The sequence below is a fragment of the Lontra canadensis genome, unplaced genomic scaffold (assembly GCF_010015895.1).
Source record: "Lontra canadensis isolate GAN:19392208 unplaced genomic scaffold, GSC_riverotter_1.0 scaffold195, whole genome shotgun sequence".
Lineage (NCBI taxonomy): Eukaryota > Metazoa > Chordata > Mammalia > Carnivora > Mustelidae > Lontra > Lontra canadensis.
In genome coordinates this window covers 166,571-238,659 of record NW_022631189.1, presented here as the reverse complement: position 1 = coordinate 238,659, position 72,089 = coordinate 166,571, and the positions used below count along the sequence as shown (strand labels likewise).

General features: G+C 41.0%; 2 protein-coding genes across 9 annotated transcripts; one reads left to right on the top strand and one right to left on the bottom strand.

Annotated features, from left to right (window-relative positions):
* The first annotated feature begins 16,634 nt into the window (after positions 1 to 16,634).
* Positions 16,635 to 19,471, top strand: CRH (corticotropin releasing hormone). 2 transcript variants are annotated; one of them, XM_032847871.1, is made up of 3 exons: positions 16,635 to 17,615; positions 18,358 to 18,966; positions 19,084 to 19,471. In XM_032847871.1, exon 2 carries the CDS (start codon positions 18,372 to 18,374, stop codon positions 18,960 to 18,962), a length of 591 nt encoding a protein of 196 aa, XP_032703762.1. In that variant the 5' UTR covers positions 16,635 to 17,615; positions 18,358 to 18,371; the 3' UTR covers positions 18,963 to 18,966; positions 19,084 to 19,471. The 2 variants fall into 2 exon arrangements, with proteins under 2 accessions (XP_032703762.1, XP_032703760.1); XM_032847869.1 differs by having other exon boundaries at positions 18,358 to 19,471.
* Positions 19,472 to 19,586: 115 nt separating this feature from the next.
* Positions 19,587 to 60,923, bottom strand: TRIM55 (tripartite motif containing 55). Of its 7 annotated transcripts, none has more exons than XM_032847863.1 (11): positions 60,583 to 60,923; positions 59,852 to 60,024; positions 53,602 to 53,767; positions 51,508 to 51,603; positions 40,158 to 40,391; positions 39,791 to 39,813; positions 39,550 to 39,674; positions 37,790 to 38,043; positions 36,167 to 36,454; positions 34,745 to 34,832; positions 21,232 to 21,349 (listed from the first exon to the last, which is right to left on the bottom strand). In XM_032847863.1, exons 1-11 carry the CDS (start codon positions 60,748 to 60,750, stop codon positions 21,339 to 21,341), a joined length of 1,626 nt encoding a protein of 541 aa, XP_032703754.1. In that variant the 5' UTR covers positions 60,751 to 60,923; the 3' UTR covers positions 21,232 to 21,338. The 7 variants fall into 7 exon arrangements, with proteins under 7 accessions (XP_032703753.1, XP_032703759.1, XP_032703754.1 ...); XM_032847864.1 differs by lacking the exon at positions 34,745 to 34,832 and adding an exon at positions 22,561 to 22,655 and having other exon boundaries at positions 21,268 to 21,349; XM_032847862.1 differs by lacking the exon at positions 34,745 to 34,832 and having other exon boundaries at positions 19,587 to 21,349; positions 60,583 to 60,922.
* Positions 60,924 to 72,089: the final 11,166 nt, after the last annotated feature.

Sequence of the window (72,089 nt, the reverse complement as noted above, 5' to 3'; positions counted from 1 at the left end):
GTGTGTGTGTGTAAGGGGGGAAGGGGAGTGGCCAATGCTTGCAGTTTGGCAGTTCCCTTTAATGTGATGTGGGGAAGTAGGCAATAGTCCTGGCAACCCATAGCTGTCAGGTTGGAGGTCTTTTCTCTGTGGGTATTCCACTGCTTTGGAAAAGAATCCTCTTGTTACTTGCGAAGTGGGTGTATTAGTTTTCTAGGACTGTCATAACAAAATACCACGGACCATGTGGCTTAAACAACAGGAATTTATTTTCTTACAGTTCTGGAGGCTGCAAGTCCAAGATCATGATGTTGGCAGGTTTGGTTTTTCCTGAGGCCTCTCTATTTTGCCAACATCTGGTCATCTTCTCACTGTGTTCCCTTATGGCCTTTCTTCTGAGTATGTGTGTGCTTGGTGTCCCTTCCTCTTCTTATAAATGCAGCAGGCCTACTGGATTAGGACCCACCCTAATGATCCCCTTTTAAGTTAATTACCTCTTCTTTAGGGCCCTATCTCCAAAGATGCTCACAGTCTGAGGTACTGAAGGTTAGGACTTCAACATACGAATTTTGGAAGGTTACTTTTTAGTCCATAACAGTAGGTAGATAGATATCTGTCAGTCTGCCAATAAGGAGAGGGTTTAAAAGTACAAGATCAACTGTTGGGTCAAGAGCAGGATTTCTTAACTGGCACTTTTGACATCTTGGGCTGCATAATTCTTTGTTGTGAGACCTGTCCTATGTGTGGAAGGATGGTTAGCAGCATCCCTGGTTTCTACCCACCAGACGCCAGTCATGACAACCAAAGGTGTCTTCAGACATTCACAAATATCCTTGGGGAGTAGGGCAAAATTCCCACCCAGTTGAGAACCAATCTGTGGCTTTCCCTATTATAGGAAGTCTTAGGACAGAATACAGATGAGTGTGGATGGTCAGTGCACTATATTTAAATAAACACTCTCCTACCTCACCACCCAGTTATAAATGAGGTAACTGAGACTCTGAGAGAAGAGGTAATTTGCACACAGTTGCATCTAACAATAGTAAAGAGACATGATTGGAATCCAGTTCAGTTGACTCCCAATCCAGTGCCCTTTCCATGAACCCAATTCTGCTGCTTCAGCATGATTTACTAGTAAACACACTGCCATTCTCTTTAGAGAGATTTCCTCTCTTTAAAGGAAAATGTCCCCAATAAATTGGATCCTTTAAAATAATAAATTCTAGTAACAGCAAAAGCTTTGGGGAGGAACCCTTTTGAATTTTTTAAAAAAGAACTTAAACTCTGATCTCAGTAAGAAACTCTTTTAAACCGGCGGGGTTGAGAGTTACTGTGGTTACTGTGTTCTATCCTCTATTAAGTGATTACAGGTAAAACATTAATTTCATTCACTCATTCATTTATTCTTTTAGTTATTTCTCCAAACTCTCTGGCTGAGGACAAGCTTTGCAGTGTGTGTGTATGTGTACGTTTGTGTGTCTTCATGTACATACTCAGTACCTGCCTGTGTTTGTGTATTGTAGGTGTGTGTAATGTCTTTGCAGTTCTGTGTGTCATGTGTATGTGTGCAAACACATTAAGCACACTAAATTTGGGTTTGCTCAAAAAAGAATAAGCAGAATTTTGTGGGAATAGTCCAGAATATTGCACTATTACCCAATGATTCATCTAAGAACTGCATATGCTTATTCAGTGTTGCTGATTTTCATCCTTTGCATCCATGAAGCAGTCTGAGATCTCTTCTAACACCTTGACAGTTGGTGATTTGACCCCCAACCCCCATCACCCAATTTGGGCTGACAGTACTGGCAGCCCGTTACCTGGAGGGCTCCTGCTGCCCATCAAAGTCAGCTCTGATAAGGCTTTCAAAACACACACATGTCAGGTGTGAGAATCCTGCACCAGTGGGCCCAGACCCTCTAATCTTATTCCCAGGAGGGGGCCAAGAACTCTGCCCATTGAAGCTCATGACCTTGACCAGCTGAAGGCACTGAATCCTGGGCTGGGGAGCAGAAAGGATGCTGTGGACTGTGAGTCTCCAGGGATCCAAGAAAGGGACAGATGTTTGGAGACCAGTCTGAAGGGGAAAATAGAGCCTGGGAAGAAGGAAGGCAGAGTTCAGTCATTCTTTGTTTACCATACGGGCTAATTTGTTTCATTTCTTCGAATATTATAAATTCTGTGACAGAGTCCTCTATTTTCCTTTCCCATGTCTCCCACAGGGCCCAGAAGAAGGTGTCTGAATACTAGTTGATTAATATATGTATCCTCTTCTCTGTTTCAGTAGTACTTACAATGGGGATTTCATTCATTCATGTATTCAGCAAATATTTATTAAGCACCTGCTTTGTGTCAAGCATTGTCTTGACTTTGGGTTACAACAATGAAAAAAACAGACAAAAATCCCTGCCTTTTGGAGAGACAACAAATAGATCCAATAATTAAGATAGAATGTGAGCACTAAGGAAGACAAATAGAAAGGGGGTTTTCAAGTATGTGGGAAGGATGGGTTAAAATTTTAGATAGGGTGGTCCAAGAGGGTCTCAGTGATGATGTGTGTGAAGACCTGAAAGATCTCCTTGGTGAAAAGAGGAGAGGTACTTTCCATCATTTGATAGTTTAGATCATTTAGTAGACTAAGCACATCATTTACAAAGTGGGTGTTGAGTTTGGTTGGTTTTGTGCAACATCTTCACCTCTCAGAGGAATTGATGTTCTCTTGCTTCTTTCTTGGCCAGCCCCTGCACCTGTGCCCTGGGTTCCATCTTTCCCATCTCCTTGAGGTGCCTTTACTCATCAGTATGGAACTCAACTTGCTGCAGGCTTGGGTTGAAACTTGCTTTAGGGTATTCCTTCTTGGTAAACAAATGAACAAACAAACAAACGATTAAATGCCCTTTCTGAACATTATATCTACCTCTATCTACCACTTTATCTTCCTCTTTTTTATAGCAAAACTTTTTGGGAAAAATGGTCCTGATTTACTGTCTTAACTTCTACTTCTCAACTGATTGTTCGATGGCTTTCCTCCAAACCATTGAAATTCTGCTCATAGGGTCATGCAAATTATAAAACCAGTTGCTCAGCCTCGAACCACCTTTCTGGGTTCTGCTTTGGGATCCTGGGACCAGCAGTCTGCAAACTCCATTTCTCCTTTATTATCTGGTTTCCACTGGGTCTTCCTGAGAGGGGACACTAGAGGGAATCTGGTAGGCAGAAGGAGGTGGGAAGGGTTTGTTCTTCCCCATTTGCATGCTGCTTTGGTCAGCATCTCTCCAGTAACATGCCCACACTCCATGTGGAGTAGTTGATTCCAGTCTCCTGCTTCTGCCAGCACCCCCAGAGCCAGCATCATGCCCTTCTCCTCAGAGGTCCCAGCCTCTCCTCTCCTGGGTCCATCTTTCAAGCTTCCAAGGCATTGGGTCTAGCTGAAGGGGCTCCCTTCCCTGAGCCCAGCTCTCTGAGGCTCCAGAGATGTCAGTACCACTGAGCAGCACTCCCTTCTTAGAGACCAGAGCCTAGCTCCGTGGGGCTTCTCCTCCAAGGACCTGGATTCCAGTGGCCCCCACTTCTGCCTTTTGTTTCCCTAGCCCTAGAGGAGGTGGTTGCTTCCTGCAGTTAAAATCTCTGTGCTTTCTCAATGTTCCCTTTTGCTTTTTCAAGCCCTTTGACCCCTGGATTTGGCTGCCAAACCAAATGGATCTCTCTTGATCTTTTTATCATGGCAGTTCTGTACAGCATTTTATTTTTCTGACTGCTCTCTCCTTCAAGAGCTCTCTTCTCTTTTGCCTCATGAGACCACGGTTTCTTGGTTCTCCTCCTCACTCTTGAACTGCCCCTCCTCAGTCTCTTCCATGGTCTCCAGCTACCCTTTAAATCTTGACTGTCCTCAGCTCCCTCACAAGCTTCTCTTCTCATCCCGCTCCCTAGACCATTCAGAGCCATGGCTTCGACCTCTTGTTAAGGATTCCAGTTCTCTAGCCCTGCTCAGACTTCTCTCCAGAGCTCATGTTCCTATTTACAACTGCTGGTTAGATGTTTCTCTCTGAATATTCCCCAGATTCTTTAGTCTCAGTATTTCCCAAATATATCTTGACATCTTCTTATACCAAACCGATCTCCTGCTATGTTCACCAACTGCCCCATCACCCAAGCCAGAATGATGAGATCCATTTGGATTTCTTCCTCTGCCTTACATCCTGCCTTTACTTGCACTTAACATTTCTTGAGGCTGTGACTTCCCTCTCCTGCTCCTGCCATAGTTCAGATAATGGGAGCTAACACTTACAGAGCACTTCATGTGTTTAGAACCCATACTAAGGTCTTTTTGTACAACTCATTTAATCCTCATAGCAATAACTGTATGAGGTAAGTGCTACTATTATCCCCATTTTACAGATGAAGAAACTGAGGTACAGAAAATTTATATGACCTATCCAGTCACACAGAAGGTGGGCTCTTAACCATGCTATTTGATAGCCTCTCAATCACCTTGGAAGAATACCTAGCTTGCCTGAATCAATTTCCTTCTGTGGAGCTCTTTCAGAACCTTTCTCCACCCACCTGTCAGAGTAGTCTCCCCTCTTCATACTCACAGAATGCTTACTATAGATGTTGTTAACATATCTTCCTTGATGGGCAGTAAATACTTCAAGGGCAACAGGTATTTTACTTGTTCATTTTTATCTCCAGCATCTAACATGGGGGCTGGGACATAGTCGAAGCTCAGTAAAAATTTGGAGACTAGCATGAATTTTAGTACTCTCTGGCTAGGTGAGTCAGTGGTTAGAGCCTGAATTGGGGTCTTGCTGTGGGCATATGTATATCAGCTGAGGAACACACCCCCAATACCATCACAGAAACGGAAGTCACCAGATCAGGTTGAATTTGGCAAGGTGATCTTGGTTGCCTAACAGTTCCTAGGATAATATAAGAAAACTTTGACAAAACAGTGTGACCTGCTCTAGGCTTTGAGAATCCTACGAAATGGTGGGGAAATAAGAAACAAAACTCACGGCAAAGGCAGCATGCTAATCAGCTCCGTGTGTCTTGTCTCATGTTGCAAGAAAAAAGAATCATGCAAATGTTGTATAATTGTTTGTCTTCATTATGTGAGCTTGTTCCTCACTTCATTATGCACAGAATTTGCAAGTTGCTTTCTGCCTTCCTCCCATTCAAATAGCTGATTTGAAATTTTAGGAAAGGTACATATTAATTAGCAGGCCTCCATATAGCAAATATTAATTTAGAAACTGGAGTGAAGCATAAACATCAATGTAACATCCGTTATAGAATGAGAAACCACATAAATATTTTCAAGGCCTAGAGATTTGGGGAGGTTGGAATCTATTTTGAAGATCTGGATAAGCACATTTTTTAGTAGATTATCCCCATTGCTCCTAGGAATGATTGCAAATGATAGATGGGATGGGATGTTCATCATAGTTTACATAGAAGAGGTGTGAGGATTAAAATTAAAGAAGAAAAACCGAGAACAAACAGCAAATAACTATGGATAATACCTAGGTAAGTTTGCAGGGATGTTCCCACCAAGGCCAGATAGTGTTCTTTTGAGTGACCTGAACACAAGTAGTGTGGTATTCCTCATAATCACACCTTGTGGTTAGTGCTGAGGAAGGAGACAAACTGGAAGCATGGGGTAAATATGGGGCCTGTTCCTTTGAAATCATCTGACCCCTCCCTAACCCTCCCCAGAGCTCCTGGGAGGCCTGAGTGAGAAAGAGGAGAAGAAGAGAATAGAGGAGCTCTTTGGGGATCCCAGCACGCCTCCACATATCAGCTGGGATACATCAGCCAAGTTAGTTTCACATTCTGAACCTCTGGTTCTTCATTTGTAGACTGTAGATAATAACATCTACTTCTTAGCAGAGTTCCAGTGAGATGAGAAATAAGGAAGGTAAAGGCTCCTGGAAGAAGCAAAACCAAGGGAAGCCATTATTACACTTCCCTTGACCAAAATGGAAGTTGCTGCAGTGTCCCAAAGTTCCCAGAGAAGCCTCTGTGGCTAGTTCCTGAGAACCTGCTCAGCCCCCTTCAGGGCACCCTTCTATCAGAAGATTTCTGATAAAATCCCAGCAGATAGAAACATGGGTTGACATTTTTGTATTTCATTAAAAACTCAAAGCCCCAATTTTCAGTCACTGCTTATGTTCATTCTTATGTTTATTCTTGGCCCAAAGAAGATGCTCATTGTCGGAGAGAGTTGACTTGGTTTCAGAGGCCTTGCCATTACTTTGGGGATGCTACTGAGACTTGCGTAGACATAAGGGCCCTGCTTTGAGCCATCCCCTTCCTGATGCTCCCAATCCCATCCTGACCAGTCTCACCACCCTGGCACTGTACCAGGAAGGCCACCTGTGTATATGGCAATGGAGTCTCGGTGGCGCCATGCTGTAAGATCAGGAGCCGCCCCCACAATTAGACATAGAAATAGGAGCAGGAGGAACATGGCAGCTCTTCTATAGAAATCAAAATGATCCAGCTTCAGGAAATTTAGTAAAAAGACTAAGCTTTCCCATCTTCTCTCACGAAAAGCCCTAGGAAAAGTTCAAGTGCCTAGAAAAGCCATTGAAGGAGCCAAATAAATATATTTATGCATTTTCTAAATTTAGACTAGTGGAGAGTCTTACTGTTTATAAGTACTTGAAAGGTATAAACATTAAGAAGGTAACAAGAAGCTGAAGGGCTGCACAAGAAACTGTATCTCAGAATATTTGATGGAACGGGATGAACATGAAATTATCAAGGAAATGAGATTTGGAAGAGGCCTGGTAGTCCAAGGCTGGCCTCCTGGAAAATTGTGAAGGCAACTGTACCTGTGCTGTCCCCACCTCATCCCTCTGACTGAATAAAGGAGAGGGGGTATCTGTCTGGAGATGACTTCAGGGAAACAGATGAGTAAAGGAGATTTTAAAAAATTATGATGAATGATTATTTTCTGTTGGCTGGCCTTAGACCAGAGACTAAGAATGAACAATAGTGAGGTCATCCAAGAATGTTTAGGGTATGGAGAAAATAAATGAAACATTAGCCAACTTAATGTGAGTGGTCATCCACTCAGATCACCCAGTCAGAGACACTGACAGACAAGTCTGTAGCAGCCTGTGGGGCAATGAAGGTGCTCCCATTAGGAAGTGAGAGACTTACTGATCTTGGAATAGAAAAGAGATGTATATATTCTTGAATTTTATTTTTTATTAGGAATGTTAATTGTTTTTAACCCCTCCTTATAATGTAAAATTCCCCTTTGAGTACACCTACTTTCAATTAAATGGATAAATGATCAGGCTAAGAACAGAAGTTTCAACACAAAAATAATCCTTAAGTGAGAAGGCATCTACCAAGCAGGGTGACACCAGCTAAACAGATATTTCTCAACTCAAAATTATGCTATTCCTAAGTAAAAATGTATCTTTGTTTCAGAAGACAAGACAGAACCTGAAATGCATATTGCTCAGTGAAAAAAGTCAGTTGGAAAAGGCTACATGCTGTATGATTCCAACTTTATGTCATAATGACAAAGGCAAAACTATAAGGACAGTACAAAGATCAGGGTTTGGAGGAAGGGAGGGAGGGAGGAAGGCATGGATAGATGGAGCACAGGGGGATGTTCAGGGCTATGAAATGATTCTATGTGATACTGTAATGGTGGACACATGACATGATGCATTTGTCAAAAGTCACAGAATATACAACACAAAGAGTGAACCCTAAAGCAAACAATGGACTTTATTAGTAATAGCATATCAATATTGGCTCATCAGTTGTAACAAATGCAGCATACCTGTGTAAGACATTAGTAATAATGACAACAATAGGGGAAAACCAAGGTGGAGAGAAAGAGTATGTGAGAATTCCTTGTACTTTCTGCTCAATATTTCTGTAAACCTAAAACTTCTCTTAAGAAAGTAAAATCTAGGGGTTCCTGGGTGGCTCAGTGGGTTGGGCCTCTGCCTTCGGCTCAGGTCATGATCTCAGGGTCCTGGGATCAGCCCCCGCATCAGGCTGTCTGCTCAGCAGGGAGCCTGCTTCCCCCTCTCTCTCTGCCTGCCTCTCTGCCTACTTGTGATCTCCATCTGTCAAATAAATAAATAAAATCTTAAAAAAAAAAAAAGTAAAATCAATTTTTTTTTTCTTAAATCATCTGGGTGGCTGGAAAACCTCTGGTATTAGAAAATCTCAGTGATTACATTTATTTTACTTCATTAATAAGCATTAAGCTTAATAAATATTGAACTGATGCTAGGCTCTGAAGAACTGAGATTAAATAGAATCACTGCCTTCAGCAGTAACAACAACCATGTCTTTAGCTGACCACAGTAATACCTAATATTTATTGACTGCTTCTTAGAGTCTAGGCCCTGAATTCCCTATCTCATTTAATCCCATAACCCTACAGGGGACAAATAAAGAAAGCAACATTTTATATTGGCTTGACAAGTAAGGAAAGAAGTTTGGAAAACTTAAATAACTTGTCTAAGGTCACCCGCCTAGGAAATAATAGAGTCAAAACTATATTGCAGTAATTGGACAACTGCCAATCAGAAGTCTAGTGCGTCCCCACAGGAACAGGGAACCAGGTAACATTCTTTATTCTATTTGTATGGCTGCTTTGAAGAGCTTTGTTCTTACTGAAAACTTCAAGTAAAGATATTAGAACACATTCCATTATAAATAGGAATCAGATATGGTTCTGCGTCAAAAAGCTGAGTAACTTTTTTTTACAGAAGAAATTTATCAGATTATATAATTGTATTTCTCTATATAAATTTGAAAAATCCTTTATTGCAATTATTGTTGCTGTGAAGAGTACATTAGTACAAGTCAGAACTTCACAGCTATTGAGAATTAAACTACAAGGAAAACAACTTGGAAAATGAGGTGAGGCTCAAATATGTATCTATATTTAACTTTATATGAATAGGAGCATTAAACTTCACTGCTGCTTGAGGCCATTAAAATCTTTTTCATTATCCTGGGAGCACTGTTGCTCAGATCACTTCTAAAATTCATGGGAAAGAGAACAGTGACTGTGGCAAATGAGACAGATCCTTTCTTTCCCACATATAGGTTTCATATAACCATCCTTTCAAGGGTTTGTTGACTCATAATTGTGAGACCACCTCGAATTAACATAGTCCTTCTCTTAAGTAGAACAATCTACTAGTCAGAATTAGTACTAGTAGTACTAGTAGAACAATCTAGTAGTCAATCTAAACACCAGTAAATACCATGTGTAAGCAGTGTACCAGGAGTTACGGGCTACAGATTGGGAGGTAATCTTGCAAAGAGCTAGAAAACAGAAAACACAACACACATACACACACACACACGAAAATAACTATAGATTTCCTAATGAAAGCTAACATCACATTTCCCACAGGTGAATGACAGAAGCCTTGGAGATGAAAGAGCTTGTAACAAGGTTCAGAAAAGGTCTACACCTACAACCAGGAACAACATCTTTGAAATCCACAGCTCCTAAATATTGACTGCTCATCACACTGTCCACCTTTACAGCCCTCACTGTATCCTGTCTCTTGAGTGACAGAATTTTTTTTAGTGAAAAACCCAGTATCACCCATTGCAATCAGTTTTGTCTAGGACACTTCTGCCTTTTCATACCCAAAGAAGGTCCTCCTTTGCAAGGTGGGCTCACAGATTTTGACTGAGTTAAATTACCATAGAGATCATCTTCTTCTTCTCCTCACGAGGAGGTATGCATTAGACCTGACCATTTATGGGTGGTGAGGGAGAGTTCTACAGCTCTTCCCCACGTGACCCTTTCCAGGTCAGATAATCCTGAGAAGCATTGGAATAGATACCCTCTCTTGAAACCCTCTCTTCAAGGTAAAAAGTGTCATCCTTAAAGTTTCTCCCAGGAGTCGTAGAAGATGACTCAGTCATGTACTTTAATATGGATGCCAAAGAGTAAAGCTGGACTCTCCATGAAATGCCTTGACTTATTATATCTCCTGATTAGTCCCACAGTATACTTGCTTTGTGGTCAAATAAGTCTGGGAAATGCTGAAGACTTGAATATTTACAGTGCAGGAAAAATATTTTAAAGTACTAGAAATTTTTGCAGTAAAAAATGTGTTTAACTTTTCTTTATATCCCCCCCTCCTCTGTTATTTTCCCTTTGTAACACCAGTAACATTCCTAGGAGAGCTCTTTGAGAAATCTTTCTTTAAAGTCAAGAAATGTTCATAAATATAAATACCTATGCAGGATGCTTGGTCGATGACCAACTATTGTAAGATGATTAGTTGCTGCAAATTGCCCTTCATGACAGAAAGTTCACGCACATCTTCTCACTGCCCTCCATCCATTATCTGGAGCCTAAAACAGAAAATTCAATGTATTATGATGTAAATAGAAAGGTCAGTCATGTCTATCAAGGCAAGGGCTTGTTAGAGATGCAGAACCGTGCCCCTTTTCTGTAGCTCTGAGTCATCTCCCTAGAGTTAGTTACTTCCTAACTTTTGGAAAAAATAAAGGGACAGATAACAAAATCCTTACCATTTTCTGAGGAAAGGAGATGAGGCACCTAGTGATTTCTGGATGCTGAGAGAATTATTGACTGATGGGGAACTGAAAGGAAGCCCTACCCCTTCACTAAACAGGAGTGTGGCAACCCACAGGTAGTGTCCCAGGCTCCTGGAGCAATCATAGGAGACCCTGCCTTTGTCTTATACAGCTCTTGACATCACTGGCATGTGATGTTCTTGCTACAGAGGCTCAGTTGTAATGACCAAAAGACCATAGGTTGTTTATCTGCCTCCTGTTCCTCCAGTCTCCTCTCTAACAATCTACTTTTCTCTATTCAGAAGTCTTTCCAAAATACATGGGTGTTTACCTTCCCTCCCTCTGAGATCCCATTAAAATGATAGTATAAACCCCAAATGATAAAGAGAATAGGATGAGGACCATAAGCAGATAAGAGGCTTTAATAAACTTCTGAAATAACAGAGAAGATGAAGTGGTATCTGAGGAAACAAGGCAGAGGATGCAGCTATAATGGGTCTGCAAAGGGGTAGCTGAAGAAGGAAAACAGAGAAGATGGAGTATCTTATGTAAGAGGTATGAAAGTCTTTGCAGAAGCCACACAAAGGAGCAGGCAGCTGAGGAAGAATCCCACCTGCACAACTCAGGAGGGGCTCAGGACTTAGAAACTCCAAGTATTGCCAAAGGCAGGAAGGAGAAAAGGGGTGAAAATAGGGAGCATACTTGAAGGTCTATATATGGAAGAGTTAATCCTTCTACCAATCTTTCTCATCCTTTGTGAGAGCATTGAACATTCAAATATCTACCTGTTAGGCAAAAAGCAAAGAAATAAACATTTGTAAAGTATGTTGTGATTGGCTGAATTACATCCCCCCCAACATTCATATGTTGAAGTTCTTACCATCCCCCCACCCCCATACCTCAGAATGTGACTATATTTGGAGATAAGGCCTTTAAAGAGGTAATTAAAGTAAAATGAGGTTATATGGATGGGCCTTAATCCAGTATAAGAGGTGTCCTTGTAAGAAGATGAGATTAAGACATATACACAGATGAAAGACCATGTGAAGTCACAGGGAGAAGATGGCCATCTGCAAGACAAGGAAATAGGCCTCAGAAGAAGTCAGCCCTATTGACACCTTTAATCTTGGACTTTTAGCTCTGGAGATGTGAGAAAATAAATTTCTCTTTAAACCACCCAGTCTATGGCACTTTGTGTTGGCAGTTTTAACAAACTAATACATAAATTTTCCTCAGTTGAAGTTGAATAGTGTCACAGTAAAGTTTTCTATAATTTGACATTGATGGATATTATATCCCACAGTATTGACTGTTTTGCTGTCTTTCTAATCACCCTAAATGGAAGGTTGCTTGATAACAAGGTCCTTGTTCTTCATAGATAGCTCCCAGCCAGCTTTGTGTCGCCTAATTCTTAAATGTGAGAGAACTGCCATTTATACAAAGGTTACCTTAAGGGATTTAAGGGAAGACTCCAACATAAAATAGAGAAGCCAAGGTAAATAATTTTTTTTTAAATGACCATAGATGGAATAGATGATTCAGAGAAAGAAGACTAATTTTCTTAGTTAATATTCTTAAAGAAATTTGATGAGATTATACTGTAAAGCAAAAATAAGGGCTATGAAGGAAGGACGGAGAAAGAATAAAAGGCCTGGAAATTGAATATATGGCTATAAAATAAAACTAATTGAGGAGTTGGAGGATATTTAGGAGCCATCCCAGAAAGTAGAAAACAAAAGAAAGAGCCTTAAAACGAGAGAATATAATGAACAGAGAGGACCAACAGGAAGGGTACATCTTACAATAAAAGTCCCAGAAAGAAAGAACAGAAAATGGAAAAAAAATCATAAAAATAATACAAGAAATTTTTAAACACTTGAAAAACAAGGATCCCCAAATTCAAATAGATAAATGAAAAAAGACCGAATATCATTGTGAAATTTCAGAATATCAGCAACAAAGAGAAAATACGAAAATCTTCAAGTGTGAATGAGAGGGAAAAGGGTCCTATATAGAAATGAGAATCGGGATAAATTGGATTTTTTTAATCAGCAACATTGGATGATAAAACACAGGGAACCGTACTTTCAAAGTCCTACAGGAAGATTGTGTTCAACCTGGAATTATGTACCTTGCTAAAGTATCATTGAAAGCAATTATATGAATAAAATAAAATCATTTTCAGAAATGCAAGAAGTCAGAAGATCTACTTACCATACATCCTTTCTTAGAAAGCTAACTGTGGATGTGCTCCAGCAAAATACATTCAGAAATCAGGAAGAAATAAATCATGCAATTCTAGATAATGAATTTAATTGAGAATTCAATTTTGTGCACCAGATTTAGAAAGTAACCAGTCTAAAGCAGCATGTCATAGTGCTCAAGGAGAGGGGTCTTAAATAGAAGGGGAGGCTTGATAAGATTAATTGTCATGATAGAAAATCGGGGGGTGGGGACAAAATTAAGAGAGTAATTCTAGGAAAAATCAGACTGTTGAATATGAAAAAAGATGATTTGGTAAAACAAAAACAAGAAAAGAGATATAATCAGAGTCTATGACTTTGTTATGCAGCAAACAACTTTTACATAGTCAATGGTTAAAAACCTGTATTGCTTTTTGACTTTTAGATCAATCTATAGTCAAAACACTGAAGACTTAACTACGATTATAAAAAGATTAACACTGACAACCTAGAAGTAAAAGTACAGAGGAGAGAGCCTGGGAGATCAAGATGAAGGAAGCTGAAAAGCTGAAGTGATACTAATATTCTCATTACCATCTGGAAATTAAGAGATATTATTTATATTTGAAAGATCATAAAATGATTCTGTAGATGTAGTACCTAAAGGTACAAGGATAAGGTGTAGAAGAAAAATTACAAAGCAGGTCATTAGTATGGTGATCTAAAATGCGGAATGTATAGAAATTGTGGTACATCTCCTTGCAGTCAATAAAATGGATGTTATTTAGATATAGGAAAATATTTGAGATATTTTAAACAAAAGCAGACTGCAAAATTTTATAAAATGTTCATCTAGTTATTTTTTGATGGGTGGCTTATGGGTCATTTTTTATACTTCATTCAACACATTTTCTGTAGTTCATCTATGTAGAAGGTGTGTTGGTTATCTACTATATTTTGTCACTGTGCTAGGGCTGTGAGTATTGAATATGGAAGTTTATAAAGACAATCAAGTCTCTGCCACACAGCTTACAGTCCAGAAAGGAAGACATATTTACCAGTAACTATTTAAAAATGTGAACTCTATGATGGAGGACATTCATGATGTTAGGAGAGCACTGAGCACAGATCCTAAGCCTAATTTAGGAATCTGGAAAAGATTCCTTCAACCAATAACTTTTATGTTTTAAATAAGAGAGATTGTTTTCTTTTTTAAAGCAGAGATTCAAAATTGGAAGCATATTATTATCTCAATTACATAAGTGTATGTGTCAGGAAAAATTCTCAAGGGACACAAAATATTAACTGAGATTATCTGTCAATTTTGGAATTGAGGAATCTTAAATTCTTCTTTATACTTTCCTGATTTTTCCAAATTTCTACAAGGGATAAGTGGCTTTGATAATAGAAGTTATCATTAGTGGTAAAGCAGTTAGGTAGTTGTGCTGTTTGAGATCCTTTCCCTAGTCCTACCTATGGAAGCTGAAGGCAGTTACTAACATATCTGAAGCACAAACAGTTACCAAAACATCTGTCTACCATAGACTTTTTTAAAAGACTGTCATTGGAGATGGTAGATTCCTTTCAACAAATGTTTCAGTTAGCAAACTTGGAGACTGTCTTTGTTTGCCATGAATTTTGCTAATAGAAGCACATATTGGGATGTTCCTCAAAAGTGCAAGGAGATGCAGATGCCAAGGATAAGCCCAGCAGTTCTATTATATCTGATATTTCTTTATTAATTGGGCTACTGTGCCATGTCTTTCAAAATTTAACTATGTCCTATAGTATGTTTTTATTGAAAAAATGTGGTTTAAAATGTAAAGTAATCACTATTTTTATGCCCATGTTCCTTGGCTTGTGTTTTTAGGTTCTAAAAGCATTTAAATTGGTTCTCCAGTGACTAGTTACTCCTACATGTAGGATCAAATCTATCAGTGGTGATTTTTACGGACTTGGACATTCAGTTTACTGCACATATAAGTCCTATGCATCATATTATTTCTCCAATCACACGTTTATATAATTATTTTGAGAACCACAGAACTCTGTATTTCATCCAAAGATCCCTTTTCTCCAACATGAACTAAGGTGGAAGATCAAACTAATGCATTGTAAATTGGCAATACATTTAAAAACCTCTATTATAATACAAGATTCAGCTGAAAGCTAAATTGGAGTGTGTGCACCCAGAGATTTAAGATGAGGTGCTGGGGCATCAGTATGCAAAGAAAATCTCTGTGGTCTTATGCCTTAGGAGATTTCTTAATAAAAGAAAGTCTAGGGTTGGTGTGTGAATGTTTCACTTTATCTAACTTTATCTTCTCATGTCTATTTGTTTGTGTGTCTCCTAGAAAAGGGGGAGGCTCAAAAGGTATTGTTATGTTACAGAAATAGTACAGGCTGCTAGTCAAAAGAACTGGATTCTAATTCTGACTTTATTATTAACTAGGTAAGTCACTTAACCTCTCTGGTTTTCATTTAAATGGAATGATCTCTTCAAGTCAGTGATTCAATGAGATCTTACTTTTGGATTAATCACTAAGTAAGGGCTGTTCTACCCAGTTCCTCCTCCTCTGGGATCCAGGCCTTTTGTCCTCACCCTATTCAGAGCAACTCTGTCTCCCACCAACTACCTACTCCAGGAAAATCTGACAGCAAGAATTCAACAGTGATGAGGGAGCTATACTAAAACAACAACCTTCATATGGCCCAAAGGAGAGAGATCTGAAGGGATGTAGGGTTAGTCAGAGTCCAAAATGTATATCTTCTCTGGAGGAACCTCTCAGGCCTTCCCAGCTAAACTCATGGTCTTATCCTTTTCCTAGTTCTTTTTCTGTATCCATTTACCTAAACTTCCAAATCTACTTCTACCTCCAGATTGACCTCTAAGCTGATTCTGCCACTGGGGACAATAAAGGGGTCATAAAGGAAATTAAACAAAAAGTTAAGTTCTACTCAAAGGGAAAAAAAAGCTCACAGTAACAAAAACCAAGGTTCTGTATGCCCCCATCAACGTAAAACGCTGCTTCCCTATAGGAGCTCAACCATTTTCTATAATTCTCATTTTCCATTAACAACCTACGTATTTCCCAGAAGACACATGTCTTTGTTCTCTTATGTACATTTCATCTAAAAGTAGGTTCCATAGCACAATGATCCAACTGTAGGCTGAATTCTCTGGAAACTGCCAGCATTTCTCTTTCTACCTTCCTTTTGTTTCTAAGAGCAGTTGTGGATTAGTATAGACCCAAAATGGGAGTTGAAATATGTATTGCATCTTTTGTCATGTAGCTACAAAGAAAGCAGCAGGGCTAACCAGAAATGAGCAACAGGAGATTTCTGATAAATAACTCATGGTTATCTAGAAGCTGAATTAAATCACAGACACCAGAATTTGGAATTTCATTTTAAACTGCAAAATTAGAGGTAACAGCCTCCTACTTATATGATAGTGTCAATTTAATTTGAAATTTGAGTATGGTTTTACAAGCTTAGCATTCCATTCTGTGGTTGCAGTGAGAGCACTTATGTATTTATCAGGTTTCCATGCATTTAAATTTGGAAAAAAAGATGATTAAGAAAAAAACCAACAACAATCTGGGTGTCCCTGTTGGATACTATAATGGATGTTAATAGTATTTAGAAATAAAATGACTGAGATTACCTTTTTATGGGCTCAATATTCATCAATGACAAGTGCAGGTGATGAATTCAGCCCTATTATCAGGCAGTTTGAGCCTTTCCCAATATAAAACCGGAAGTTAGAATACTTCTTCTTTCATTGGGTTTGCATCAGGTAGACCAAATGAAGATTGTATAACTCATGCACCTCTCACAAATCCTTTCTCTCTCTAATTTGAGAATAAGAAAATCCACTATTAATTTTGGATTCTGACAGGAGAGACAAAGAGGGAGCAGTGAAATTCTGGGGGAATTTAAAATCTCACTACATCCCCAACTGACCCTAGTTTGGGCCACTTCATTATGGAAAGCAGCTCCTGCCAATCATTTTTAAAAAATTTGAGCCTCATTTCAAGAGACTTATTGGTCTTGCTTCTGCAGACTCATAATTCCTTTATTTGCTCTTGGGAAGAAAAAGCAGTTAGAGGCTTAAAAGCTAGATATCCCCACAATCCTATCTCCTTGTTCATCATTCTTAACCAGGCAGGAAGTTGATGCAACACCTGTCTCTAGCAAAGTATTATTTTCAGATACTGAGATGTTGCCAGAGACAACTGGTCAGAGAAGTTAGGAGGGAGAGGAAAGAGGAGGATCCAGATCCAACCCTTAGAACTGGTTGCTGCTTTCTCCATAGGACTGTGCATTGATAGACCTCCTGTCCCTCACACTTTCTTTTTCCCTCCCTTCTCATTCGATGTCCTTCTGACCCCAAATTCAACCTTTCATAGTAAGAGATCAGTATGTTTTCACACTTGGGAAATCTCATTCAAGAATTTTTGTCAATGGACAAGTCATAAGAAGCCCTTCCATTTTAGGGCTCGTTGACGTCACCAAGGAGGCGATAAATATCTGTTGATATAATTGGATGTGAGATTCAGTGTTGAGATAGCAAAACTCTGCCCCTCGTTCTCTGGCAGGGCCCTATGATTTATGCAGGAGCAGAGGCAGCACGCAATCGAGCTGTCAAGAGAGCGTCAGCTTATTAGGCAAATGCTGCGTGGTTTCTGAAGAGGGTCGACGCTATAAAATCCAACTCCAGGCTCTGGTGTGGAGAAACTCAGAGCCCAAGTCCGTTGAGAGACTGAAGAGAAAGATAAGAGGGGAAGAAAAAGAGAGTGAGGACAGAAAGGCGAAGGGAAGAAAACCCCTGAAAAAGCCCCGCAGACGTCCCTCTTCAGAGAGGCGGCAGCGCCCCACTCACCTGCAGAAGCACCTCAGAAGGTAGGGAGCGCTTAGACAGAAACGCACCTCCAACTTTGCATTGCCTAAACTGCCATGGTGTGCGCGGCAGAGCCGGGTGTCCCTTTGAGAGTATGTGTGTGAGTGTGAGTGTGTGCGCGCCTGTGTGTGTGCATGTGTTTGCTGACTGTGCTTCAAGATTCCGGTAGTAGCCAGGATGTGTCAAAAGCAAACTTAGACGGCTGCTACCAGTTACTCCTCGCTGGCCTTGTAGACGAGTCCCCGCCATCGATCTCGACCCCCGAGAGAAGGATGCAAGGGCTGGGATGGAGAAAGAGGAGGAGGAGGCAGCAGTTCTCAATTTGGAGGACAACGCTGAAAGATCCGGAGAGGGCGGGGGGTGGGGGTGAGATCTAAAATTTGTAGATCTTCTCTAGAGTTCGGGGAATCAGTTTTGGGGATCGTTAGAAAGGGGGCTCAGAGACCCTTCGAGGGTCTCGGAAGAAGGGTCAGTCCAGCCCGACGAGGGGCTGAGCTTAGTGCTGAGCCCTGTAGGCATCCCCTTTCCTGAAACCCCTCCTCCCCCAAGCTCACTCCCAACTCTAGAAGTCCTAGTTCGAGAGCTTCAGCACCGCGGACAGTGCCTGCCTGAACCCCCGAGGCACGTCTGTGTGTATCCGGCAGAAAGACCCCAAGCGCACCTCCCATTTGAGCTAAACTCTGACCAACTCTTTCTTTCTCTCTTCCCTTCTCTCATTCCGCTCTCCGCCCACCTCTGCCGCAGCGAGCGCCCCTACCATGAGGCTGCCGCTGCTCTTGTCCGCGGGCGTCTTGCTGGTGGCTCTCCTGCCCTGCCCGCCGTGCAGGGCCCTCCTCAGCCGGGGGCCCATCCCGGGCGCCCGGCAGGCTCCGCAGCACCCCCAGCCCCTGGATTTCTTCCAGCTGCCGCCGCAGCCCCAGCAGCCCCAACAGCCGCAGGCTCGGCCCGTCCTGCTTCGCATGGGGGAGGAATATTTCCTCCGCCTGGGTAACCTCAACAAGAGCCCCGCTGCTCCCCTCTTGGCCGCCTCTTCACCTGTCGCTGGTGGCAGCGGCAGCCGCCTTTCGCCGGACGAGGCGGCCGCCAACTTTTTCCGAGCTTTGCTGCAGCAGCTGCCGCTGCCCCGGCGCCCGCTCGACAGCCCCGCAGGTCCCGCCGAGCGCAGAGCCGAGAACGCCCTAGGCAGCCGCCAGGAGACACCGGAGAGGGAGAGGCGATCCGAGGAACCTCCCATCTCGCTGGATCTCACCTTCCACCTCTTACGAGAAGTCTTGGAAATGGCCAGGGCTGAGCAGTTAGCGCAGCAAGCTCACAGCAACAGGAAACTGATGGAGATTATTGGGAAATAAAACGGTGCGTTTGGCCAAAAAGATGCAGTATTTAGCACACAAAAAAATGAAAAAAATTTAAAATAATACAGTATTCTGTATCATAGCGTTGCTCTAATACCATTTGTTTATTTTTTTATAGCTTGAAGCCTAGCCGATATACAGCGAGAGAGCCTATACTCCTTAATTAGCATGCACAAAGTGTATTCACGTGCAGTAACAGCAACAAAATGTTATTTGTATTGTCTACTCTGAGTTTCCATTTCCAGGTGTCTTTAATGGTGTTTAGAAAGTATAGACCCAGAAGGAAATGTTTTGAAGCAGACAGAAGTCACCCAATTTATTTTGTTGTGGTCTGAGCCAAAGAGAATGTCATTCTCTTGGGTGGGTGAAACAAAATCTGTAAGCTCTTTGAATCAACCTTTCCTTGTAAATGTTTCGGTAATAAAACATTTTTCCAACCCTTGGTCAATTTGGTTGTGTAAGAGAATGTTGAATATTTATATTTTTAATAAAAGCTGCAAAGATAATCGTGACTTTATTTTTCCTTTTCCATGTTCGTAGGAGTAAAGCTCTCAGCTACTGGCTTTCTTCACCCTGACTTCAGCACAAGAGAAAACAAAACTCCTTGCATTAATTTCCTACTAAAAATACAAACATACACCAGTGGCTTACACAGATACTGCAATTGCCTCTCTGTACCTCAGATTACACCTCTGAGGTTAAGTTAAAATAATTTGGGAAGTTTCTTCCAGTTTTAAGACTTGATAATTCTATGAATAGGAGATCAATTCATAATGGAAATAATTAACCCTGATTAACTATAAAATGTTAAATAATTGTAGAGGTCAGGGAAAGAGGAAAGGCAAAGAGGAGAAAGGTTTGCAAGGCATTCCTCCAAACTAAAGGGCCAACACTGCTTGTTTTTTGTTTTTGGTGGAGAAAGACTCACTTTATCAAGCTACTATTTGGTACCAAAGATATACTTTTTCTGTGCTATTTTCAGTGCCTACTTTTAATAGGAGAAACTTGATAGCTTCTCTACTTAAAGCAACGAATTTAAATGCTATAAAATGGCACTTGGGAAAATATTTTATATAAAAAATATTTTGACTTTAATAACTTCACAAATTCTCTTCTCATTTATGTCTATACCAATCCTCATCACTGTAATTCTTAAGAATATAAACTGTGCATTTTGAAAATGGAACAGGCACATCCAATTAGTTTTACAGTGCATTTGTCTTTGGTAGTTGAGTTATAACTTAAAAAAAATTCAGTTGAATGTATAATACTCCGAAATTAATTTGGATGTATGAAGATGCTTCTTCCCTTGGGACCCTTTGAATACACTTGACTAACATATTAATAAGATCACATGAAACACTGAATAAGTCATTATAAGACTAAGTTGTTAAAAACAGCATTTATTTAAGAGTTCATACAGAATAAAGTAATACTTTTGAAAGAGGCATTATGGTGGGACAAATAAATCATGATTTAAATATATATATGTATTTTAAATAGGTATGGTGTATGTATAGATATTTAAATACACACAGTTATTCTATGGTTCACCAGGTTTGTGCCTCAGTAGATACATAAGAAAATAGACAGTTCCTGTTGGAAATTCTTTTTCAATTCAAGTGCTTGATATCTGCACATCTAACTAAGATCAGAAAAATTCACCAGAAATGTCCTAGGCCTTCAGCCTTCTGGACTAAGAAGTGTCACCAGAGCTAAGGAACATTTCTGGGTGTACCTCAGTGACATCTGTTATGGAAAAGAGGAAACCTTTGTAAAATGTTTCATATCTTTGGTCAATGATTTACCTTTTGTCCATATATTGATAAATCAGTCACTTCTGAATTAACACTGAATTTCACTGACCAACTGCAATGTTAAAGAAGAAAGAGAGAGCTACTGTGATATTATAACAAAAGCCAGTGCCTATTAGAGACAAGAGTGTAGTGCACACTTTTTTAACACTTGCCACTTGTTACGGACACACACACGTATCACACCTACTCTTCATAATGTTTCCCACACGGTAAAAGATTTGCATAAGGTCAAGTTTCTTTTTTCCATTATTTTCAGCAACTATTTTCTCAAAATTGTTTTCCCTCTGGAAAGTCATCTGGAATTAAAGGGTTTCTTCTTTTTTTTTGCAGAAATCCTGTTCAGAGGTCCCTTTCATCACCTGCATCATGTTAATTTCACCTAGGTTCCCTGCTGCTGGTGTGCATCTCAGCCAGGCAGACAGAGGGCAGCAGCTGGAATGAACATCATTCACTCAGGGAGTTCAACCAGGAAAAGGAGAAGACATGACGGGCTGGCTCAGAACCAGCTCCGTTCCCACTCCCTGAAGCTGTGGCCTGTACCTGGAGGGGAGGGTCCTCAAATCCAATCTGCAACAGAAGAAAATCTGGATCAGAGGAAGAAGAGCCTAGTCCTTTTGGGTTGGTCCAGTCACTTTTCTACTCAGGAGAAAGGATAATAATAATTATTATTATAAAGAACATAATTATTATTAGGGATGGAAAGCAAGCTCAGGCTGTCTTGGCTATGGCCAAGAGCCATGAAAATAATTCACGCTCATGATCCCAAAAGGGGCAGCAGTAATGCATGCAGTGGAGGGAAGTTCTTGGGAAAGGGTCCAGGCTATTTTTTTAAGTTCACATATATATGATTTACTAAGCCGAAAGTGGCATTGAACTAATAGGAACTTGTGTTTAGAAAAGTCCGCAGTGTACAACATGATGACTATAGTTAACACCGCTGTCTGACATATTTGAAAGTTGTTAAGGAGATCCTAGGAGTTTTTATCACAAGGGAAAAAAAAACATGAGAAAAAAAACACACTTTTTTCTTTTTGGCATCTATATGAGTTGGTGGATGTTAACTAAACTTACTGTGGTCATCATTTCATAATATATGTTAAGTCAAATCACTTACACTTTAAACTTATACGGTGCTGTATATTATATATTTATACGTAAATAGTATATTTTTTGCAAAGCTGCAAGCTTAGTTTTGAGCAAATCGTGAATGAAAGGACTTTTTTTTCTCTAGGCAATAACATCTAATGACATCAAAATTTCTAAAGAGATATCTATTTTTTATATAGATAGCTCTATAAAAGGTATCTATCCTTTATAGATGCCAGACAGATACCGTTGTGATTTTGAAGTAATTGACCAATCTAATCTCATAAGTGAAATTAATTTTTGTTGTTTTGAGTTGAAAAAATGATGAAATGGACAATCATAAAGAAGTCCTGCTGAAATGCAATTTGATGTGTATACTCAGACTCCTTACATTTAAAGGTACTTTGACAAACACAGCTCTTCCTAGAGCTACGGAAGATGGCCTAACAAATTCTGATGACTTCACTGGTAAAATTATCCTGCTGGATTAGAATGGCACTGATTTCAAAGCAATGAGGTAGGCACATGCATTCAATGCAGAAGCCCGGGGTGATTTTGTGAAGCTGCTGCATGAATGGACGATAGAAAGCTGACATGACAAAGCAGAATTTTGGTAAGTACACTGTGTTGTTGCCACTTAAAATAGTTTAAAGTGAAAATGAGTGCTTTTCCTGCACCTTCCCAGATTTTACCGTAAATATGTGTTTTAGGGTAATGTTTCAAGTTCAGTAAAATTGTCCCAAGTCTTTATGGTTCGGGGATTATCTTTCCACCTGCCATGTTGTTCCTTAATAGAAAGTTTAGAAAGGCCATGAAATCATACTCAGTCACAGTAGAATAAAACCAAAGCAAGTAGTTTTCCATGAAGGAATAGTTGAGACATCAAGTGAAATTGGGCTTTTTTTTTTTTTTTAAAGGCTACTACTATGCTATTAGATTCTATTTAGTAATGGGTTAGATATCTCTGTGTCCTTGAAGTTGATGTGGAAAAAACAACGTCCTGACAGAACCCTGTGCCTTTTTATGGACATCAAACTATTCTCTTCCCCACTGTAGTCACCTTACTCTAACTAATCCTAAAAACAAAACAAAATTTAAAAAAAAAAAAAACTAAACCAAAATAAAACAAACAAAATAAAAAAAACAACCAAATAAACCCCCAATCCAAGTGATCTGGGCATATCAATGAGCTGTGGAAAACCTTTCTCTAACCACAATTTTATAGAAGTGAATACTGAATTCTGCCTAAACATACAGACCACGAGTGTGCATTTTGTAGCCTCTTTTCCTTGAAAGCAGACCCTAATCTAGAGGAATCTTCCATGACAGCTGTTCTAAACTATCTAAAGGGCAAAACTAGTAGCGTAAGGTATTTTCTGTAGAGGGATATAATCTTTGCAAAACTGCTGGTGGCTAACAAACGATTTGATACTGCCTTTGGGATTTGTATATATTTTTGTGCTTTTCTGTACTTGAGAAGAAAATCTATCTTCCCTTGAAAAAGTTCTAGCTGTTAGTACCTGACAGCCTTCAAAACTTAGTATCAAGTAGTTTAGGTTGCTCCATTAACATTCCTTGTGTTTTCGTGCAGTTATTAGATTTCCTTCTAAATGATATGGACAGATGCTGTCTTTCACAGAAGAAAAGCCAGTGTCAGAGTGGTTGCCAAGAGCAGAGATTTATCCTGAGTATTTTCAGGTGGTTACACCATCTTCTTGGTCTTGTTTATGTAAACTTGGGGACCCACCAACCATCTCAGCAAAGATGTCTCTAAAAAGAGACATCAAAGATGGTCTCTAAAGACACACAAACCTGTTACTCTTAACTGAAGGCTAGTTTTTAGTAGGAAAGCATTGATGGGAAGAGCATGAAATGCTCAATGGAGTCTTTGGCTTGATTTTTTTTTTTTTTTTTGGAAGATTTTATTTATTTGACAGCACAAGTAGGCAGAGCCATAGGCAGAGGAAGAAGGAGAAGCAGGCTCCCTACTGAGCAGAGAGCCCCATGCGGGGCTTAATCCCAGGACCCCGGAATCATAACCTGAGCCCTCACCCATTGAGCCTCCCAGGTGCCCCTCTTTGGCTTGATTTTCATGCTAAACATGATTTTTTTTCTTTTTTAAGCCAGCATGTTTCTTGTAGCAAGATTCTTGACAAAGCATAAAACTGCCTTCAGTGCTCAACTGAAGCCAGATGTGTCCCTGGGCACTTAGCAGAGGGGATCTAACTGGTGCAGTTTAGTGAAATGCCCTTATCCTAGGATGGAGGCAACAGCAGCAGCCCCTTTACCGAAATACATCCTGCACCACATGATCCACTGGCTGACCCAAACCACACAGATGCATTCCTGATAGTCATTCTCACACAAGTCTGGGTTCACATTTAAGAGGGAAAATTTTTTTTTAGCTGGCCCAAGTGAAAAGCTGGGCTCTCTGATCAGTAACCAGTGCCCTCAGGCTTCTTCAAGGCTGCCTAGAGACTCCAGGAGGTGCCTGCATCTGCTTTTCCCCAAATGATCATTCTTTCTACCACTGATGATCCTGGTCTGTTATTTACCTGCCTGTGTTCCATTTCCTCACCTTTCCAGGTGATAGTAAGGTATCTGATCAACTGAATGATGACTGAGACATTAATGGATGCTGATGGCTTAATGTACACCCCTGCCACATAGCATGGGAATGTCCATGTCTTATCCTGAGGGACAACTATGGTGAACATGGGAGCCACTGTGTCAGACCATTGAAGGGATGTTGGGGTCAGTGAGAAAATTTGTGTCCAAGCCCTGACCCTTGGGCTTCCATCACCTCTCTGCTGCTGCGTATGCCAATCACAAATTCAACCTGAAAGAAGGATCTGGTTATTCCCACCTGTTAAATGCCAGTCCTCCTTGGCCAATTCAAAAGGACCCTTACCCATCTATAATGAAATCCATTTGCCTTAAAGGAATGTGGATAGAAGGGATAAGGCTAGACTTGAGGCTGCTGAGTGGGCAACCACTCTGTTTTTACTCTGAACCTGCTAGGCCAGGTCAGAGAATCAAAGTCAGAGGCTGGGAACAGGTATGAGTAGGATTGCTGAGGTCATGCCTAGAATGTTTAGTCAGAAAGACTAAACTCAAGCACTGGCCTGCTCCTTACTTAGCATTCCTGAACTGCAGGCCCTTGGATAGCTTAAGCATTATGGATTCCAGACTGGAAAAGAGAATACGTCCAAGAACCTGAACCACGCATCAGTGTCTGAGGTATAAGTAGGATGTGGTCTGTAATTCACAGCCGAGGGTCTAAGCCCTGGAAATTCTGCTGGGCAGGTCTTCTACCACGGGTATTTCTTTCACAGGAATACAGATGTTTCTGCTTGGTGGTGGAGCAACTGAGATGCATTAGGAAGCACAGAGGTGTGTAAATATAGCACACTCTCTGTGAATGCTACAGGAAGAAGAAAATAGGTACACTCCAAAAGAGCTATAGAAGGAAAACACCCACTAAAAGCATTTTTTCTTGGGAGGATTTGCAGCTGTACACACTAAGTAAGGAATGGGTGATGGGTGAGCCTGGGTGGCTCAGCTGGTTAGGGTTCCAACTCGATTTCAGCTCAGGTCATGATCTTGGGGCCCGGGAATCCAGCCCTGTGGGTGTCTTTGGACCCTGCACTTAGGAGGCTGTCTGCTGGAAAGTCTCTCTCCCTCTCCCTCTGTCCTTCCCCTCCACAATCTTCCTCTCTTTCTCACTCTGTAAAACAAATCTTTTTTAAAAAGAAAAAGAAGTGGGTGAAGGGATTTGATTTGGGAGCTTTGCTCCTTGTTAAGGGAAGACCAGAAACCAGAGTAATTTCCTCAGACCTATGAAATAAGAAAAAACTAAATTTACCACTTTTTCTTAAACCAGAGTAAGATTTATGGTGTGTACTGTTTTTTTGTTTTGTTTTAAACATGGTATTTAGGCACTGATGGGGTCGGGGTGGGGAGCAGGAAGAAGCTAAAACGTTGGTATCACAACCTGACGAACAAAACCAGCCTTCTTCTCTGATATGGACCTGATGATTGTGTGTTCAAATGTAGAGTCTGTGTTCTCACCCACTCTGAAAGAAGTACTGAATTACAAAGAACTGCTCATTTGATCATTAATTCCTCACAGACGGGAGCTTCTGCGCCTTGTGTTAGGCAAATAGGCCAAACAAGTCCTCTTCTAGAGTCTTGGGAGGCTGACAGTATTACTATTTCCAACTTACAGATGAGAAACCTCAGGCTCAAGGAGGCTAGGACCTTGCTCAAAGTAACGCTAATGAGAGTGCTGAGAGAGATTAACAGTGACCACAAATCAGAAGAGAAAAGCGGCTGCTGTTGAGCATGTGAGACTCACGGGAGGGGCCGCTTCCAGCACTGGAAGTCAGATTGAGAGAGGCAGGTTGGTCAGCAGTGTGGGGTGCAACTAAGAATGAGGGTACCACCATTGCAACGGTCAGCCACACGCCTACGAGCAGCGAGGCTTAGAAACGACCTCTCTGGCCCGTGAGTCTGTGCCAGTGCGTCAAGAGCTGGGACTAAAAGCAGGGGAGCCCCTATTTTGGCTTAGTCATCAACCCATGTAAAGTGGGGATTCACTCACTTTTCCTACACGCGAGCTTGGTGTAGGGTATATTGCACGCTAACAGCTCACACTCCGTGGCGGGGCAAGGTGGGGCGGGGCAAGAGATCACTGGGCTCTAAGCTCCCGCCTCCTGTAAAATGTGCAAGCCTAACGATTCCTCCTGGACAGGGTTGTTGTGAGCTTTGAATGAGAGAACGTCTGTGAAAGACTTTGTAAATGACAAAGCAAGGGACACATAGTAGTGACAGCCCTGTCACGCAGCATCGGTTTTTCAGATGAATCAACGTGGTGATGGATTAATTCTTTGTTGGTTGTAGTGGGAGAAAAGAAATCCTCAGTATGTGCAACACTAGCAAGGGTCTTGGGTTAAATTAGAATAATAAACAGTTTTAAGACACTGGAAGCAAAATTCAACTAGCTTGGTTGTAAGAACTCCCCCAGAGAGCTCTCCCTGGAGCCTGCATTACTGTTTTCATGGAATTGTAGGGCTGTAGGCACAGGTTGCCCGGGGAAATGAGTTCATTATACTGCTTACACACAACATGTATTTCCCTCTTTCAAATGGATACATCCATTTTAGCTTCCTGTTAAAATAACCTTTACCAAGGATGCTATTTGATCCTGAGAAATAGAGCCTACAATTTTAGTATAGACATTTTTTGTCCTTTTAGAAAAGCCCCCAACTTGACAGTAATTAGGAAGTCACTTTCTCAACAGGGAAAAAAAAAAAAAAAGCCAGAAAAATAATTGCAATTGAAGAATACAAATGAAAAAGCATTAATAATGTTAATGTAATGGTCTCATTAAAACTTCCTTAAGAAAAATCTTACTCTCTCCTATAGTTTTTTCTATGTAAAATGGACTGCATTTTATTATCATAACTTCTTATAACTGCTAGAGTTATTAAGTCCTTGATGGTGTTATGAGTAAATATAGGCCAGTCCTGAGCCCTGATCAATTTTCTCTCTATTTTTACCAAGCTTAAATTCCAGCACAGGCAGGGTGCTAGCATATTAGCAATTTGTAAGCTTGAATCTCCTAGTTTGTAAAAAAAAAAAAAAAACCCACAAGCCAGTTGCTCTCAGTAGGGATTTCTGTCTGAAAATAACTTGACACCCTGAATCCCTCAATTAAATTTAGAGAACATAGTTAAATTTTCATTCATTTCAGTTTGTTTTGGAAAATTAAATAGATCATTTCAAAGAACATGGGACCTGTAGTCACACTCATGGGAAATCATGTTCTTGGTCTCCTGCTTAATTTTTTAAAATGTTCTGTAAAACCTTGGGAGATTAAATTCACTCAGAAAAGCAGCTTTCCAGCCCTCTAGTGACCAACATCTCTCACCTCTCAGTCTTCAGGTGGCAACTAGAATTAATATTTGCCCTGGAAATCAGAATCAATGGTTTGGTCTCAAAGATCATTTGCATGAAAATGATTTTATCTTTTTGCATATGACACCTGTGGAGACCCAGGATTCCACATGGTGCTTTTCCTTGGAACTTTGGCCTAATGTTCATCTTGGTTTAGGAAGACATGAATATCTTCTAGGAGACCAAACCTTGGAATGATGAGAAATTTGATAAGGTCTCAGATCTGGGGACACATACATTGGTTTCTGAGAACCTAGGAGATAAACCCTTCAAGAATGGAAAAGACTCTGCGAGCCCCTACTTTTTAAACCATAGGCTTCCTTCCTTCCTTCCTTCCTTCCTTCCTGCCTTCCTTTCTTCCTCTTTCTTTTTTCTCCTCCTTTCCCCTCCACCATTATCTCTCTCTCTCTTTTGAAATGTTTTTTTTTTTTTTTTAATTTTTCTCTGGGAGCACCTTTGTAACCTCACAGGGTAATATTTATAGTGCCTGGACTGGGGACTAAGATGGTATGGACTGATTTTCCTTGGTGACACTTGCCCACTGTCATTGACTTCCATACATCCCTTTTGCTATTTTAAGTAAAGAGCTCAAAGGTGTAGGGGACCAATGTGGTTCCTAGGTTCTGTGTCTGAACTCATGATATGCTAGATAGGAAGAATCTGGAAACACTTGAGATAGTAGAAAGGACCATGTGCTCCTGCCTGTCAATACTTGGGTTGGGAATCTCAGATCTTCTTAGCCAAGAAGGCAGATTGGTGCTGGAAGTCCCTGGCCCATGATAGGGTGGCCTCTGTCAATAAGGTGAAAACTGGTTTAGATAAGACAAGGAGTGAATTAGGGCATAAGTGTATCATGAAAATATAGAGAGACATTTGCTTATACAGCTAATTACATCAGAGCTAAAAATAGGGCACCACAGACCAGTGACAACCGGTCATTGAATCATAAAGTGCAGCCTAGTCACTTAAAAGCATTAGCTATGTCAGCTATTTCAGTTCCTGAAATGCTTGGCCCTGTACATTGCTAGGGGCAGAAGGGGAGACGGGATTGTTGGATTGGGGCTATGTGGCCTTCCCTATTGCCGGACACTTGCTACACCTTAAGGATTGTAAGCATCATTCTCCCCTAGGCTCTCCCCACCTGCCTTCTAACTTTGCTAAGTTACTTTAAAAGATAGTATATGTGTATGAGGACCCTCATACCCATTAAAGCAGGCAGACACACACAAAAAAAGAGAGATAGAAAAGAATTTTGTTTTGCTTAACACTTATCTTGGGATAAATTCTTCAAGACAATGGAACAATGCTAAATATAAATGCACCTAAACAGAGTTTCAAATGCATGAGGTAAAAGTAATAGAATTGTGAGGATAAATACACAAACCAACAGTTATAATCAGAAATCTCAAACTTCTTCTCTCAGCAATTGATAACACAAGTCAACAGAAAATCAGTAAGGATATCATAGACTTGAAAAACACTATCAATTGGGGCACCTGGGTGGCTCAGTGGATTAAGCCTCTGCTTTTGGCTCAGTTCGTGATCTCAGGGTCCTGGGATCGAGCCCCAAGTCAGGCTCTCCACTCAGTGGGGAGCCTGCTTCCCCCTCTCTCTCTGCCTGCCCCTCTGCCTACTTGTGATCTCTCTCTCTCTCTGTCAAATGAATAAATAAATTAAAAAAAATTTCTTAAAAAAAAAAAAGAAAAACACTATCAATTAACTGACCTAATTGACATTTATAGAACACTCACTCAACAACAACAGAAAATACAATGTTTTCAAGTGCACGTGGAAAATCCACCAAGGTTGATCATATTCTGGGCTATAAAACATATCTTAAATTTAAAAGGATTGAGATCATATAAAGAGTATTCTCTCTCCACAACAGAACCAAACCAGAAATCAAACAGAAGGATATCTGGAACATCTCCAAATATATAGAAAATAAACACTACTCATCTAAATAACTCATAGGTCAAAGAACAAATCTCAAGGTAAATTAGAAAATATTCTGAATTAAATGAAAGTGAAAATACAACATACCAAATCTTGTGGGATGCAGTTAAAGCAGTAAGTAGAAGAAAATTTATAGCATTAATGCTTATATTAGAAAATAAGAAAGATTTCAAATCAATAATTCAAATTTTCACCCTAAGAATCTAGAAAGAGAAGAGAAAATTAAACCCAAAGTAAGCATAAGGATGAAAATAATAAAGAACGGAGATGAATAAAATAGAAAATTTAGAAAAAAAGAGAGAGGGAAAACCAATAAACCCAAATAAAACCAATAAGTTAGAAGACTCATGTTACCTGATTTAGAGACTTCCGTAAAGATATAATAATCAAGACAGTGCCAGTATTGGTAGAGAGACAAACATACAGATTAATGGTTCAAAGTAGAGAATCTACAAATAGACCTGAACACATATGGTCATTGGAATTTCTACAAAGTCATCAAGGTAATTCACTAGGGGGAGGTGTTGGAACAAATAGTGTTGGAACAAATATCTATATGGAAAATAAGCAGACAAAAAAAAATCCTCGATCCTTATCTCACAATACAAAAATTAACTTAAAATGATCTTAGATCTAATTTAAGAGTTGAAACTATAAAAATTCTAGAAGAAAATAAGATAAACTCCTTGTGATTTTTTGAGGTAAGCAAAGATTTCTTAAGACACAAAAACCACAAAGCATAAAGGAAAAAAATGACAAATTGAACTTCATCAAAACTAAAAATGGTTGCTTTTCAAAATACACTTAAGGACATGAAAAGGCAAGCCACATACTAGGAGAATATATTTGCAAAACATGTTTGATAAGGGAGTTTTGTCCAAAATAACATAAAGAACTTTTACAACTCTCCAATAAGATAAACAGCCCAAAGAAATAGGGCAATTGTGAACAGATACTCCATCAAAGAAAATATCAAAATGGCTTAGAAGCACATGAAAAGATGCTAAACATCAGTAGTCATTGGGGAAATGCAAATTAAATGACATAAAATACACATCCATTAGAATGGCTAACGCATAAAGAAGATTGACACTGTACCCACGGGGATGCAGGGAGGGGATTAACTGAACCGCAAAAGCTCATGAGAGCACTTTGTAGACTGATGGAAATATTCTACATCTTAATTGTGTAGTAGCTATAGAAGGCTACATATTTGTCAAAACTGATTGAACTATAACACTTAGGTAGATTTTTAAACCACATATTGCTCTTCTCTTCATTCATCTACTATTCTGTGATTAGCTCTACCGCGTACATTCTAAGAATTCGCTCTACTGGGCAGTGAGGTCTGTAAGTGCCCCAGGTGGTCTTTAGAGTTGAGCCGTAATGGATTTTATGGAGTTTATGGCATCAAAAGGGGTAATTGCAGCTCTGTAAACATACAGCTGAAAGTGTGTCACGGAAGAGATTTGGGAGAGTTTGGGAAATAGACATTTATGGAAGAGCTTCAAGGCAGGACATATATTTTGAGAAATGTGATGGGCTGTCTGTTTCACTGAGAACCTGTTACTATTGTCCCTTGGTGTGGCTTACATCAGGCCTGAGTCTGTAACCCTCCCAATGAAAACATACTGAAACAATTTATAAAATTCTTAGTACTACATTTTTCACTCTCTACTGTGTAAATCAATGGATCTTTTTTTTTTTTTTTTTGTAGTTACTTCATCTTCCCTGTGAGAAAACTGAGGCTCAAAGAAAGTCAATGCCCAGAGTTGGTGCAGAAAAGTGGGAGGACAGGAACCTAAGTCCTTTTTATTAATTTCATAGATCCTTCCAGTGCCTGAGACAGACAAAGTCTTTCAGACTTGAAGAATGGAATGTGAAAAGTAGCTATTCTATTCTTCAACAAATAGCTATGATATGGTAAAGCTTCTAGGTTCTCTTATAACCGCAGCTTCATACTCTGGTGAAATATGTGAGTTGGAGTTCTTATAGAGGCAGAAATTTGCAGAGATTTTAATGTCAAAGTCCCTATTTCCAAAGCAACTGACTCTCATTGGGGTGTGGGGAGGGGGGAATGGGAGGCCCTCTGACCTTGAGGCAGCCAACATGGTCCAGCTCAAGTATCAGCCAGAACAGCAGCCAACTTAATCCACCAAACAGGAAGACATTTCTCTGGAAATCCCTATTCCCTGAACAGCTTCCTTTAAACACTTTGGACAAATTCTTCCACACAAGGCCACTAAGCCTTCTTAGGGAGGGAGGAAGGGAAACAGGGAGGGTCTTTCATTGTTGCTGGTCCCACTTTGGAAAAATCTTAACTGCCACATATATTCCCAATAAAATACTCAGTTGTCCATGAGTGTAGGTTGTGGGAGTGGTCCTTGTCTTAACACTCAGGTGTAATTTGCATGTAAGTTGTATAAGAAGAGGAAGGGCAAAGGAGGGAAGCAGACTGGACTTGGAAATGGCCACAACAAGGCATGCCCAGGAGATGAGGCTCACAGAGATTGCTTTCCAAGGACAGCTGACCCACCTCTTTCCCACCTTATTACTGCCCTGTCCTCTAAGATTGACTAGGGTGTGATGTCACTTTTTCAAAATAAATGTAAACATTAATATATGAGGTAGATCAAACATTATTTCTCCCAAACTCTCTTTGCATTGACTGAACATACAATAGTTATGGCCTAGAAAGGTGGAAACTTAGAGGGCAATTTTGCAGCTAAAGACCAGTTCATGTCCAGGGGCTTTCACGGGGTTTTCTGGGAGAAATAGAATGTTGCAGGACTCAGAGTGCCTCCTGCAGAAGAGTCTCTCTTCTGTGGGATTCAGTTTTGCCACAGGGATGAATCCAAACCTTGCTGAGAAATTTATTTATTTATTTATTTATTTTTCAAGAATGGGTGGTGGGGGGAAGGCAACAGTGTTCCTCTGAATCCCAGGTGGCCACTGGTGGAGACTGCTGATGTCTGGTTTTTGCCACGACCAGTTTCTAACATATAATCTGCCTATGCAATTGGGTGAAGAGAGAAAGTACGGGAAAAAGTGGAGATTGTACGGTATCGGAAATCACAGGCAGCAAAGGCAAGGGCGGGTTTCACTGTGTGAATGGATGTGAAGAAGGCACTTGGAAACAGAACATTTGTCTTCTTAAAAGCCTGAAAGGGACTGAAGTGAGTTTATAGATCAGTCGGTGAGCCTGAAATGCTTGAGATTCTCAGGCAACCTTACTCCCTGACACATAGTAAAGAGAGGTAAGACCATCGGGGAATCGAGGAGAATTTTTGTATCACATCCTAAATGTCCAGGGAGAGGCTAATAATAAAGCATGGAATTCCAATAAGCTAACCTTGCGTTGAACAAATATTAATTTAGTGAGTCGGGTTCTGAAGTGGTGAAAATGACGCAGGCCTGCAAAAATCCTCAGGGGCCAGGAATCTGATACTATGGTGAGGTCTCTATTGATCTGTCCATATTCTTTGCAATGGTGAATGCCAATCACCCTACTCCAGGGCACTCCCAACTGTCTCACCCTCATCTTAGCAGACAGGCATGTGAATGTCAGGGTACATGACATGGGCTCAGTGGATGGCAGACAAGAAGCATGACTCTTCCCTCTGCAGCCTCAGAGAAGCATTACAAGAATATATGGCAACAAAACCCCAAAGCTGAATTCTCAGAATATAAACTGAACTCTTCAGACAATTATTCAGATCCACAGGGATTCAGGATATTCCCGTAAAATATGGTGTTTCCTCTCTCCCTCATTTGCCCCATTGAGTCCATGGCCAATGCTTCTACCCACTGCTCTTCACCACAAATATTAAGCAGACTGTAAGGACGCTAGGAACATTCTAGGGTATACAGGTTTCTGGCTCACTATTAGACACTGGGGGTAGGTCCTAGTCACCCATAGTTTCAGACATGACAGGGACCCATGGAGATCCTACCGTCATTGCTGAACAGACAGCTAATGAGGCAGAAAGGAACTATGATGGGAGCTTCCAGAAGAGTCAATGGCAACCCAGGAAAAAGTCAATGAGCCAGAAGTAGCTAAGGCCTTTCAGCACCAGTCACCCTGAATTGATTCTGAGTTACAGGCACGAGGAGCTGGGCCTCAGGTCCAACAGGGTCATTTACTCAAAAGAACATGAGGCTTGAATCTTTAAATATTATTAAACTGATAATCTTCCAAAGGCTGTTAAAGGAGTAAGATGTCAGTTCCCATGCAAATCTTACAACAGTCATTAAAAAAAGACTTGGGTAGGAAAAGGAAAGATTTTGGCTTTATGACTTTTCTTTGGTTATGTCTGGTGGATGAATGTTGATCTTCCTGCTTTTTATTCATTCAGATCTCACCTGGCTGAAATCCCCTTGATGGTGCTGCACCCAGGGTATCTTTCTCTCAGAGATCTCCTCTCTCAGGAAAGACCGTAGACTCTGAGGATTCAAAGAGAACTGAGAAGTCCCCCGGACCACCTGCCCACCAGTGCAAGGATTGCCTGCGTATCTTTGACAGGAGTCATCCAGCCCCATCCTGGGTGCCTCTGGTGTAAGCATATGAAATGTAGCTTCTTAATCTATGGAAACTGTATATTTTCCTGAACTCGTCCTCCCTCTACTTTAAGAGCAGTCAATCCTCACAACACTTTTGAAACTGGCCTCCACTCACGGCCATTCTGGAGGGTCCATTCTTAGTGGATTACTGAATAATTGCCCTCTGAGTCAGGATTCCCCTCCATGCAGGATTAGATAATGGAGCAATTCTCCTCAGGAAGGCACCTTGAGGTGATTGCATTGTAGGGAGCTTGAAGCCATGAGTATTATCTAGAATTTCGATCTTTTTCGATGGCTGAGCCTCAAAGTTGGGGAGAAATTGATCTCTGAGCCTATAGAGTAGGAACATTATGGAAGAAACTGCATGAGATGTTAGTGAAGGGAAAAGAAAATATTTCCTACCCATTAAAGTAAAAACCAAGCACTGAATCTGACGCCAGATGTAGTGAAGTATAAGAAAAGCCAACAGTGCTAGGCAGATTACTAACTCCTGTGAGAAAACAAGAAGAAAGCTTCACTGATATTATCACAAATAATATTTTCAACATCATTTAGATGGATTTTGCATTTTGGTTTGGAGCCCTATTACATTCTCCTATTATGGGGTTTTGCACCACTGTTTTCAGAAAACAGCTCCTCCTGACTCAACTTCCACTAAATATGTAAGAAATCCAATTAACTTTCTAGAAATAAAGTTCCCATAAATTTTCTAGAAAACTTTACATTCCATTTTTAACCAAAAACTACCTCAAAATGTTTCCTTATACCAAACATTTATTTTTGTCATTTTTCATTTGTGAAAACAAATATATGACACAAAAACATGTTACTTTTCAGTTTTCCAAAAATAATTTCCCTTTATTACCTCATGAAATTAAGGTTCACTTGAGCAGATACAGTCAAGAAATAAGTAACTTTCTGATTTTTTGAAAAATGCCGTTTGTTGTTCATTATCACCTGATGACCCGGCGCATGAAACCAGGGAGTATTTCTTTGACGTCCCTTGTCTGGGCAACATTCATGTCCACACATCATTTAAGAATGTTCATAAGGATGGAACAACCATGAGCATTCTTCCTTGTGAAGAAATTATAGAATATTTCTTCTAGGGAGTCTTTGAGCCATGCAAACATCTAACCCGTTGTAGGAAAAAGACATGGCCTTCAAAGTACATTATAAAAAGGAAAAAAACAAAAGGTATTAAATGACCCTTAAAAAAAGCCTAATGTAGGAAAGCCTGTGCTTTTCTGCTCCCAGCAGTTCATGTTTAGGAAGCTCTGGTTTAATCAAGCCAAGACTATCTTTTTCTAGCCATAGCCAGCACACTCCCAGAATCCATGAGTCAATCAGAGGTTATTTTCCAGAGCGGACTTAGAGCTCAGTTCAAACGTGCTCCTTCACGGTTGCTGGGAATGACACAAAAGCTTGGGATTAGTTTTTGGAAGCCCAGGGAGGACACAGAAAAGGCTGAGCAAGGGCAAGTGGCCTTGGCAAAGGGAAACCTGGGCCAGCAGCCAGGCACCGCAGACAAAGCAGCTTCCGACTGCATGCGTCAGGGTCCTGTGTGCTTGGACCCCCTCCCCCGGGAAGCCAGGTGTTAGGTCACCTCATAGAGTTAAGTCAATCTGTTTTCCTTTTTGTTTTACCAGACTTAAACAAACAAACAAACAGACAAGCCCACATTGGGGGATGAGTTGTTTCTGCATTTTCCCCACAGCCAAGGTTTCTTTCTGCCCCTTGGGAAGCCCTTCTTTCTTGCTGTGACCCCAGCAGGACGCTAGGTGGCATGGGGGAGCATTCCAACATGAGAGCATCAACACTAACCTGAGAAGTAGCGGCAGGTGAACTAGTTTCCTTACCACTCACTGCTGCCCTCTCACTGGCGGCAGCTTCTGCCACTTCTGCCTTCTGCACATTCGAATCCTCAGAACCAGGAGGCCCTATGTGTCCCAGACTTTCGCTCCCTGGGGTGGAAGGTGGGTTGATGGTGGCTTTCCGGGTTTGGCCTTTATACCAACTAGGGTAAAACAAGGGATCCGCAGGGTCCGTTGCTGCAGGGACTGGAGTTTCAGACTCTGTGGTCTGCTGAGAGCCAGTGGGCACAACCTCCCCCTTAATTGGGGCAGATACATTCAAAAGTAAAAAAAGAGGAAGAAGAAGAAGAAGAAGAAGAAGAAAAAGCAGTCGGTTTTAGTTCCCTTTGGGTTTGAAAACAGTGAGCTGTCTGTGCAGTGCCTGATTTAACCCATGTTCAACTTGATCCCACCCTCTGCGAGCGCTCAGGGAAGGAGAGCTGCCTGGGCTCCTCTGTCTGGGCACCTTCACGTGCCCACTCTTGTTTTCTGTGCTTGTCCTTCTCTAGATGGTAGGCTGAGACAGGTAGCAGATGCCTGAAATGAAGGGTGCTTATAAAATATCTGATAGAGGAGAAAGGTCGATCTATTGGCCACGATTAATATTTTGACATTCCAGGTGGGCTCACCAAACCTCTTTTCTAAAATCCCAAATTGATCTTATTGATCAAATCCACCTCTCATTTAGTTACCACACCTCTTTCAAACTCAGGGCAATTGGTATACCCAGAATTTCAAGAGTCGAGGAACTGTAAATGATCTTTTAGCCTGGTTTCCTATGGAGACCGAACATAGAATGTAATTCTTTAATTCAGAGTTTCCCCTCTGACATTTTGTTTCTATCGATACTTTCAATCCACTTTGAAAGCAGGTGCAAAACCAGGACACCTTTTTGATGAATCTACATTGCCCACAGACTCCATAAGTCGAGACCTCTCTGCTGAAGGTGTCATGAAAGGCTTGAAAACTGGATAGTGACATCTTAGAAACTAAGGGTCAGCCAATCAGATACAGGATTTGGGATGAATTATCTCCTAGGAAATCTCTATAATAGTTCTTTTAACATATAATCTCATCGAATGACAGATATATAGAAAATTAGATGTCATTTGTTTGCCCACTTACTGAAAGATGTGACAGGGATAAACTAGCATGACTTCTCTATTTACTACCTTTATTATCTACGAAAACTCAAAGTTCTAAAGGTATACTCATTTTATTTCTCACCCTGTACCCCACAAATGGTTTCAGAGCAGACCCAATCTTCATGACATTGGATCTCTATGAACTAACATGTTACACACATAGCCCTCTCCCCTGCACACAAAATTTCCAAAGATTGCCTCAGATTTGAGGGTGCTATTGGTGGGAAAATTGTGTTAAACTCAGTCTTACCAACCAATGATAACAAGAACTGTTCAATCACTTAGTGGACTTTCCCCCCTGACATTGTGACTGCTCTGAATTCTTTGTCTTTCACATACAAATGTCTGGCTTAAAGCTACGTTTTTCTTAAGGCAGAATAAATTGTTTGGGCTAGTCAGCAAGGAGGCACACCTGTGCGTCCTGTGGGAGGGAATTAGTGAATGGTTACCTGTGTCACTGGGACATCTGCAGTGGGTGGCAGGGCTGGAAGTGGCTCTGGGGAGAAAATTGGAAGTGCCCCTGTGGCAGCCTGGAGCTCTGAGGCCAGCTGAGAGGGCTCCAAGGCTTTCTCTGGACTTTCCTCTTCTCCTGATGACTCTGTTCGAACATTTTCTACCTCTTCCACTTCTGCTTCTTCCCCTTCTCCTTCTCCTCCTTCTCCTCCTTCTCCTTCTTCTCCTTCTTCTTCTTCATCTTCATCTTCTGGTAAGGTAATGTGTTCTTAAAATCATTATAATTACCACTGCAGCTATGAAATCAATTAATGGCCAGTACTTAACAGCCCAGATTAAAGTCAGGCTAGGGAAATCTTCTCCCTCAGACACTGGACTATGGCCCAAATATGCCACGTTCTAGTTAAATGTGGACAGGAGAAATGTGAAGATGGGCCCAACCATCTCCATCCTCCTTGTTCCCCTTCCCAGTACAAAGTGCAGTCCTTACTACTACTGTGAACTATGTACCTGACCCCCACACCCAGAGCCTGGCCACATTTATACCATACTTTGTCACATCTGCAAGCTCCTGGAGGGCTGGGCCTGAGATTTTCACTTGTTTATCTGTGTCAAATTAAATGGAAATACAACTCTCTTCCCTTTCTCAGAAAACATACAAAACCCTGTCTTGTTTTAATGCCTTACCTCCTCTGTTCAGTGAATGCTGATTTATGCCACAGTTAATGCCATGACTCTTTTTCTAATACATTGATCTTAATATTCCCTCAGGAAATATTAAGAAGAGATGACAATATTAAGTAATTTTTTAAAAAAGATACATCCTGAAGACTTGCTTCTAAAGTTACATCTGGGGGCGCCTGGGTGGTTCAGTGGGTTAAAGCCTCTGCCTTGGGCTCAGGTCATGATCCCAGGGTCCTGGGATCGAGCCCCACAACGGGCTTTCTCCTCAGCAGGGAGCTTGCTTCCCCCCTCTCTCTCTGCCTGCTTCTCTGCCTACTTGTGATCTCTATCTATCAAATAAATAAATAAATAAAATCTTTTAAAAAAATAAATAAAGTTACATCTGTATACACTGATATAGCTTCCTGGTTATTAGTGGTCTAGTCAAGGTGTCTTGTCATCTAGATGACCATGATGAATCAAGACCATCAATAACCTTGGTCAGTTCCAAGGTTATTTTCCTCTTTTCAATTATTTCATGAGGACTAACTTCCAAGAGGGTGGTCTCTGGGCCAAATGGTAGAGATGCATTTATAACTCATGAAATACAGCTGGTCACAGAGAGCCAGTTTTGTTTCCAAGTGTGATTTATTCTGTGACTCATTACTATTCTTGCCCTCTAAAGTCCGATTAAGTGGATGTGCTACAATCTCTCTCCAAATGTCTTCTGCATTTTATTTTTATCTCATCCTTAACCTTGCAGTCGATAACACTTCACAGCACTGTGGTTGACGCCTCGTGTAGGGTTGCTGTTGAGACATCGTCATCACCATCAATTATTAAGTGTTTGACTGTTCAGAGTCAAATGCCCAATAATGGCATTCTAATGGGCACTGTGCTGTGCAAAGTTAAATACTGTCAACCAACTATATGAATCTGTAATGAAATAGAGTTTCACATTGGATTATGATCCTTGTATAATTGTTGACATCTATTCCGGAGGTGATCCTGAATCCCCCTTTTCTCCTGCTGAACCCAGCTGCAGCTCTCACACACCTGCAACTTTGGCCAAATGGTCACAAGAAAAACAAACCTCTGTAAAAATCAATTTCGCGGATGATTTTTTCTTCTCTATTGAGGTTGACTGTGAAGTGGTTCATGTTCTCATAACCATGTTCTATTTTCTCCATCTGAAATGCCTTTGATGCTTCAGAAATTCTGCAACAAAGACAAGTTGCCACTTTCTGTCACAGTCTAATGTTTGATAGCCTCGGGTAAAAATGAAAAGTATGCATTTTTCCATAAAATGGAAAAATGGAATGAAAAATACTTACTTTTGTAACAGGGTTTTGGCATTCTGTGAAAGCAAACAAAAGACAGACTTACTTAAATTCTTTTCATCAAAGACTTAATTCTTTCCTCTGCTGACTCTGAAAATCTCAGAGCTTAGTTTCTAAATGCTGTGAATAACTGTTGCTTTATACCAGAACCTTCTTATATTAAGTGATGTCATGGTCCCTTAAATATATGCTTATGAAATTGTTTAAACAGATGGAGACATGAACACATAATGAGCTTATATTGTAGTTGGTAAAATAAATCAAAATGAGATATACATAAAATAACAAAAATATGATGACAACTACTTCTCCAGCACCCACCTTCTTGATTAGTTCTATTAGGTACCAAAAGGAGACTTACCTGCAGAAACACTGCCATTTCTGGCTCATCCATGAACTGGATTCCTGATTCAACCAACTTTGACACATTTTCCAAATGATCAGAATACTTTTTGATCAGAGCACGGACATGTTCCAGTTTCTCCTCTTGGGTTCGTGTAATGACTTGGGTCATTTCATTTTTCCTCTCCTCCAGGATGCCATACAGGTAATCAAACTTTTCACAGAGTTCCTGTTTCTGTTTTCTGCAGCATTCCTGTTAGTTGGGTTAGCTCATGTTAGAAAGTGTTTGAAAGAGTGTCTGTTTGGCAAAATCACCTGGAATGTTTTGGAGGATAAGAAAATTTGCATATATAGGGTATTTTTTTCCCTTCAAGCTGTCCCTTAGATAGAGATTCCCATTGTGTTGATACTTTGAAAATCTCATATTTATCAAATTTGAGGCTTAGACAAACCCAAATCAACCAAATTGACTAAATGGATCAATGACTTTTTCATTATGTTCTTTATAAATGGAGAATTTCATAGAAATTTGGACACATTTTTTAAAAATTATATATTGCTTAGATAGCTTATAGTTTTATATTTTGTTTATGGTGAGTGTGTATATGTATGTGTGTGTAAGGAAAACACCATGATACTTCCTGGTTTGTACCCTTCGGTCTCTCTGCTCCACCTACACTACTCCTGTCCTAGTTTCAGTCCTCGAATGGAGATTCTGGTTCTTCCCACTGGCCTCTGCATCTGGAATTTATTCAGGCAAACCCATACACTACAGCCAAATTCATTTTCCTGGAGTACATTTCCCTGCGGTACAGTGCTTTTTCTCTGACTACTCATTTTCCAAAGAATAATATTTTAACTTCATAACTGACTTTCCAGCTTTTCCATGACCTGGTTCCAGCTTTCCTTCATAGTACTGTACTATTCTTCATCGCAATGCCCTGTATCCAGCAAAAACAAACCACTCCCTTTCTTTGCTCATCTTTTCCCCTCCTTTTAGAATGCTCTTTCCCAATTCACAGTTGCAAACTCTAAGTAATCCTTTTTATTTAAAGATTTTATTTATTTATTTGACAGAGAGAGACACAGAGAGAGAGAGAACACCAACGGGGAGTGAGAGAGGGAGAAGCCAGCTTCCTGCTGAGCAGGGAGCCCCATATGTTCCTCCATCCCAAGACCCTGGGATCATGACCTGTGCCGAAGGCAGACGCTTAAGGACTGAACCACCCAGGTGCTCCAATTCTAACTAATCTTAAAGACATTGTTGGAATATTAGCTCTTCCATAAAATGTTATTTGATTTCTATGACTGAATGCCATCTTTTAGTTCTTCTGAAATCCCATAATATTTACCACTACTGGCATATACCTCTATCCACCTAGTCCTCTATTTATCCAATACTGTCTAAAACAAGGAAATACTGGATCTGGTCTTTGAGTCCCCAAGAGAGAGAGAGAAAGGCTGTATGGGAGATTAGACTTGTGCATTTCCATTGTGTGGCTGAAACACCTCTAGTACCATTTAACTTCCTTCTCTTTGAGTCCATGTTAAATCATAATTAACTTTGCAGTTGGCCTGATCATTGGCCTTTTGGTTTTTCAAGTTCCAGTAAGCTTGGTGTGTATATATGCCACTTTCCTTGGACCTGACCATCTCTGGGTCCAGGACCTTTACAGCTGAGAACAGGCTTTGAGACACCAATGATCCAACATAGCTCTCCTGTCCAGTGGAGGCTTCTTGGGAATCCATCCAATTTATCTGACATCTCTGACCTTTGTGACCCTTATTACATGTTCTTTCATTTTAGTAAACACTGATCTCTTGTTTGTCAAGTATCACTTTTTTCCTATACATGAGTTTCTTAAATATCTAAAGTATAGGCTCTTTAAGGATAGAATCTGGGTCTGCTTAGGACATATACCACTTTGGACAACAGATATTCAGTATATATCTGTTAAACAGGTTTTTTAAAACTGTTTCATTTTCCCCCAATTTCCCTATTCTTAGAGTAAGGGGAAAAAATGGATAACCTAAACCAAATAGTTGATTATGAAGATACTCCAAAAATGTGCAGGAAATACGCCTCACTCCACTGCTTCCCTTGGAACACAATCAATTCTCATCATATTTTCTGTACAATAATAATACATGAAGGAGGTAGGCTGAATAATTGAAATATGTTAAAGATTTATAGCAGGTTTTATGGAAGTTTATGGGTACAAGACATTCAAAGGGAGCAGGGGTGGATGGCTCAATAAGAGCTTCTTAGTGGAAGCGATGCCCGCTTTGCCATAAAAGATGAGCGGGAGCAGAGGAGGTGTGAGGAGGGGATGAAAATCCATGGAGCCTTGACAGTTGTCAAGGTAATAGGGCAAAAGCCCACAAAGCATGTCCAGACCTGGAAATCACTGGGCTTGCCAAATTTGCATCCATTTCCAGCCCTTTAGCTTGAGATCTGGACCATTATGAGGCCTCAGAACTGAAGCCTGTTAGTAGCTTCCCAATCAAACTTTCTTTCCCTGTATTGCTTTCTGTTCAAGCTCACAGGAAACCTTGTGCTCACCGCATTCCTGAAATATGCCTCTTTGATGTTCAGAAGCTTTAATGTTTACTGCAAACATTTGATGGTTTCTAGCTTATTTTTCTAAAAGAAGTTGTACACTTGAAACACGTATAACAAATAGTAAGATGTGATACTGGTAGAATACTTTTGTTTCTGAAAAGTTTTCTTCCATATGATTTAATATGTGTGAGAACATTCAAGCTCACAAAACCCAAATTATTTATAATGAGAATGATGCGAAATGATGTGTCATGGCTAGTGTCTTATCTAGTGGTTTAAATGAAATAACCACTTTATTTTTACGTTATTTTCAATTCCAAGTATATTTTATTTCCATTGGGTTTTCTAGTAATTTTGACCATATTAATTTTAATAAAATTACTATCATTTAATAGAACTATTTTATTTATTTACAATATATCAAATGCTACCTTATGCACAGATCATGCTTGATTATTATTATAAAACTACATGCTGTATAAAACCCTTTTAATATTACCTGACACATTATGGGTACTATATCAGTGCTTACTAAACTTAGGTCTAATTATCCTTAATTTGAATTATTAAGTTGTGGAATTCTGAAGTTGCATAGAATATCAGAAGTAACCTGCTCCCGAGCAATCATTTCACTCATGTGGAAACTGAAGTCCAGCAGAGTTAAATCATTTTCTCAAACCATTCTGACATTTATTGTTGGTGTCTGGCCTTGGGCCAAGGGTTTTGAACTCCTGGGTCACAACTACTCTTACCATAACCTGCTGTAAGACACTTGAAAGAAACTTGAAAAAAATTTTATGTGAACTACTGTGAACCAAATATATGTCTTTTAACAAAGCGACTCTGCAGCAAGTAGGCTCTTAAATAAACTTCAGATTGTTTCAGAAGTATATTCATTAGTTCACTCCTTCAGCAAAACTCACTAATTACTATGTACCAGGCATTAGAAGATCTAAAAACCTGCCATGATTTTTCCAGTGTTCATGAGAAGGGTAGAAAAATGATCAGATTTTCTAACAATAAAAAAAAAAACCTTTTTTTTTCCTCTTGCTTAATGTGCCTTTAGTATAATTCTATGCAAAATATGAGTCAGAAAAATATGTTTCTAAAAAAGGAAAAATTTGCTTCTTTCTTGGAATTATGAAACTTGTACTTAGAGACTCATAAATGAACCAAAGATGTTCAGGTTAACCTAATGTCAGATTCAAATGAGAAATATTCCATGAAATTAAAATTCTTTTATTTTTTTCATACTCTCCGATGTAGAAGCCATACATGAGAGACTAAGGTGGGTGCCTTTCTATCCTTCTGGACCACAAGATCTTCAAAGTGCTACAAAAGTCAGCTAACAACAAACACCTCAGCTTATTGACTCACCCTCTGAGGTAATTAAGGAACAGGTATATGTTACGGAGGAAAAATATTTTCTTAGAGGCCAGCTCGCTAGTTATAGTGATTACTCTGAATTTCAGCACCTACTGTGCCTTTGTAAATACGGACCTGAAATGCTTTCAACAGTGACTTTCCAGTAACCTGAAAAATGGGATGGGAAAAATGTGGATTTCTGCCTCATCAAAACGTCTGCAGGTAGCATACTTTAAAGGATGATTGTTACCTGCAAACGAATGATAGCAACCATCTTTATCTGTTCGCCACAAAAACTTCCTCACCTCAAAGATTTTTTTTTCCCTTTTCACATTCTTTTGCACTTATTTCAGTTAAAAGGCTTGGTTTAAAAAAAAAAAAAAAAAGGCTTCAGTAAAAATTCTTGGCTGTGTACCTTCTCCTTACCCCCACTTCTCTGGATGGTAATTGAATCAAGATACATACTTTTTGAACTCTGAAATTTATTTTTTCAAATATTCTCCATTTTCTTCCTTTTGATATCTGCAGTTCCCATGTCCTGTGTGTGTCAGGGGTGTACACAGGGTCCTGTGTGAGTGTGTTTAGCGACTGAAGTAACTTCCATCACAAAAGCACTAGGTATTTGCCTCCAAGTATTTTCTGATGTGTAACCCCCACTGAAACATGACCTACCTCCTGGGTCTGCCAAGACACTTAGAAGAGCCAAAAGAAGTTGTCTGTAATCCTTGAATGAAAATAAGATTCATCTCTTCTCTAAGGTGAACCCAGTAGGGATGCAATATACCAAAAAGGGGTGACTTTATGAAGGGAAAACTGTGGTAAAATGGCAAAATGATGTCTGGTGGAATATCTGTTTCTAACCAATGTCATAATATCCGGCTAAAAAGAAAAAAGACCAGGTAATCATTTGGCCATTTCCTTAGATGTGAGTAGGTAACCTTTAATATTTATCTAAAACCCATTGTTTAGCTATTGCTTTTACAGAAATGTTAAAACTGACAGATTCAGGGCACCTGGGTGGCTCAGGGGGTTACGCCTGAGCTTAAGCCTTTGGCTCAGGTCAGGATCTCACGGTCCTGGGATGGAGCCTTGCATCAGGCTCTCTGCTCAGCAGAGAGCCTGCTTCCCCCTCTCTCTCTGCCTGCCTCTCTGCCTACTTGTGATCTCTCTCTGCCAGATAAATAAATAAATAAATAAATAATCTTTAAAAAAAATTAAAACAAAACTGACAGACTCTAATTTTGAGCCTTCTTTATATTTTAGTGATGATAAGATATAAGATATGTAGCTGCAGAAAGAAGCATTCCAAGGGAAAAAAGTCAACTACAGACACTCTTCTACTAAAGAGTACAGAACCCGCCGCTCAAAGAACCATCATTCCATTGTTTTTAATGGCCAGATTTTCAGGGGCTCACCATCTCCCCCAAACACTTATTGGTTTTATGGTCTAACTCCCCTCCTAGAACAAAACCTTCCTGGGAGCAGTAAACTTTTCTGTTTAGTTCATCACTACTTCCCAGCATTATGTGTGCAGAATATGGCATAGTGGGCACACATGAGAAAGACTGTCTGAATGGCGGAGTGAATGAAATATGACTTGTCTCTAGAGATATTCAGTCCTCAAAAGTTTCTATACTCCAAGGCTCTGCTTCATTCAGTACTCAAAGGAAGATAGCAAAAAACAGCTGTGCAACCCGAGGGACGCCTCTTAGCCTTAGGGTGGTTTTCTTACCCCTGCAGTAAGGGATGGGATTGGGTGATTGCCAAGGTCCCTTCTGACTCTATAGTTCCAGACTCGACGACTTGAGGTAAATGTAGAGATATTCCAGTCTCTGGTCTCTAAAATGTTTCCACTCCTGGCAAATTTCAGGGTGGTCATCTTCAGCATGAAGACATAAATCCTATCTCCCAGCCCTGCAATGTCAGTCCCAGTTTGGGAATGTGCCAGGGCTATGACAGGAAAACCTAAGACAATTGGAACCGCTGCTCTTACCATGTAAGGAACACGCCTCTGGGACCAAAATAGCGCTGCAGATAAGCTCTTCGCCCCACCACTTGTCACTGAGCAACTGGCTCTAGCCGGCTCATTCACAGACCCACCACATTCCTCTACCACTCATCCACACCCACGCTGGTTTGGTGCAGCAGCTCTGGGTCTGGGAGGGCACACTCAGCTTCATTTGAAATACAGGACTTCAGAATTCCCTTCATTAAGCCCAGTAGGGTTTTCTGTCCCCAACACCCCCAAAAAGAAGGGGAAAAAAGCAGACAGCAGGTTAATAACACTAAAGAAAGGACTATCTTAAGGTAGGAATAGTCTCCTGAGGAAATCAGCCGACCCTTTCCTCCTAAGGCCTCAATTCCTAGCACCTGGGAGAAGTCCCATGAGTGCAGAGTAGGATGAGCAGCTGGGTCTGTGCCGGGCTACACTAGAGAAGACAAATGAGGAGAACATGTTCCTTCCAGGCACACCAGCCGGAGTTCAGCCCCTCTCCTGTCAGTGGGGTGGCTCGTGCAGTGCTCCGTGAAGCAACTCTACCCAGGGACCGTAGGGCTCGGGACTCCCAAATTCATGCTGTTTTCTACTGTTACCATGTTGCCACCCACTTCATGTTAGAAGAACAATTATGTTCTAATTCATGGGATCGCTAAAGCTTACTCCTGGGGTGTCTGTCCAGACCATTTAGAAGCTCCTTGAGTAAATTCTGTAAAGCAGAGGGCCCTGTACCCCTCTGGCTCAAAAGGCACAAGAGCACGGTGAGATGAGCAGTTCTTTAATTTGCTCCTGTCTGCAGTGGAGAGTGAACGCGTTTCCCAGAAGAACCTTAGCCTCCCTCTCCCAATATTTTAAGTTACCTCCAAGCCTCTTAGGGCTACTATCTTCTACTGTTCATGTTCAGTTTTTCTGTCTGAAAGGGGTTGCTTACTTAGCCCCACATCATAATTGACAGAACTGTTGGGACAGAACAATTATTCTGACACCATTTAAAAGATGGTCCCAATGCCCCAGTGGTTCAAACAATTATTAGCATCATAACCATAAGTGTGTTCTTTCCAAGCTAACTGCGAGAATAATAGGAGGTAACTTAATCAAGGCCCTGACCTGTGCCTTTTACCCCAACTTAGGCATCACAATAACACTGTGAAGAACGTATTTCTAACCCCACTAGACCAGTGAGGAAGTTGAGGGACAAAGGGCTTAAGCCACTTCCAAAGGTCATATAGTTAAATAACCACTAAAATTCAAATTCTGAAGCCTGGTCTTTTAAGCCTATGTTCTATTGCCTTTAAACTGTTTCCTTAAAAATTCTAGCATGCTTATTAAAATGATTCTTATATTTAGACTTCATATTTGTAACTGCATGGACAAGGTCCCAAAAGCTATTTGGGTAAAATTATTGTTTTGGAAGTATAATAGATTTGTTTTCATTGCAAAAATCATTGGAGGATCTTATTAAAGTTGTCATTTTTCAGATAATGGAAATGCTCAAGGTCAAATATTTATTATTCAACTTGTAGCTGTTTTCTTTAGACATGCATCCATACAAAGCAGGATTATTTCCAGGCCTGCCTGCCTCAGGAGGCTAGTATTAATAGCCTACTCTCTTGGGTGTCCAGTGACATAGGATAAGTGCCCTTTGTAAAGACTGTAAGACGGAGGTTATGATTTCTAGGGACGAGGAAGGAAAGCCAAGCACATTTTTCTGGAAGCAAGAGAGCTCTGAAGGCAGTGTACTTGTCTACTCCAACCAGCAGCCCTCTTTCCAAGTCAAAGCCTGTCCCAGAACATTTCCTGGCCTGGAAAGGCAGGTGTGGCTCCAGATCATGCTGGGCTTGTCTAGAACAGTCTAGAAGGCCCTCCAACAACCTGAACTAGAGAGCTCTGGGAGTGTCTCAGGCTGAGCCACATTCAGCCAGGTTAGCCACATTCAGCTAAAAAGACTGAAGGCTCCTTTACACACTGCCAGCCCACAACAATGAGAAAAAAATGCCACTCCCCCTTTTGACACAGTTCAGACTGGCCTTCCGTGACTACAGTCCTTCTCAAAGCCACTCAGAATCATTGTAAACACACATCAACTGCATACATTATTTTTAAAGGGTAATAAGAAGTCCATAGTGTGATTTAGCCTAAGCTCAGCAGCTCCCCAGGGCTGGTGCTGGGCCGGGTGCCTGACCAGACCAGCCCTGCAAGACATTACATGATCAGGGACAAAATTAGACGTGGGTGAGGGATGGACACTCTTACCAAAGGGCAGGTGTCAGGGTCCCAAGTGGGAAGAAGCGAGGTAATTAGGGAAGGATAGTGCCCACCCAGGGACTACTCCATTTCCCATCCCTAAGGGGTTCTTCGCCAATCAGAAGAGAGAATTCTTTAACAACAGCTCCCCACCCCCTGGCCAAGAGTCACTCCTGGCTTCCCAGAAAATGTTTCCAGGCAGGTGGTGAGCAAAGTCAGGCAGGAAAATAACCACCCCAGGGAAGATGGGAGAACAGGAGCTCTGTGACCTGAACTCCGGTGCAGAATTCACCTGCTCTGTAAAGTTGGACCATTTCACTCCAAGCCAAGAACCCGTGGTGCTTCATGACATGCTGCCTTGCAGGCTGGCACACACAAAGGGAGCCTCTGGTGTTTTGCCACTGATATGGTCCTGGCTCTATGGAGATCATCTCGAGGTTTAGAGGTGCACCCTGTGGCCATTAGCGGCAGGGTCTCTGGCCTCTGGCCTCTTCAAATGGAGAATATTTGCATCAAGTAGGGATCATAAAATCAGAGACCCCCATGAGGCTCTGAGCCAATACCTACATCTTCAGATAAGCCACCAAACTGATCTGAAAGGACTGTGCTTATCTGAAATACATTCATTCATCCTTTATTTTATTGGTTATTAAAAATGTCAGGCTAGGGCACCTGGGTGGCTCAGTCGGTTAAGCCTCTGCCTTCGGCTCAGGTCATGATCTCAGGGTCCTGGGATCAAGTCCCGCATCGGGCTCTCTGCTCAGCAGGGAGCCTGCTTCCCTCTCTCTCTCTCTGCCTGCCTCTCTGTCTACTTGTGATCTTTCTCTGTCAAATAAATAAATAAAATCTTTAAAAAAAAATGTCAGGCTCACTTTAGAAAAATGTGTAATATAGGAATATATAAGGAAGGCAGTAGACCCACTGTTCACTGCTCCTAACCTTTTGGTTTCTGGGGTTTTTTCCCCCTATAAATGTATATGAGGGTTATTTATGAATATATACATTCTATACAGTTTTATTTCTTTAAGGTAATATCTCAGAAGTAAAATAAATAGGTAAAAGGGATGGACACATTTATGACTCTTGCCAATTTACAGCTTCATCAGAAAGCCCTACAGGAAACCATTATACTCCTCTAGTAACCTGTGAAAATACTTGTAAACGTGTGTCATGTTTGATGAATGCTTTTATCAGGAATAAGAGGAATCCTAACCCCGACCTCCACTGCCAGGAAGTTCCTCCTGATATCTGCACTAAATCCCTTCTGTTGACTTAACTTCAAACCTGTTCCTTCTTGTCTTGTTCTCAATGAAAGAAAAAACAGCTGCTTCCTCTTGTCCCCCTGACTGGCCTCCAGGAAGAAAAGCAGTTGTCAAAACTTTCCTCGCCCTTTCAGTGTCCTCTGAGACTGGCTAAATGGAGCCGGAGTTGTTTGCTCAAAGCCAAAGGTGACCCACAGAGCTTTTCTCCTGTTTGTGTACCGCAGCCCCTATGTCCTGGACGGAGGTCTCTGATGAAGGCCTGACTAGAGATGAGTATAGAGATTACCTCACTCGCCCACAAGCAACATGCTCCTATTTATACACTGAACAGTCAACACGGTACCACACTGGAGTGCTGATTCATGGCTTACTGATTCAGTTGTATTGGCCCTTTACTGTAAGTAAGCAAAAAGAGAAGAGTTTATAATGTCCACTTTGTAATCTCGTTGGGTTCTTCGCCAAGAGAAAACTTTTCTTCTATAAATGGATCTCAGATTTATCATGTTCTTTTCAGGAATATGAGCATGGAGAAGAGAGGACATTGATTTTAATGATGTGTAAATCTAAAATGAGATGATTATGGCCAGTCTCTTGAAATCATCCTCTAGGAACCCGCCTTGGGCTTTTGATAGAATTTGCCTTTCTAATGATAACATAATGAAAATGGGGTACTTACCGGGCATTTGCCATGTACTAGGCACTGTGGTAAGCATTTTGTTTATGCTTAATTTCCCACAGTAACTCTATAAAATGGGTACTATGTCTCATTTTTACAGAGGAGAATGAGGGATTGAATGTACATGAGAATGGATCTTAAAACCCAAGGCTTAGTTTAAAAAAAGTAATAAGCAGAATGAGAAAGATAGAACAATACCATTTATAAAAGTAAAAGGCATGTATATAAAACGATAAAGATTTTATAAGAGTCGGTAAACAGAACACCAAACATATTAGAGTGGTTATTTACAGAGAAGAGAGTGGGAAATGGGGATGAAAGGAAATAAATAGATAATGAGAGGAGCCTTGCCCACAGCAACAAGAACAATGCCTCAACATTGCACCTGAGGCCCAAGTGAAAAAAACAAGTAACCCCAAAACTTAAAGCAGGGAGATGGCAATAAATGGCTCCAGGTTACAGATCCAGAGAGCTGCACACATCCAGGTCTTGCTCCTGCCCTCTGGGCCGCCTGGCTTCACTAGTCTGTGAATCTTTAGTTCTTGACAACATACTTGCCACATAGCAAAATCTCTGAGGCTTCAGAATTCTGCCTTCAGCAATTACGCACTTTATATTGGATCTTGAGGAAGGGTGGATTTGAAGTATTTCTTATAGGTCAGACTTATGTGTGAGCTATGCAGCCAGCCATTCATGCATGTGTTTGAGTTTGTACTGAGTGTTTCTTATGTCCGAGGCACTGGGCCAGGCAGAGGGCAGGGATGGATGAGCCAGAACTCTGGTCTCCGTGAGCTCCCAGCTACCGAATCATTCTCTAACCACAGTCAGACACATCTGTCTCCTCCTGCTGTCCCCCCTGTGGCCCTGCTGTCAGAGCACAGATAGGTAGCTTGAACCTGCATGGGATTTTCCAAAGCACTAACTAGTGTGTCTTAGGACCGTTTAGATTTCCACCAAAAAAAATTGTCCATGGTGGATAACACTCTTTTGCATTATTGGGAATTGATTTTTCCTGTAGCTCATCTTTCCAAATGGGTTGACCAAGAAAGAGCAACAAATGTCACAATCATACTAGTAAATGTGGCAAAATCTGCCTTGTTGACTCATGTGGTAACTTGTCTTCATGAGCCAGGAGAGTGTTGGAGAGACCTATGAGGAAAGGGGTCATTCTGTATGGAAAGCTTGGGTGGCATGAGGCGGCCACAAACCCCTCCCCCAGGAGCTCAGGATTTGTTTATATTTTGTTGGAGTTGCTTGACCTACCTCAATAGTTTTACAGGTGTCCTCCAGCTGACTGATAACTCCCTGGACTCGGTCATTGCTTCCCACGAGGACAGCGATGCCGTCACTGAGCTCAGACTAATGAAGGGAAGAGAGGCATGCAAGATTTTAAGAGTTTTCTAGTCAGTACTGATTGCAGATAAATCACAGCATTGTCTTCAGGGATTCCTAATGCAGGGTCCATTGAACCCCTTAGGAGTAATAATGAGGCTCAGAAGGCTGGACAACCTCCTGGTCTTGTAACTAAACTTCTGTATGCGTGTATATATAAGTGCATTTGTCTGGAAAGAGGTTTCATAGTTGTCACCAGATTATTCTTTCTTTTTTTTTTTTTTTAAAGATTTTATTTACTTATTTGACAGATGGAGATCACAAGTAGGCAGAGAGAGAGGAGGAAGCAGATTCCCGCTGAGCAGAGAGCCCGATGTGGGGCTTGATCCCAGGACTCTGGGATCATGACCTGAGCCGAAAGCAAAGGCTTTAACCCACTAAGCCACCCAGGTGCCCCTGTCACCAGATTCTTAATGGAGACTGTGACCCTGCTAAAAAAAATGATAAACCCTGAATTATGGACGATAGATAGAACATATTGTGCACCTTCTATGTGTTAGGTGCACAAATACATACAGACAAGACTCAGTCATCACAAACTTGAAGCTGAAACATTCGACGGTTCTAGGACAGAATTTTCAACTTGAAATCCCTCTCCTCTTTTGACTCAAAGAGACACCACTGTTTGTACTCAGCCCTTTCCTAGACCGGCTGTGGACCACCAGGCAGCACTGAGTGGGGACTTAGGACACATACCTGCTTGGTCAAACTCTGCCTTTAATTTCTTTATGATGTTGGGCAAAGTTGTAATCAATTTGGACCCTAATTTTCTCAGATATAAAGTGAGAAAATCGGACCTGAACAGTGGTTATAAAACATTTTAAAGCCTCAGAACACTTTCTTCAAAACGAAGCTAATATGGAATTCCAGTATGTAAAAGTGAAGCTGCTTTGCCCAAACAGGAGCAGGTAGAAGTCCTGCCAGCCTGTCCTTCTGTCCATCCCACATGAGTTTCTAGGGCTCTGAGGGGAACAGTGGGAAACAAGAACCGTCGGTTCTAACATACCATGACTTGGGCGGGTTGGGCGGGTGTGGAAGGCAAAAGGGGAAATAAATCATTAAGTGGATGGAAAAATAAATAAATATTACAGATACCTTGCTAAGTCCTGCTTCTTTAGCAGCTAGTACTCACTGGTTATGACTGGTATTGTCCGAAAGATTGGCTTTCAGGTTTTTGATTCCAACTCTGATCCTCACACGTAAAGCACTGACCAAATGTGGGCTCTGTGAATCTTCACAGAAAGAAGCCGGCTATGGAGCCACTCAAGGTCTAGGTGTGGGAGCAGCTCATCTCTCTAAGCACATCACCGGCTGTTTATTTGCATTAACTGGGCACATTGCTACTTGCCAATGGATGAAACCAGGTTGGCAGGTCAGTGATAAGCTGGGGGACAAACTATTGTTGGTCACAGTGAGAGCGCCTGAGGCTAAGGCCCTGAGGTGGGGGCATGTGCCAAACGGTAGGGTGGTGGGGAGAGGAGGGCCTTTCAGCAACTGGCCTTGGGGCAAAGGCCAGGAGGCCAGCCTGACCCAGCCTTGAAGCCTAATACAGTAGGAGTGGGGGAGAGAAGGCCTGGGAGGGGTGTGGCAAACAGAACGTTTCTGTGCCTGGAGTGAAAAGTTATCCTTTTCATATCTAGAGTCTGAACTTCAAATAGCTCAGACCAGGGGCCAGCACACTGCTTGTCTTCACCAGCCTCCGAGGTGCCCAAAAAACAGCAACCCTTGCCCTCTGCACACCTTTCTGACCCTTGGCACCCCTTCCTTCTCTAGCAGTCCCCTTCCTTTCCAGGGGATCTAGCCAGTGGCCACGTGCTCACCGGCACTGCGCCCCTTCCCGCTCCACCGTCCGCGCCTCTGGGCCTCAGGACTGCGTGACTTGGGCTGGTCCCCTTCAGCAAAGGGAGCCAATTCTGCAGGACCTGGGAAGGGGCTGCAAAGGAGGAGCTGTGGGGGCTGTGTTACCTTCTGCCTCTGGAACACGTGAGTTAGGGGTGCCACCTGGCAATCCTTGTGTGCCCCGAAGACCTTGCACAGAGAGCAGGTGGGCACCTCACAGTTCAGACAGTAGATGTTGATGCGTTCCTCCTCATGCTCCTCACACATGGGCTGGTCGGACTTCTTTTCTGGTCTGGGAGGAGGTAGGCAGATGCACGTGTTAGCTCCCATTGGGGCAAAACAGAGAGGGGTGATTAGCATTGCTATTCCAGAAAACTCCCAGGGTACCCTTCTTGTGCTCAGAGCCCTCCAAATTTAGTTGCCCTGTGGGCTTGGCAGTGGCATGCTGCTAGATTTCTAACAACCAGCCTGAGGGAAGGGATAGGACACGGATACTCTGACCTGTAGCATTTGACAATTTCTGTGGTGAGTGTTCCCATCATGGATGATTTCAAGTTATTGAAGGTTTAAAACACGTGAGTGGAATTCCTGAAAGTTGGACAGCGGGCTTTTGTGTTCGGAGTGTGCTCCAGCAACAGTCTCCACACACACTCAAAAGTCTCTTGAGATACTTTCCAATTATGGGGAAAGAAGGAGACATGGCTGAAACTCTAAGCCTCAATTTTATCCCCAGGCTTGCAGAGCCTCTAGATCCCAACTCTCTAGCCTCTGGCAAACACCCTTCCTACCACAAGGAGGAGGGGAGTGGGCTGGAGGAGTCCAAGTCTCTGATTATTAGTCTGGACACTGATGAGTAGAAGCTCTGTGTAAGAAGAAAAATGCCAACAGGTGCTTCATTAATTTGTTTGGGTCTCTTTCTGCTGTTCAGAAAATGACACACAAATAACTGATTAAGATTAAGAGTGGTTAGTATGTGCTCAGTGAAGGTGAACAGTACTCGAAGCAATAAGAAAATGCAAAATGCTGTTCTGGGACATGGTGGTAACTTTAGACGTAAGGTTCTCACAGATAATCCCCAAGTTTCCGTTTTCCCAACAGTTCAGCACCCGCCAAGACTTTTCAGAACTGCAACAGGTAATAATGGAGCATTGGATTTGTGTGTGTTAGTGAGATGATGACCAAGCAATGAAGAACGAAAGCATGGAACGGGAGAGATAAGTCATTGCTATTTCTATAGTTGTTAGCCATAGAATCACCTGGAACGGCCCAAGTTCACAGCACATGGCAGGGCCCTATATGTTCCCCTAACGATCAGCATGGCTTATGTATTATGATCAAGATCAAAATTATGCCAAGCCATGGTGTTCTAGGCCCTCTCTGGAGAGCATGGTGAGAGATGTGGGTGTAGCCTACTTCTGCAAAAACCTGGAATTCTTACATATCCTATCTAACGACCAAGGTTGTTAATAGTTTCCAGAGGTGCCTGAAAAATGTAAATACAAATCCATAGCCTTTCCTCACATTCCCAAACACATAGTTATTTAAAAGCATGGTTATTTAAAAGATTTGAGACTGAGTTTTTCTATTGTTATCAAGATCCACTTTTTAAAAACTGCAGGGTTTCGTGGGCCATGAAATTGATTATTATGGGCCTTGAAATCAATTTCAGGGTCATCACCAACATCATTAAAATCACAGTAAAATAGAACAGTAAATACTGTGAACTACACGTAGTAAGAATAAGGTAATGGTATGTGAAACTTTTGTTTCTGTTGTACATAGATGTGTATGTATGTACGTATTTGTGTGTATGTGTACATGTATCTAAGTACACTGGAAACAAAAGTATATATTTCATATCTATCTATCTCTCCATCCATGTATGTAATGGTCACTGTATCACAATGTAAAATGTACTTCTACTGTGAGACATGAATAAAATGGTTGGAAAACCATTGTTGTTGATGGGGTACCATGTAGCTGCAGCCCCAGAAACTCAGTGAAAGGCGGAGAATATACTGATTTACATCTATAAATCACTAGGTGGTCAAGTCATGATACTAGGCTGTGGGGAGAAGCCCTGGGTCTGGTAAGGAAATTTATATGGGCTTTTAGCTTCAAGACTTCAGAATCTGGTTTTGTAAAAGGAATTTCTGCCTGGTCTTGCAGCCATATGTTTTCCATAAAGTCGGTGGCCTCCTGACTTGAATTTCTGCTATATTCTCGGAAGTCAACTGAGAAAAGTAAACTCTGCCCAGGTCTGTTTGCTCCACCAAAATGTGAGCTCCACGAGGACAGGCCTGTCTTTTTTTTGCAGAAACCCCAGCGCCCAGAGCAATGCCTTGCACAGAATGGGTACTCAGTAAATATTTGTTGAATGAATGGCAAATGAGAGAATTTTCCAGATTAATGGACAGTATTCCTTGTGCTCAAACATAAAGACCACTCATCTGGGGAAGGCATGTGAAATATGGGGAAAGCCCAGGGTCACTTGGCACTTGTGAGCCTCAAAGGAAGAGGCCAGACAACATTCTGAAGACTCCATTTAGAAGTGACAAAGCCCTTTGGGGGTTATCTAGAGACTAGGAGTGGTGGTTTGCTCTTTGCCTGCTCAAAAGCTTCTCCACCTCCAATACCTTCCTTACCATGCATCTCTGTCTCGTAATAATAAATGTCAAGCAAATGCCTGGAGCACATTCACTGGAAAATAGCACAGGTGATGCTTTTGTGGCTCATCTCCCTGCAGCATTTCCTGATGGCAGCCTGTGTCCCATGTGCTATTCTGATGTCAACAGCTCTGACCAGAGCTCAGGTATGCGAGTGTATATATACATAATACATATACATATACTATATATATATATAGTATAAATACACACACAGTATATGTAAACACTAAAAATGTGGTGATAGCCATAAGGCTGTATGTTTAGTTTTGATTGTGATTATTTTTCCATAATGTGATACAGGCTGAGAACTACTTCCCATATTTCTTATCAGGTTTTTCTTCCTTAGGTGGCAGCATGGGCCCGGAGGCATCCCCTGCTTATAAGTGGGTATATAATAGAAACCTTTAGACAACTTAACACATATCTTAGACTTGGGTCAAACAGGGCATAAATATGATGTAAATATAATGCAAATGTCTCTTGATGAGGTGAGAGTGTCTGAGCTCACAGTAGTGGCTCAGGCCTCTGCTCCAGATGTGGACAGAGGCCCCTGGCCATTTGGTGGGGACCTGCTGCAAGGAGTCTGGAGCCTGCTGCCTCTGGCCTCAGGAGGTGGGGACCAACCCAGAGTTTCCTGAAGGGTGGGCACCTGGTCTCGGTGATACATGGCAAGCAGTGCCTTTTGAGTCGAACTGCTCTCCAAATTCAAGTCCAGCTGAGCTTCTCCGCGTGGCAGCTGTGTGGCCTCGGACACATTACTTAACCTCTTTTCAGGTTCCGCTTTGATTCATATCTGAAAATTGGCCTGAGGGTCTTCTAATTAAATACAGCAGAATGAACCTATGCCTTTTTTATTTGTATTTTCTGTGGAAATCCCACTAAAATGAGAGCGAGGAAATCTTAAGAATCACATTCTAGTATAAATCGATAAGGACAAAAAATGGGCAAGATGACAGCAGATGAGAGATGTCGACCAAATGCTAGAAACTGAGAACATCTGGATGAAGGGAAGTGAGCTGCTCGAGTTGCATCTTATTTCTGCTAGGTGCCTGCAGGGGAGAAGCCTGCAAGGAGCAAGCTGACCCCAGCCATGGAACCCGAGGAAGGCTCTGGAACTGCGGAAGCCAGGTACTCAGAAGGCACAGTGTGTAGGAGATTGCAAAGTGGTGTGCTTTCTGCATATTTGGAGAGATACTTGAGAATGTGATCCACAAAAACAACAGAATAAACCAGTGAAGAGAAAAACATAGGTCCTAGGAAACAAAGCTTCAGCCCAGGGAAGAGTACAGTAGGCAAAGCCCAGCCATGTGAGGACACTGTCCTGATCGTTCGCAGTGAAATGTCGGTAGAGAATGTCAAATTGAAATGGGCATATAGTCGTAGTATACAGATGTCACTGGGCGATAACAGAAAAATAGCTAAAACAATGAAAAGTGTCTGGCTCTGGAGAGTGAGATTTGGGGGTAGAGAGTGGGATGAGAGTGGAGGCCTCCTTAGCGGTCTCATACTATTTGAATGTTTAAATTATATATGACTTGGCTTCAGTGAAATATTCAGAAATTCTAACAAGGTAATAATAATCACAATCTCACAGGATTGTTATGAGAATTAGAGAATTATACACGATTCATGTGTAAAGGACCCTGAACAGCGGTTGACATCTACTCAGCACATATTAGTTTTACTTATCATAAAGTTATTTATTGTAACTTTCATGATTAACATTAGCAAAATAAATTCCTCTTCTTGTCACCTCCCCAAACTGTAGCTAGTTTAGCACCATGCAGAAGTCTAGGTAAGAAGGCGAGGTGTTGTCAAGATTTACAATTTCTAGTCCTCCTCTCCTTTCTGTCCCCACCCCAATGACAGTGAGCCAGAAATGGTTTCCTCTTACTCTGTTATCCAAGGTTGTTCTCAGATTGCCTAATGGACTCTGAGGCTCAGCCTCCTGGGCTGGCAAGGCTGCCTGTCTCCAGGGAACACCTGGGTTTATGCCCAAACAGAAACACCTGGGCCCTCTTTGCAACTTGTGGTTTCGCCACCAAGTAAAAATGTCCCAAAGGCAGGTCTCAAGTTCAAGAAATAACAGCACAAGAACTTGACAAGCAGAAAAACACCACTAGGGCACGCCGTTATGAGCTTCATGGTTGGAAATTTGGTTCATTACTTTCATACAGTTTGCTCACCTGGGCACTTTTTTTGGCAAATGTGCATGTAGACTTTATGGTTAAAGTAAGGATGTATCTTTTGGTTTTGCTAATGCTGCAAGTTTTACTATCTCTTTTCTGCATTTCATAACACCATTGCTATTATTTCCCATATCTCAAGCTCTCACTGTAGCAAGTAGCAAAATGAAATTACTGCAATAAATAGGACACGTAAGAAGCTTTGTGGTGTTGCTTTGTCAGTGGGCCCTTAGAAAGTAACCATTCTATGCAAGACACTGTACTAGGCACTGAATCTGTTGTTATATAAACACCCTTAAAAATTGTCTGGGTTATTAATTGACTGATTTTTTTTTAAGAGACAGTGCATGTACTTGCATTTTAAATTAACGAAATATAATCTGATCAGATCTGTGAAGCAACAGCAGCGACAATAGCACTTTCTTTCTTCTCCAGAGGCTGTGGAAGCAAGGGAATAGCTAACTCCGTGTCTCTGCAATATGTCATCAGCAATTACTCTTCTTCCCCAGTTCCATCTAGATTCTGGCACTATCTAATTTAGTTTGAATCTTAAGCAGAAACTAATAGCCATAATGATTATAATAATTATATGTTAGATTTATAGAACAGCTTTCCTTTTAAGAGTGCAAAGCTCTTAGGGTGCTGCAGATGTTCCATAAATACATATCTCCTAATAAGAATCACAATAAGTTCATTTCCAGATGGTCTCAATATTGCTATCGAGCTTTGTGGACCGGACTGACCTGTGTACAATTGAAAAGGGCTCTTCACACCATGTCTTCTAGGAATGAACTCCTGCAGTGTTGTCTCTAGGAAAGAAGGCTATAGCCAATGTGATTCAATGAGGAAGAAGCCTTTTTTCTTTTTAAATGAATGGAAGCATATGCTGAATATCAATCCATCAGCAGGTGAATGCTAACAGTAGGAGGCAAATATTATCTAGAGACTAGGGAAACAGCCTGAATGCCACCGCCCTCCATGTCTCTGAACTTTAACTTGCTAAAGGACAGGACTGTGCATTGCTTTGCAACTTCCCAGAGTCCATACCATGACTAAGTATGTTAGAGAATTTTGTTTTTATTATGATCATCTAGACAATTTTCAGGTGAGACTGTCTAAACTAGGAACTGGCTTATTTTGGAAAATCCCACTTCTATTAGTTTTCCTTAAAGTTTTGTACTATAAGCTTTCTGCTATGTAGAATCTGGAGCTACAAAGGACCTGTGAAGAGCATGGATGTCTAAAACATATGTAATACAAGGCTTAGAAGGATGGGCTGAGTTATGCCTCTTTCAGTATTATTGAATGGATTAGTGTTAATGAATTACTTCATTCTTAAAATGATACAAAGCCTTGGGCACCAGCTCCCTTCTCCCATGAGCAATTCTCCCTTGGATAAACATTTTCAGAGAAAACAATGTCTGTGATGAGCAAACAAGCCTTTGGTGTACTGATCTGTTAGAACAAACAAACGGACAAAAAACGAGCTTCAGATGGGTTTGACACAGGGAGGAAACGTACCTGGTGGACTCTTGCTTGTAGATGTCAATGATATTTTCCACCAGCAGGTTCCTCTGAAGGCCATATATCCCATGTCTGTCCAGAACCACTTCATGTCTACAGGATGGGCAGCGAAATCGGCCCCCTGATGCCACGGTGGTACCTCCTCTTGTGGGCAAATACGGGTTAGAGGCCTGTTCTTGCCAAGCAAGAAAAGAGGAATTGAGTAATGCCACAGGTAGCTTTTCTGAGACTTCTTTTCACTCTGTTACTACAAACAACATCAACTTCTACTTTAAGCTGGCCATAAGATAATCCCTTAGGGCCTTCTAGCAAATAGTCCTAAAATACAGGGCCAGCACTTATTCACTGTCAATGGCCGTGTACCGTGTTCAGCATGAGACACTTTTCTATCCAGTGTTTTCATAATCAAAAGTTCCACCAGAAACTCCAACATTAATGTCTTGGGCAGTAATTCATTTACAATTTTGAAGCAGATTCAATGTTTTGAGGTCTTTCTTTCTTTTTTCTTTTTTTTTTTTTTAACAAATATTCTTAGTATTTAAGTAAAACTAGATTCAGGAGTAAGGAGAGGGCAGAGAGCAAAGCAGAAAGAAAATCATTAAAAAAATTCATTTCTTAAAATGAATGTAGCCTTAAAAAGTTTTTTAAAAGAATTTACTTTTAAGGTGAGCACTTGATTCTGAGAAAAGAGACTCCTTTTTTACCCCCTAAATTCCAAACAAACCTACCTGGAAAATATCACTGGCACATTTCCTACACAGGTTATGCTGACAGGGGAGAATGACCACGGGCTTCGTGAACATCTCTAAACAGATCGGACAGATGAGTTGTTTCTCCAAGTTATCCATGGTCTGCTGCTCTTTGGAAAAAGACTTGTAATTCAAAGATGCGCTCATCTCCCGGCCGTCCCCCTGTGCACTGCCAGGGAAAGCGTGCTCTGAATGGTTTCTGCAAGTGTTTCCTGGAAATAATTCCAAGGATTGGGTTGTTCAAGTGTCCTTTATGGTTTTTTCGGTGGAAGACATTGTTTCAGGCCCAGGTTCAGAGGAGGTGCCCGAGCTGTTTTTAGCAGCAGGGGTCACGTGACAGTGGGCTGACTTGTCCATATAAGCCAGTGACAGGAGGATGGATTCTGACAGGTGACAGAGAACAGGAGCCAACATTCCTGCCCCAAGGAGTGAAGAGAGGGGGTAGAAAGAAGGATTACAAACCCCATTTAGTCAGGGTTGTGAGGAGAGAGAGGTTGAAGCTGACAGTTGTCAACAACAAATGCAAATGTGCATGCCTAGTCACTGAGCCATGCCTTCTGTGAGCACTCAGTAAGAGCGTGGTGATGGCTTGCTGCAGGACTGGAGAGAATGCAGCCCGAGAGTCTAACTGTATAACGGATGCCATTTCTGCCTTGAGAGTTTAGGAAGCGAGTCACCAAGAGTGACATGATCATACTGTCTTAAATGAAAACAAACAAAACAGGTCTTGAAAATCATGCCCTGGGCTTTATAAGGGCAATTGCCTAAAGAGACTTGCTTAATGTTAATTTTTCCATCTTTGCAAGAGTTGTGGTCTGGGAAAAATTCTGATTTAAAAACTGTTTTCAATCCTTTTCACCATAAAAGTATCTATGGAAAAAAATTCAAACACCATTGGATGAGCCTATTTTTTAAAAAACTTGTTAATAAAATTCTAGTAAGTTCTTTCTTTCTTCCACATTGTTTTCCCTCCTCCCTAACCCCTCTTCCATCCTATATGCCTACAACTCCCTCCTCACACACACCAAAAACACAAAGAAAATTTGGTAATCTTTTATTTTTTTATTTTTTATTTTTTGTATGTATTATATACTGTATTCTTATTTTTTATTTTTATTAACATATAGTGTATTATTTGTTTCAGGGGTACAGGTCTGTGAATAATCAGTCTTACACAATTCATAGCACATACCCTCCCCAGTGTCCATAACCCAGCCACCCTCCCCTCCAGCAACCCTGTTTGTTTCCTGAGATTAAGAGTCACTTATGGTTTATCTCCCTCTCTAGTTCCATCTTGTTTCATTTTTCCCTCCCTTCCACTATGATCCTCTCTCTTGTTTCTCTAATTCCTCATATCAGTGAGATCATATGATAATTGTCGTCCTCTGGTTGTCAAAGTCCACAGATTTAAATGTTAATCTCATCCAAACCTTCCTCACAGAAACATCCAGAATAATATTTGACCATATATCTGGGCATTGTGGCCCAGTTAAGTTGACACATAAAATGAACCATGACAATATCCTTCAACATTTTGATTTTGGAAGGCTTAGTGGATATCAGGTAGGGCCTAGAGGGAAAAAAATTTTAATTTGCAGCAATAATAATGAGGTAGTAACTGGCATCTGGGGTAGCAGACCCATTATTTAATTTTTCCATAAAGCAGGGAACAGATATCAGTGCTGTTGCCAACTGAAGTGAAAATGGAGTCCTGCTTTTATACCTGGGTTTTCTCTGGTCTGAAATTCCTACTATACTTCTTTGCATTTGCCTCCTCCTCCAACATGATTTTTTAAATGATAATCTCCCTCGTCTGATATACTTGGTCTGCTCTTGAGTCACAAATAGTGATCCTGATGTTTGCCAGAAATTTGAGAAAGAACTGTTTCATCAACATATAGTTATTTAAAAATTAAATATCAGATCAAAAATGAAAAAGAGATACATATCTGTTTATCTGTGATGAATCTGCAGGTTAATTTCTCCTTGATTTAAAAATATTCAAACAGGGAACATATTTTGTCAATATATCACCAGCATGCACTTAATCACAAGTAAAGAGTAGGCCGGTGTGACTGGTTATTTATGGTCTTATTGCTGTGTGCGCTGAAAGCTTATCAAGAATCTAAGAAGCTCTATTAGCTAATAATAAGTTACATGTATTCATAAACATTTCAGGCATCTTAGGAGAATTTTGTGATTCCTTTCAATATCTATTTAGCAACTCCAGTAAAGAAGGGAAACAGTGACTTTTTTTACTGCATTAATTCAGTTCACCTAGCCTAAGCAATTAACTGTATTTATCATTACATGGGCTATGGAGGTCTGAATGCAATACGTGAGTTATTTTCTAGGGAAGATAAAGTTTCTACAGTAAAAGACTCTTCAATCTAAGGAAAAACACTTAAACTAATAATGTACAATATAGCCAAGACTATCCTTATTAAAGGATTCATTCTTTCAAAAAATATTCATGTGTTCCCATTTTGCTCACCTCCATGTATGGAAAGACAAGACACAGGTTATTGTCCTCATGGAGTTCAGTCTAACAATGGAAATAAGACATTCATACACAGAAACATAGTACCAAACAAAGTGTGATAAAGAGCTACAAAATTTCAGAACTGGATTCATTAGGAGGGGTTCGTGGGTGGGTTGATCCACTGAGAACTTAGGTGAATAGATGTATAGTCAGGTGGGGCATAGTTGGGGAGGGGAAGGGAAGGGAGGGGAGGGGAAAGGAAGGGAGGGGAAGGGAGGGGAGGGGAGGGGAGGGGAGGGGAGGGGAGGGGAAGGGAAGGGAAGGGACAGAAGTAAAGCCAGTAAGGCACAGGAGTGCACGGAATGCTTAGAGTGTGTGGTGTTTTGGGCCAGAGTGCAGAGCAGAGCATGCTGCTGGCACATTGGCAGGCTACAAATCCTGGGCTGGAGAGTTTTTAACACTTAATAAATTAGGGAACAGGAAGTTATTGGAAGTTTCTCACAGAAACATTTCCATGAGAGCTTTTCATTGGTTAGATTAGTCTCATAGTGGTGGTTGGGATAGATCAGGGTGAATATGACCTTGATAAAGACCAGATGGGAAGCTGTTGCCAATAGCCTAGGTGAGAGGTCATGCTGCCCTGGCACTGGGTGATGGCAGTGGGGAAGGAAAGGAGGAAAGGGACTCTGAAGCTATGAAATTAGGATCCACAGGGGTGACTCAGATGTTTTTAGTCTGAGCAAACACCAATGATGCAGTGAGAGGTGCACAGTGAGTCAGGAGACAGTCCTTCTAATCCAACTTCCTTTTCTACCTCACTTTGTGGTCTTGGGAAACTGACCTCAACCTAGCTGAATTTCATTTCCTTTATCTGTAAGTGAGTGGTGTTCAGAACCTAGCTTAATAGTATTTTTGGGAGGAAAAAACCCCTTTGAAACGATGTTAATTTTGACATTGAGAATCTCCAATTCAATTATTTGATGTAAATTTGATCTCTAGCCTCGTCTGTTTTTGTTTCTTGCCTTGTGCTTTTTCTTAGAACTGCGTCCAGCAAACTAGCAAGAATCTCACAGGCTTAAGAGTCAAGTTGATAGGTAATTATTACTATCCCCTCTTTATCCTCTTTTCTCCATTCTTTGCTCCTCCTCCTCACTCTTAAGAGACCAGCAGTCCATGAGATGGGCATATGAATTGAGAGTGGGACATGGGAGTAGCACTTTGCTCTAGGGAAGAACCAGAAAATTTTAGTCTGTTCCCAAATCCTTCACGGAGTCTGAAAGATAGGGAAAATTCTGAAACTGAATCAGATTTGAAGTCAACTTCAAGGATCTACGATTTGGAGTGATCTGTGCCTCCACAGAGTCCTGAAAACCAGCTTAGTCTCCTAAAGGTGTCCTGGCCTATACATGAGTGATGCACAACTTTCTCCCCTTCCCAAACCCCTACCCACACAACTAGGAGAGGGGGTTGAAACCAACTGGGGGCAATTGTATAGGGAGTTGGTTTGGCTGGAAGCCACAGTTGCCCCTCATTTCCAAATCCTACCAAACTAGGGCAGGGTTATATTTATACAATTGAGAAACTGAAGTAAAACCACCAATGCTCTCACCTCTAGAAGACCAGCAGTTTCCCAACCGCCAAGATAAGTCAGAGGAAGCAAGTTGGGTCCCTACGAACCTGACTATGTTACTATCAGCAAACTTGGCATTAAGGCGTGATAGCAGAAAGAGATTTTGTACCTCTTTCAGCCTCTAGCTACAAGGCCAAATGGACACAGACTTTAGGAGACAGAGCAGAGGAGTGAAATGTGGGTTTCTGTGTGTTCATCTTGGGAAGGAAGAAAAAAGGGTTCTAAAATCTGTTACTTTTAGTACTATGATTGATCCTTGAACAATAACTTATATGCAGATATTTTTACAGTATTGTAAGTGTACTTTCTCTTCCTTATAATTTTCTTGATAACATTTTCTTTTCTCTCACTTACTTTATCTTAAGAATATAGTATATAATACAACTCTTTATCTCACAAAACAAACTGAGGGTTGCTGGGGGGAGGGGCATTGGGAGAGGGGGGTGGGGTTATGGACATTGGGGAGGTTATGTGCTATGGTGAGTGCTGTGAAGTGTGTAAACCTGGTGATTCACAGACCTGTACCCCTGGGGATAAAAATACATTATATGTTTATAATAAATTAAAAAAATAAATTAAAAAAAATCTTTAAAAAAAGGATATAGTATATAATACATATAACATACAAAATATATGTTAGTTGACTATGTTAACAGTAAGACTTCTGGTTAACAGTAGGATATTAGTAGTTAAATTTGGGGGGAGTCAAAAATTATATGCAGATTTTCTACTGCATGGGGGTTCAGAATTCTTACCTCCATGTTGTTCAAAGGTCAACTGTATACTGCCAAAACAAACAAATATGTACAGACTACTAATCATTGCTTATAATAGCTCTCTATAATAGGTATTATAATTTCCATTGAAACAACTGTAGCTCAAAGAAGCAGCTGCCTAGTCGTATTGCTGCTAATTGTGAAGCAGATTCGGACACATCTTTTGACTACAGAGCCCATGATCTGACCCACTAAGCTATACTGCACCCACACTCTACAGCATACCCTCCATTAGAATTCTGTAATGATGTAAATGTTCTCTATCTGTACTATGAAACTTCTAGCCACAGGTGGCTATTGAGTACTTAAAATGTGTATAATGCAACTTGGGATCTGAGTTTTAAGTTTTACATAAAGCTTAAGCTTACTTAAGCTGGGGGAGGAGTCAAGATGGCGGAGAAGTAGCAGCTGAGACTACGTCAGGTTGCGGGAGATCAGCTAGATAGTTTATCTAAAGATCGCAAACACCTATAAATCCAACGGAAGATCAAAGAGAAGAACAGCAATTCTAGAAACAGAAAATCAACCACTTTCTGAAAGGGAGGACTGGCGGAGAAGTGAATCCAAAGGGACAGGAAGATAGACCCCGGGGGGAGGGGCCGGCTCCCGGCAAGCGGCGGAGCAACGGAGCACAAAATCGGGACTTTTAAAAGTCTGTTCCGCTGAGGGACATCACTCCAGAGGATTAACTGGGGTGAAGCCCACGCGGGGCCAGCATGGCCTCAGGTCCCGCAGGGTCACAGAAGGATCGGGATGTCTGAGTGTCGCAGAGCTTGCAGGTATTAGAACGGGGAAGCCGGCTACAGAGACGGAGCCGAGGAGTGAGCTCACAGCTCGGGCTTACCTTGAACTGGTCGCAGGCTCGGTGAGCTCGGAGCGCGGCCGGAGGCCAGGCAGACGGGAGTAATTGGGCGCTGTTCTCTGAGGGCGCGCTGAGGACTGGGGCCCCTGGCTCTCGGTTCCTCCGGGCCGGAGACTGGGAGGCCGCCATCTTCATTCCCGTCCTCCGGAACTCTACGGAAAGCGCTCAGGGAACAAAAGCCCCCGAAAGCAAACCCGAGCGGATTACTCAGCCCGGCCCCTGGTAAGGGCGGTGCAACTCCGCCTGGGGCAAAGACACTTGAGAATCACTACAACAGGCCCCTCCCCCAGAAGATCAACAAGAAACCTAGCCAGGACCAAGTACACTTATGAGGAGTGCGGTTTCAATACCAAGAGAGCAGCGGAATTCCAGAGGAGGAGAAAGCAAAGCACGGAACTCATGGCTTTCTCCCCATGATTCTTTAGCCTTGTAGTTAATTAAATTTTTTTTTCTTTTTCAATTTTTTTTCTCTTCTTCTGCTAATTTTTTTTAACTTTTACCCTTTTCTTTTTAAAGTTTTTTAACTAATTTATGTAATATATATATATTTTTTTCCTTTTTATATTTTTTTCATTATTGGTTTTCTTTTTTTATTTGTTTCTTTTTTCTTTTTTCTTTTTCTTTTTTTTTTCTTTCTGAACCTCTTTTTATCCCCTTCCCCCCACCGCCCATCACGATTTGGGATCTCTTCTGATTTGGCTAAAGCATAGTTTCCTGGGGTTGTTGCCAACCTTTTAGTATTTTACTTACTCCTTCATATACTCTTATCTGGACAAAATGACAAGGCGGAAAAATTCATCACAAAAAAAAGAACAAGAGGCAGTACCAAAGGCTAGGGACCTAATCAATACAGACATTGGTAATATGTCAGATCTAGAGTTCAGAATGATGATTCTCAAGGTTCTAGCCGGGCTCGAAAAAGGCATGGAAGATATTAGAGAAACCCTCTCGGGAGATATAAAAGCCCTTTCTGGAGAAATAAAAGAACTAAAATCTAATCAAGTTGAAATCAAAAAAGCTATTAATGAGGTGCAATCAAAAATGGAGGCTCTCACTGCTAGGATAAATGAGGCAGAAGAAAGAATTAGCGATATAGAAGACCAAATGACAGAGAATAAAGAAGCTGAGCAAAAGAGGGACAAACAGCTACTGGACCACGAGGGCTGAATTCGAGAGATAAGTGACACCATAAGACGAAACAACATTAGAATAATTGGGATTCCAGAAGAAGAAGAAAGAGAGAGGGGAGCAGAAGGTATATTGGAGAGAATTATTGGAGAGAATTTCCCCAATATGGCAAAGGGAATAAGCATCAAAATCCAGGAGGTTCAGAGAACCCCCCTCAAAATCAATAAGAATAGGTCCGCACCCCATCACCTAATAGTACAATTTACAAGTCTTAGTGACAATGAGAAAATCCTGAAAGCAGCCCGGGAAAAGAAGTCTGTAACATACAATGGTAAAAATCTTAGATTGGCAGCAGACTTATCCACAGAGACCTGGCAGACCAGAAAGAGCTGGCATGATACATTCAGAGTACTAAACGAGAAAAACATGCAGCCAAGAATACGATATCCAGCTAGGCTATCAATGAAAATTGAAGGAGAGATTAAAAACTTCCAGGACAAACAAAAACTGAAAGAATTTGCAAACACCAAGCCAGCTCTACAGGAAATATTGAAAGGGGTCCTCTAAGCAAAGAGAGAGCCTAAAAGCAGTAGATCAGAAAGGAACAGAAACAATATACAATAACAGTCACCTTACAGGCAATACAATGGCACTAAATTCATATCTCTCAATAGTTACCCTGAATGTTAATGGGCTAAATACCCCAATCAAAAGACACAGGGTATCAGAATGGATAAAAAAACAAAACCCATCAATATGTTGCCTACAAGAAACTCATTTTAAACCCAAAGACACCTTCAGATTTAAAGTGAGGGGGTGGAAAAGAATTTACCATGCTAGTGGACATCAGAAGAAAGCAGGAGTGGCAATCCTTATATCAGATCAATTAGATTTTAAACCAAAGACTATAATAAGAGATGAGGAAGGACACTATATCATCCTCAAAGGATCTGTCCAACAAGAAGATCTAACAATTGTAAATATCTATGCCCCTAACGTGGGAGCAGCCAACTATATAAACCAATTAATAACAAAATCAAAGAAACACATCGACAATGATACAATAATAGTAGGGGACTTTAACACTCCCCTCACTGAAATGGACAGATCAAGCAAAAGATCAACAAGGAAATAAAGGCCTTAAATGACACACTGGACCAGATGGACATCACAGATATATTCAGAACATTTCATCCCAAAGCAACAGAATACACATTCTTCTCTAGTGCACATGGAACATTCTCCAGAATAGATCACATCCTTGGTTCTAAATCAGGTCTCAACCGGTATCAAAAGATTGGGATCATTCCCTGCATATTTTCAGACCACAATGCTCTGAAGCTAGAACTCAATCGCAAGAGGAAATTTGGAAAGAACCCAAATACATGGCGACTAAACAGCATCCTTCTAAAGAATGAATGGGTCAGCCAGGAAATTAAAGAAGAATTGAAAAAAATTCATGGAAACAAATGATAATGAAAACACAACAGTTCAAAATCTGTGGGACACAACAAAGGCAGTCCTGAGAGGAAAGTATATAGTGGTACAAGCCTTTCTCAAGAAACAAGAAAGGTCTCAGGTACACAACCTAACCCTACACCTAAAGGAGCTGGAGAAAGAACAAGAAAGAAACCCTAAACCCAGCAGGAGAAGAGAAATCATAAAGATCAGAGCAGAAATCAATGAAATAGAAACCAAAAAAACAATAGAACAAATCAATGAAACTAGGAGCTGGTTCTTTGAAAGAATTAATAACCTTGATAAATCCCTGGCCAGACTTATCAAAAAGAAAAGAGAAAGGACCCAAATAAATAAAATCATGAATGAAAGAGGAGAGATCACAACTAACACCAAAGAAATACAGACAATTATAAGAACATACTATGAACAACTCTACGCCAACAAATTTGACAATCTGGAAGAAATGGATGCATTCCTAGAGACATATAAACTAGCACAACTGAACCAGGAAGAAATAGAAAGCCTGAACAGACCCATAACCAGTAAGGAGATTGAAACAGTCATCAAAAATCTCCAAACAAACAAAAGCCCAGGGCCAGATGGCTTCCCGGGGGGATTCTACCAAACATTTAAAGGAGAACTAATTCCTATTCTCCTGAGACTGTTCCAAAAAATAGAAATGGAAGGAAAACTTCCAAACTCATTTGATGAGGCCAGCATCACCTTGATCCCAAAACCAGACAAGGATCCCATCAAAAAAGAGAACTACAGACCAATATCCTTGATGAACACAGATGCAAAAATTCTCACCAAAATACTAGCCAATAGGATTCAACAGTACATTAAAAGGATTATTCACCATGACCAAGTGGGATTTATTCCAGGGCTGCAAGGTTGGTTCAACATCTGCAAATCAATCAATGTGATACAGCACATTAATAAAAGAAAGAACAAGAACCATATGATACTCTCCATAGATGCTGAAAAAGCATTTGACAAAGTACAGCATCCCTTCCTGATCAAAACTCTTCAAAGTGTAGGGATAGAGGGCACATACCTCAATATTATCAAAGCCATCTATGAAAAACCCATCGCAAATATCATTCTCAATGGAGAAAAACTGAAAGCATTTCCGCTAAGGTCAGGAACACGGCAGGGATGTCCGTTATCACCACTGCTATTCAACATAGTACTAGAAGTCCTAGCCTCAGCAATCAGACAACAAAAAGAAATTAAAGGCATCCAAATCGGCAAAGAAGAAGTCAAACTATCACTCTTCGCAGATGATATGATACTATATGTGGAAAACCCAAAGGACTCCACTCCAAAACTGCTAGAACTTGTACAGGAATTCAGTAAAGTGTCAGGATATAAAATCAATGCACAGAAATCAGTCGCATTTCTCTACACCAACAACAAGACAGAAGAAAGAGAAATTAAGGAGTCCACCCCATTTACAATTGCACCCAAAACTATAAGATACCTAGGAATAAACCTAACCAAGGAGACTAAGAATCTATACACAGAAAACTATAAAGTACTCATGAAAGAAATTGAGGAAGACACAAAGAAACGGAAAAATGTTCCATGCTCCTGGATTGGAAGAATAAATATTGTGAAAATGTCTATGCTACCTAAAGCAATCTACACATTTAATGCAATTCCTATCAAAGTACCATCCATTTTTTTCAAAGAAATGGAACAAATAATCCTAAAATTTATATGGGACCAGAAAAGACCGCGAATAGCCAAAGGAATATTGAAAAAGAAAGCCAAAGTTGGTGGCATCACAATTCCGGACTTCAAGCTCTATTACAAAGCTGTCATCATCAAGACAGCATGGTACTGGCACAAAAACAGACACATAGATCAATGGAACAGAATAGAGAGCCCAGAAATAGACCCTCAACTCTATGGTCAACTAATCTTCGACAAAGCAGGAAAGAATGTCCAATGGAAAAAAGACAGCCTCTTCAATAAATGGTGTTGGGAAAATTGGACAGCCACATGCAGAAAAATGAAATTGGATCATTTCCTTACACCACACACGAAAATAGACTCAAAATGGATGAAGGACCTCAATGTGAGAAAGGAATCCATCAACATCCTTGAGGAGAACACAGGCAGCAACCTCTTTGACCTCAGCCGCAGCAACATCTTCCTAGGAACATCGCCAAAGGCAAGGGAAGCAAGGGCAAAAATGAACTATTGGGATTTTATCAAGATCAAAAGCTTTTGCACAGCAAAGGAAACAGTTCACAAAACCAAAAGACAACTGACAGAATGGGAGAAGATATTTGCAAACGACATATCAGATAAAGGGTTAGTGTCCAGAATCTATAAAGAACTTAGCAAACTCAACACCCAGAGAACAAATAATCCAATCAAGAAATTGGCAGAAGACATGAACAGACATTTCTGCAAAGAAGACATCCAGATGGCCAACAGACACATGAAAAAGTGCTCCATATCACTTGGCATCAGGGAAATACAAATCAAAACCACAATGAGATACCACCTCACACCAGTCAGAATGGCTAAAATTAACAAGTCAGGAAATGACAGATGCTGGCGAGGATGCGGAGAAAGGGGAACCCTCCTACACTGTTGGTGGGAATGCAAGCTGGTGCAACCACTCTGGAAAACAGCATGGAGGTTCCTCAAAATGTTGAAAATAGAACTACCCTATGACCCAGCAATTGCACTGCTGGGTATTTACCCTAAAGATACAAACGTAGTGATCCGAAGGGGCACGTGCACCCGAATGTTTATAGCAGCAATGTCTACAATAGCCAAACTATGGAAAGAACCTAGATGTCCATCAACAGATGAATGGATAAAGAAGATGTGGTATATATATATACAACGGAATACTATGCAGCCATCAAAAGAAATGAAATCTTGCCATTTGTGACAACGTGGATGGAACTAGAGGGTATCATGCTTAGCGAAATAAGTCAAGCGGAGAAAGACAACTATCATATGATCTCCCTGATATGAGGGAGAGGAGATGCAACATGGGGGGTTAAAGTGGTAGGAGAAGAGTAAATGAAACAAGTTGGGATTGGGAGGGAGACAAACCATAAGTGACTCTTAATCTCACAAAACAAACTGAGGGTTGCTGGGGGGAGGGGGGTTGGGAGAGGG

Excerpts from the sequence above, each read along its gene's own strand:
- CRH (XM_032847871.1), top strand. The coding sequence starts at position 18,372 with ATGAGGCTGCCGCTGCTCTTGTCCGCGGGCGTCTTGCTGGTGGCTCTC.
- TRIM55 (XM_032847862.1), bottom strand. The coding sequence starts at position 60,750 with ATGAGCGCATCTTTGAATTACAAGTCTTTTTCCAAAGAGCAGCAGACC. Across the intron at positions 60,025-60,582 it reads GTGCCAGTGATATTTTCCAG|GCCTCTAACCCGTATTTGCC; the intron begins GTAGGTTTGTTT and ends TGGCAAGAACAG. Across the intron at positions 21,350-36,166 it reads CACCTGCCGCTACTTCTCAG|ATTGGATTTGAGGACCCTCC; the intron begins GTTAGTGTTGAT and ends CTTCTGTTGCAG.